The 71,889-nt window shown below is 46.9% G+C and overlaps 1 protein-coding gene across 6 annotated transcripts; it reads right to left on the bottom strand.

The window, feature by feature from the left end:
* Positions 1-15,525: 15,525 nt before the first annotated feature.
* Positions 15,526-47,847, bottom strand: LOC147826130 (uncharacterized). 6 transcript variants are annotated; one of them, XM_087181697.1, is made up of 15 exons: positions 47,752-47,847; positions 46,341-46,418; positions 44,375-44,446; positions 41,045-41,164; positions 39,776-39,828; positions 31,294-31,394; positions 30,111-30,185; positions 29,800-29,894; positions 29,012-29,076; positions 28,518-28,580; positions 28,071-28,148; positions 25,376-25,435; positions 24,883-24,936; positions 15,853-16,031; positions 15,526-15,715 (listed from the first exon to the last, which is right to left on the bottom strand). In XM_087181697.1, the coding sequence occupies exons 11-15, from the start codon at positions 28,095-28,097 to the stop codon at positions 15,583-15,585; spliced, it is 453 nt and encodes a 150-aa protein (XP_087037823.1). In that variant the 5' UTR covers positions 28,098-28,148; positions 28,518-28,580; positions 29,012-29,076; positions 29,800-29,894; positions 30,111-30,185; positions 31,294-31,394; positions 39,776-39,828; positions 41,045-41,164; positions 44,375-44,446; positions 46,341-46,418; positions 47,752-47,847; the 3' UTR covers positions 15,526-15,582. The 6 variants fall into 6 exon arrangements, 3 of the variants coding, with proteins under 3 accessions (XP_087037823.1, XP_087037824.1, XP_087037825.1); XM_087181698.1 differs by having other exon boundaries at positions 31,298-31,394; XR_015439266.1 differs by lacking the exons at positions 15,526-15,715; positions 15,853-16,031 and adding exons at positions 23,165-23,308; positions 23,962-24,699.
* Between the last annotated feature and the right edge of the window lie 24,042 nt (positions 47,848-71,889).

Here is a 71,889-nt window from a genome sequence, read left to right as displayed (position 1 = left end):
CCCACCCCACCCCACCCCACCCCACCGAGCTCAGCTGCTCACCGAACCCATCAAGGTCAGCTGCTCTGCCAGCAGCTTGGGAGAGAAGGCCAAGCGCACCTTCTGCAAGGGCCTGTCCTCGTCAGCGGCAGCAGAGAGGCAGGAGTGCTGTGGAGCTGGCTTCTGCTTCTCTCCTGTCTCCAGAGGAGGCTCTTTCTCTGGTGCTGGCTCTGGCTGCAGAGCAGGCCCATGGTGTTCTGGACATGGAGCCGGAGCTAGGAGGAGGAAAGCTCAGCAGTGTCAGTCCCTTGCCAGCTCCCTGCGGAGCATAGCAAAGACATCCTGGCCATTTGGGGGATTCCGATGCCCAACCAAAAGCCATGAAAGCCTTCTGGACTGCTGTGGCCCTCACCATCTGTGTCGGCCTCGTGGGGCTCTAGATATTCCACCTGAGCAAGGGGAAGGCACAAGGGAGGCTCCATGTCTGCTCCAGGTGAGTTCACTTGCAAGCCGGCCCTTTTGATCTTGATTTGGGGAATGTCCGGTGGATGGTGCCATTCGGACCAGGTTTCCAAAATGGGAGAGGTGGCGCTGGGGAGAGACCAGTGAGCAGCAGAGTCAGAGGCCCGGGCTTTTCTTCCACCCTGCCTCTCTGAGACAGCGTCGTGTCTTGTGTGGCCCTCTGTGCCTCGGTGTAGAGGAAAGCTGACACCACCCCAAGCCCTCTGTGACTGTCCTAGCCTCGGCTGACTTTGTCCCACTAGGCTAATGCTAACATGGGTTTCCACTTCACACTGATGATCCTTTCTGAGCGAGGCAGGCACAAAACTCCGTGCACCTGAGCGCTCGGGGCTGGGCTCCAAGCCAAGTAGTCCGAAACAATCCGTACCCTAGCAGGCCGCCATGTTTGCTGTACCTCCAGCCATGAAGTGGGGGCTGCGGGGGGTTGGGGCGGCGGGACAGAGCTCTGACACCTCACAGCCTGACCCTGTCCAAGCAGGCCCCTTACATTCCCTGAGCGCGAGGGGAAGCACTGCCCATGAGAGCTCACGGCTGGCACTGACGTCCAGGATGGGCACTGGGCTGCCTCTCTCACATGTGGGTTCCTCCTGAACATTAGCCGGAAACATCTGCGGCCAGAGCCGAGCCAAGGTCGGAAAAGTCTCGGATTGCGGTCCTTTCTGTGGCTAGACCTTCGGAAAGCGGGAAAATGGCAACAGCTCGTCCTCCCCTCTTCTCTGTCTCCCTCCATGGGGTCAGGACGGGAGACAGCTTCAGAAGGGCACCCAGTTTCGCTGGGTTCTAATACCAAGGAAGTGAGGTCGCATCCTCAAAGTTTCGCTACAGTTAGGGTGAGGAAGTGGCTTGGGACCAAGGGGCAAGGTGCACTTTGGGTTGCGGTTTTTCTTGGGATTTGGTTGAGGTTTAGGAATCCATTTAGGCTTCTATTATGGCTGAGGGTGGGAGGTTCAGTGTTAGAAAGCAGGCCTGCAGTTTACATGGTTGTTTATTTTTATTGTGCAGTTCACAATCATTTGAGGAGTGGCTACATGTACATAACAGAGCTTGAAGGGCCGGGGATTTAGCTCAGTGGCACCATGCCTGCCTCACCAGCACAAGGTCCTGAGTTCAATCCCCGGTACCAAAAGGAAGAAAAACCAAAAATACCAAAACAACAACAACTCATAGTACAGCTTATATACATGACGAGTTTTAGATGTATATACAACTAAGATGGCCACCCAGCTCTTCCATTTCCTGTTATTAATGTCATCCCTTAGTCTAGTACATCCTGTACAAGGAGTGAGCAGATATTGATGTATAATTACTACCTAAGATCCACCTTCACCACTTGCTCTCCACAACAATCTGCAGTCCCGTCCGGGCTGCCACATTGCATTTCATTGTTGCATCCCTCAGACGCCCCTTGACGGATGTTTTCACAATTTTTCCTTTTTTCCTTTTGTATGAGCTGACAGTTTGGAGGATGACTGAGCTGATATCTTACAGAATGTCCCTCAATTTAAGTTTTCCTGACGTTTCCTTCCTGATTAGATGAGGGTTACATGTTTGGGTGCGTGGCTTTCTGCAGGTGTTCCATGTTCCTGACTGCACCCTCATCCTGGGTTCTCCGGTGCACCTTTGGCTGAACTCTCACAGCTGCATGCACTGCCCTCTCAGGGACACCCAGCCTGGCCTGCCAGGCCTTCTTTGGAAATTTGGGCGGAAGCCTTCCTGACTCAACTCTTGTGTTCTGCATGCCTGTGAAAACAGCACCCTGTAGATGACACAAAGTTCTCCCACTGGCTCCAAGCAGTCCTCCTTAGGCCTTTGTGCATCATGGCTGCAGAAGCATCCATGGGCCTGGATGGCTGAGCACCGTGAACTGAATGAATCCCAGGGAACCCGCCGAGGTGGCCCTTCTCAAGCAGGGTGCCCTGGGGCTCTCCTCTCAAAACAAAGTCTTTCCCTTTTGCAACTGTGAGCCTTGGAAAGCTTGGGCCTGGTGGGTTCCTTATATGTCTTCAGGGCATCTTTTCCATTGTCCTATTGTAAAGTACTTGGATTCTTTTTAATGCTAATCTTTGATCCACCAGGCTGTCCATTGCTCCATCTTTACAGGCCTTTCTTTGGGGTGGGGGTGGGGGCTGAAAAGTTTTTAAATGGGCTTTTGCTCCTCATTTTCAGCACAAACCTGGCTCAAAGTAGCAAGCAGCATCCATGCTATGGCCTGATATTTAGGCTACCTTGATATTTTCTCCATCAGATGAATGATCCTTCCACCCTTCGTATCAGTCTCACACAAATCTCAGGACATGAACACAATACAGTCCTATTTTCTGCTGGAGCACAACACACATGGCCTGGATCCAGCTGCCACTGGCATCCTTCTTCTCAACGGAAACCTCCTAAGTCTGGCCTTTCTCATCTGCAATCTCTCTGCACTCTGGTCTTCTGAGCTCGGACCAGAATCTTCCATCAAGCTCAGATGATAGCATTCTAGGGCTGCTTCCCCAGCTGGCACCTCCAAACCTTTCCAAACTGCTGTGGACCACTTCCACAGGCCTCTGAACCACCTGGTGAGGTACAGTCGCTGCAGTGACCAGACTTCTTGTACCAACATGTGTATCACCCACTTTCTTGTCCCTGAACACAATACTCAGCACTACACATTAAGGGAAGAGAGGTTTGTTTCAGCTCACATTTCAGTTCCTAGTTAGCTAGTTCCAGGATGGCAGGATGGCATGTCGGAGGTGCACATTGATAGAAATGCTGCTTGCCTGGCGGAGGCCAGGAGGCACATGGTAAAGTGTGGGCCAGGGAGCAAGATACACCCTCCCAGGTCACACCCGCGCTGACCCACCTCTTCTGACCAGGCCCACATCCTCACACCAAGCCTGGCGTAGCACCCCCATCACCCAGTCACCCTCTGGAAGCCCTCGCCTCTGGGTGCAAGGGGCTTGAGGGGGACATCCAGATAGAATCCATGACCTGTAGTTTCCATAAAAGGATGCCATTTCTGATAAGTGATCTAGAAGTGTTATAAGAAATCTAGGCAATATTTAGAGCATAAAACCTTACAATGTATTGAAGACAATTTTCTTTTCAGTAATGCACGTTATGATGGACAGAATGGGAGTTAGTACGGATGATGAGTCTTTATTTTCACGTTTTGCTCCAACGCCCTGTTCTGTTGGCAGTAGTAGTTTGGTCCTTGAAGTATTTATAACTGGGGAATGAGTGCACAGATGGGTTTCTGAACTGTGTTTCTTTCCTCATTTCTCTTTTGGTCACTTGTACCTGCATCAGCAGGAGATATGAATTTCACAGAAGCGTTGACTAGTGATAATCAAGAACAGTGTGGCTATCGGGGCTATTTCAGCTTAGGTGATCTCAGACCGAATCAGGTGTGGATGTCAAGGATGTGTGTACGTGACATGTGTTTCACACCTAAATGTTTGAATTAGAAATGCAACAAAGAATGGAAGCTGGGACTGTATTGGGTGAGGATTTAGGCAACGTAATGTCTGAGGAAGAGGATGGGATGTGTACGTTTATGCCCAGGGACAGTTGGAACCGTGTAACAGACACTTTTTGTCACGCACCGTTGTAGGAACATCGCAGCTCATTTTGGGAGAACACCTCCACCTTCAACCCAAGACCTCCGTTGTGTACATCTGGGAGGGGATTTTGTTTGGATTAAACCCAATGAGGATAGTCATTTCCACGGTTATACTGGTTGGTTATGACTAAATCCTTTGCACAAACCCAATCAGAACAAACGTGAAGAATGTTATTTGAAATGATGGAAATGAGAGCCTTCTCATCTTGGGAAATCATCTGAGAGCTGCTAGGGCCCGAGGGAAGGCTGGAATAGATAAGAGAAGGTATGCCTAAGAACCCAGAAGTGGAGCCAGCTCTGAGGAAGGAGAACAACACAGTGAATGCTGGAAGTTTTTTAATCCCTCCCGAAGTCAGATGTCAGAATTGAACAAACAAACCAGCTTTTCGTTGCTTAAGGCTTTCAAATTTATTTCTTACTTTTAGCCTGAAATATGGTTAAATGATATGGGTCCCAAATTCGGCCATAACAGATGAATGAATGAATTACGGGTGACATGATTTAAAAAATCACTTTAAAATTTATTCCAGTTGAAAAGGATGCGTATGCTGCTGTTGGGATGGGAGAGCCCAATGCCTGTTGTGCCTACGAGGAAGAAAAGGAGCAAGCTAAAGTGGGCTGACTAAGGCTGAAGAACCTCTGCTAGGACACTTGCCATGGCTGAAGAGAAAGGCCGAGGCAACGGATGGACACGGGTAGGAATGGCCAAAGACTTTTGCCACGGAGACGACCAGGCCCTGAGCAGACGGCAAGCAATATTGTCAGTGTCTTGAGATCAGCCAAGCAGCAGAGGTCTTGGGGCAGAAGGACTGCAGCTTGCAGACTAAGACAGCCCTACACACAAGTGAGGTCACAATGGACCGCCCTTGCTAGCTGGGGAAGAAATCCCAGGAGGACAGGACGTGACTGGGCGCTGGGTGGTGGCTGAGCAGCAGGGGAGTCAGGCCCTCCCAGAGACCGATGGAGCCTTCCTAGAGCTCGTGGAAGGCTCAGGACCCCACGGGTCTTGCCAGGTCAGGAGCTCTAGTGTGGCTCAGGTGGGCCCACACCCTCAGGCTGAGGTGGGCACAGGTGCGGCCGGGAAGCTGCCGGGGCCTTGTGGAGAGTGTCGGACACAGGCAGAGCCACTCCTGCACCCACACACCCTACTGTTTTTGACCACACACCTGGGGCAGGGGCCTAGACCCGTCCAGGACTCACCGGGGGCTGCCCCACCGCGTCTCCAGAACCTCCCCAAGAGCCAAGGTTGGACCTGCCCCCGAGAGGTGTCACTCACGTGCCGTGCAGGTGTCAAGGGCAGGACCTCGAGGGGAGTGACTTGGTCACCGAGACACGCTACCGGACACACACAAGTTAACCGAGGACAGGTTTATCTCGGCTCGCCCTTGGGAGAGGTTTCAGTGCCTAGTCAGCAGCTCGAAGGCAGCGCGGCATGGCAGAGGGGCCTGGCAGACAGAAAGCAGAGTCCAGGGAGCAGAGGCAGCGAGATGAAGGCTTCCAGGCCCTGAACCAGGCCATTTCTCTCAGCCCAGATCCCACCTCCTGACAACCCAGGTGTACCACGCCCATGAGGCCATCACCTCCCAGAGGCGGCTTGTGAGTGCGTGAGGCTCTGCGGACAGGTAGCTCTAAACTGTCCCCAAGGGAGAGGGATGGGAGGGTGACCTTGGGGGCAGGAGGAGGGGCGCGCATCCCTGCAGGTCAGCTTCCCAAGCTGGAGCTCTCTCCTCCTGGGACCAGAGCAGGCGGGGCGTGCAGTGACACCGAGCGGCCACCGGAGGGCAGCAGAGCCCTGCGCTGAGATCCCGCGCTCAGGTTGCCAGGGGAAAGAGAATATGTTCCTATATTCGTGCTTATTTCTACCACCTTATTCTGTCTTCCTCTCTGTCTTGCTTCCTCGAAGTAGGCTGGAAGCTTTTCGTTATTTCTTCAGAAGTAATTCACCTCACTGTTTCTTTTTCAGAGAGAGAGAGAGAGAGAGAGAGAGAGAGAGAGAGAGAGAGAGAGAGAGTATAGGTCTTGCTCAGTGTTCCAGATCTGAGATTGCTGGGAAGCACCACCACACTTGACTTTTCCTTTTCTCTTGCAGTTAGGAGTGATGTATCTGATCTCTGGTTTTTCCGTAGTGACCTTAGATATCACACCCTGAACTTTTGCTTGTTCAATGTAGGTCTTTATATTTCTTGATTAACTTTTGTTTGGAAGAGGCTTAGCTTCCAGGAAAACTGAGAGAATGCTGGCCTGGCACAGCTCCCAGCAAGGGCGGGCGGGGACCTAGGCTCCCCAGAGGGCAGAGCATCTCCAACAAGCACTCCTTACTCCTCTGCCTAGGAGGACCCTGCCCTTTCCCGGTTATCTGATGGTTTGTTCCTGGGGCCATTGCCCTGAGGGCTCCGCTGGGCACCTGAGCTGAGCTCCACAGCCCCTTTTGTTTCTCCGGGTCCAGATGGAGCCCAGGCAGTCCCAGGGCACCACATTCTTCAACAGCTCCTGTGGAGGAAGACAGCATCCCACGGGCAGAACCCACCCCAGAGAGTCGATGGCTTCAGCCATCCACAGGCAGGTGGCCGTGGCCTGAGCTGGACATCAGGAAGCTGCAGATATGGACAGAGACTTCTGCAAATGGCCGGTTTTCCTCCACTGCCCACTAGTGATGTCCAAGTCATGACCTAGGACCTAGCACTGACGTGAAAATCAGTGGCATTGTCCCCGTGCCCATCCTCCCAAACCTCCAGCATGAGCAGACATCTGAGTCCCGCTCATTCTGAGGTATTGTCTTCTTTCCAACCTCACCTGGCCTCTGCTCCTTTGCCCAGGTCAGTGGCACATTACCTGGGACAGCTATGACTGGGGGCTCTGTGTGGGTGTGTGCTGTAGAACCCATGAATCTCAAATGCCTACAAAGTGATGAGGCTGGCCAGGTCTCCTGGGATGGTGGCAAGGTGCCACATGGTCCTGCCTGCACCTCAGGGCACACCCTCCTCGGCCAGTTGGTCTGAGTCCCCGCCGTGTTTCCCAATTGTCCAATCGCAGTTGACATCACAGTCACTGTGTGAAGCGGGCATGGGAGTGCCCTGTCTCTACTGTCGACCTCCACCCAAGGACAGGAGTGGCTTGGGGCTGAGACAAGTAGAGGTGATGCAGTTGGTAGAAGAAGGAACTTTGATCTGGTCAACTGGGAATGTCAGGCCTGAGGAGATCAGTGCGAGAAGGATGGCTGTCCCCGGCCCGACCCCACCCCACCCCACCCCACCCCACCCCACCCCACCCCACCGAGCTCAGCTGCTCACCGAACCCATCAAGGTCAGCTGCTCTGCCAGCAGCTTGGGAGAGAAGGCCAAGCGCACCTTCTGCAAGGGCCTGTCCTCGTCAGCGGCAGCAGAGAGGCAGGAGTGCTGTGGAGCTGGCTTCTGCTTCTCTCCTGTCTCCAGAGGAGGCTCTTTCTCTGGTGCTGGCTCTGGCTGCAGAGCAGGCCCATGGTGTTCTGGACATGGAGCCGGAGCTAGGAGGAGGAAAGCTCAGCAGTGTCAGTCCCTTGCCAGCTCCCTGCGGAGCATAGCAAAGACATCCTGGCCATTTGGGGGATTCCGATGCCCAACCAAAAGCCATGAAAGCCTTCTGGACTGCTGTGGCCCTCACCATCTGTGTCGGCCTCGTGGGGCTCTAGATATTCCACCTGAGCAAGGGGAAGGCACAAGGGAGGCTCCATGTCTGCTCCAGGTGAGTTCACTTGCAAGCCGGCCCTTTTGATCTTGATTTGGGGAATGTCCGGTGGATGGTGCCATTCGGACCAGGTTTCCAAAATGGGAGAGGTGGCGCTGGGGAGAGACCAGTGAGCAGCAGAGTCAGAGGCCCGGGCTTTTCTTCCACCCTGCCTCTCTGAGACAGCGTCGTGTCTTGTGTGGCCCTCTGTGCCTCGGTGTAGAGGAAAGCTGACACCACCCCAAGCCCTCTGTGACTGTCCTAGCCTCGGCTGACTTTGTCCCACTAGGCTAATGCTAACATGGGTTTCCACTTCACACTGATGATCCTTTCTGAGCGAGGCAGGCACAAAACTCCGTGCACCTGAGCGCTCGGGGCTGGGCTCCAAGCCAAGTAGTCCGAAACAATCCGTACCCTAGCAGGCCGCCATGTTTGCTGTACCTCCAGCCATGAAGTGGGGGCTGCGGGGGGTTGGGGCGGCGGGACAGAGCTCTGACACCTCACAGCCTGACCCTGTCCAAGCAGGCCCCTTACATTCCCTGAGCGCGAGGGGAAGCACTGCCCATGAGAGCTCACGGCTGGCACTGACGTCCAGGATGGGCACTGGGCTGCCTCTCTCACATGTGGGTTCCTCCTGAACATTAGCCGGAAACATCTGCGGCCAGAGCCGAGCCAAGGTCGGAAAAGTCTCGGATTGCGGTCCTTTCTGTGGCTAGACCTTCGGAAAGCGGGAAAATGGCAACAGCTCGTCCTCCCCTCTTCTCTGTCTCCCTCCATGGGGTCAGGACGGGAGACAGCTTCAGAAGGGCACCCAGTTTCGCTGGGTTCTAATACCAAGGAAGTGAGGTCGCATCCTCAAAGTTTCGCTACAGTTAGGGTGAGGAAGTGGCTTGGGACCAAGGGGCAAGGTGCACTTTGGGTTGCGGTTTTTCTTGGGATTTGGTTGAGGTTTAGGAATCCATTTAGGCTTCTATTATGGCTGAGGGTGGGAGGTTCAGTGTTAGAAAGCAGGCCTGCAGTTTACATGGTTGTTTATTTTTATTGTGCAGTTCACAATCATTTGAGGAGTGGCTACATGTACATAACAGAGCTTGAAGGGCCGGGGATTTAGCTCAGTGGCACCATGCCTGCCTCACCAGCACAAGGTCCTGAGTTCAATCCCCGGTACCAAAAGGAAGAAAAACCAAAAATACCAAAACAACAACAACTCATAGTACAGCTTATATACATGACGAGTTTTAGATGTATATACAACTAAGATGGCCACCCAGCTCTTCCATTTCCTGTTATTAATGTCATCCCTTAGTCTAGTACATCCTGTACAAGGAGTGAGCAGATATTGATGTATAATTACTACCTAAGATCCACCTTCACCACTTGCTCTCCACAACAATCTGCAGTCCCGTCCGGGCTGCCACATTGCATTTCATTGTTGCATCCCTCAGACGCCCCTTGACGGATGTTTTCACAATTTTTCCTTTTTTCCTTTTGTATGAGCTGACAGTTTGGAGGATGACTGAGCTGATATCTTACAGAATGTCCCTCAATTTAAGTTTTCCTGACGTTTCCTTCCTGATTAGATGAGGGTTACATGTTTGGGTGCGTGGCTTTCTGCAGGTGTTCCATGTTCCTGACTGCACCCTCATCCTGGGTTCTCCGGTGCACCTTTGGCTGAACTCTCACAGCTGCATGCACTGCCCTCTCAGGGACACCCAGCCTGGCCTGCCAGGCCTTCTTTGGAAATTTGGGCGGAAGCCTTCCTGACTCAACTCTTGTGTTCTGCATGCCTGTGAAAACAGCACCCTGTAGATGACACAAAGTTCTCCCACTGGCTCCAAGCAGTCCTCCTTAGGCCTTTGTGCATCATGGCTGCAGAAGCATCCATGGGCCTGGATGGCTGAGCACCGTGAACTGAATGAATCCCAGGGAACCCGCCGAGGTGGCCCTTCTCAAGCAGGGTGCCCTGGGGCTCTCCTCTCAAAACAAAGTCTTTCCCTTTTGCAACTGTGAGCCTTGGAAAGCTTGGGCCTGGTGGGTTCCTTATATGTCTTCAGGGCATCTTTTCCATTGTCCTATTGTAAAGTACTTGGATTCTTTTTAATGCTAATCTTTGATCCACCAGGCTGTCCATTGCTCCATCTTTACAGGCCTTTCTTTGGGGTGGGGGTGGGGGGCTGAAAAGTTTTTAAATGGGCTTTTGCTCCTCATTTTCAGCACAAACCTGGCTCAAAGTAGCAAGCAGCATCCATGCTATGGCCTGATATTTAGGCTACCTTGATATTTTCTCCATCAGATGAATGATCCTTCCACCCTTCGTATCAGTCTCACACAAATCTCAGGACATGAACACAATACAGTCCTATTTTCTGCTGGAGCACAACACACATGGCCTGGATCCAGCTGCCACTGGCATCCTTCTTCTCAACGGAAACCTCCTAAGTCTGGCCTTTCTCATCTGCAATCTCTCTGCACTCTGGTCTTCTGAGCTCGGACCAGAATCTTCCATCAAGCTCAGATGATAGCATTCTAGGGCTGCTTCCCCAGCTGGCACCTCCAAACCTTTCCAAACTGCTGTGGACCACTTCCACAGGCCTCTGAACCACCTGGTGAGGTACAGTCGCTGCAGTGACCAGACTTCTTGTACCAACATGTGTATCACCCACTTTCTTGTCCCTGAACACAATACTCAGCACTACACATTAAGGGAAGAGAGGTTTGTTTCAGCTCACATTTCAGTTCCTAGTTAGCTAGTTCCAGGATGGCAGGATGGCATGTCGGAGGTGCACATTGATAGAAATGCTGCTTGCCTGGCGGAGGCCAGGAGGCACATGGTAAAGTGTGGGCCAGGGAGCAAGATACACCCTCCCAGGTCACACCCGCGCTGACCCACCTCTTCTGACCAGGCCCACATCCTCACACCAAGCCTGGCGTAGCACCCCCATCACCCAGTCACCCTCTGGAAGCCCTCGCCTCTGGGTGCAAGGGGCTTGAGGGGGACATCCAGATAGAATCCATGACCTGTAGTTTCCATAAAAGGATGCCATTTCTGATAAGTGATCTAGAAGTGTTATAAGAAATCTAGGCAATATTTAGAGCATAAAACCTTACAATGTATTGAAGACAATTTTCTTTTCAGTAATGCACGTTATGATGGACAGAATGGGAGTTAGTACGGATGATGAGTCTTTATTTTCACGTTTTGCTCCAACGCCCTGTTCTGTTGGCAGTAGTAGTTTGGTCCTTGAAGTATTTATAACTGGGGAATGAGTGCACAGATGGGTTTCTGAACTGTGTTTCTTTCCTCATTTCTCTTTTGGTCACTTGTACCTGCATCAGCAGGAGATATGAATTTCACAGAAGCGTTGACTAGTGATAATCAAGAACAGTGTGGCTATCGGGGCTATTTCAGCTTAGGTGATCTCAGACCGAATCAGGTGTGGATGTCAAGGATGTGTGTACGTGACATGTGTTTCACACCTAAATGTTTGAATTAGAAATGCAACAAAGAATGGAAGCTGGGACTGTATTGGGTGAGGATTTAGGCAACGTAATGTCTGAGGAAGAGGATGGGATGTGTACGTTTATGCCCAGGGACAGTTGGAACCGTGTAACAGACACTTTTTGTCACGCACCGTTGTAGGAACATCGCAGCTCATTTTGGGAGAACACCTCCACCTTCAACCCAAGACCTCCGTTGTGTACATCTGGGAGGGGATTTTGTTTGGATTAAACCCAATGAGGATAGTCATTTCCACGGTTATACTGGTTGGTTATGACTAAATCCTTTGCACAAACCCAATCAGAACAAACGTGAAGAATGTTATTTGAAATGATGGAAATGAGAGCCTTCTCATCTTGGGAAATCATCTGAGAGCTGCTAGGGCCCGAGGGAAGGCTGGAATAGATAAGAGAAGGTATGCCTAAGAACCCAGAAGTGGAGCCAGCTCTGAGGAAGGAGAACAACACAGTGAATGCTGGAAGTTTTTTAATCCCTCCCGAAGTCAGATGTCAGAATTGAACAAACAAACCAGCTTTTCGTTGCTTAAGGCTTTCAAATTTATTTCTTACTTTTAGCCTGAAATATGGTTAAATGATATGGGTCCCAAATTCGGCCATAACAGATGAATGAATGAATTACGGGTGACATGATTTAAAAAATCACTTTAAAATTTATTCCAGTTGAAAAGGATGCGTATGCTGCTGTTGGGATGGGAGAGCCCAATGCCTGTTGTGCCTACGAGGAAGAAAAGGAGCAAGCTAAAGTGGGCTGACTAAGGCTGAAGAACCTCTGCTAGGACACTTGCCATGGCTGAAGAGAAAGGCCGAGGCAACGGATGGACACGGGTAGGAATGGCCAAAGACTTTTGCCACGGAGACGACCAGGCCCTGAGCAGACGGCAAGCAATATTGTCAGTGTCTTGAGATCAGCCAAGCAGCAGAGGTCTTGGGGCAGAAGGACTGCAGCTTGCAGACTAAGACAGCCCTACACACAAGTGAGGTCACAATGGACCGCCCTTGCTAGCTGGGGAAGAAATCCCAGGAGGACAGGACGTGACTGGGCGCTGGGTGGTGGCTGAGCAGCAGGGGAGTCAGGCCCTCCCAGAGACCGATGGAGCCTTCCTAGAGCTCGTGGAAGGCTCAGGACCCCACGGGTCTTGCCAGGTCAGGAGCTCTAGTGTGGCTCAGGTGGGCCCACACCCTCAGGCTGAGGTGGGCACAGGTGCGGCCGGGAAGCTGCCGGGGCCTTGTGGAGAGTGTCGGACACAGGCAGAGCCACTCCTGCACCCACACACCCTACTGTTTTTGACCACACACCTGGGGCAGGGGCCTAGACCCGTCCAGGACTCACCGGGGGCTGCCCCACCGCGTCTCCAGAACCTCCCCAAGAGCCAAGGTTGGACCTGCCCCCGAGAGGTGTCACTCACGTGCCGTGCAGGTGTCAAGGGCAGGACCTCGAGGGGAGTGACTTGGTCACCGAGACACGCTACCGGACACACACAAGTTAACCGAGGACAGGTTTATCTCGGCTCGCCCTTGGGAGAGGTTTCAGTGCCTAGTCAGCAGCTCGAAGGCAGCGCGGCATGGCAGAGGGGCCTGGCAGACAGAAAGCAGAGTCCAGGGAGCAGAGGCAGCGAGATGAAGGCTTCCAGGCCCTGAACCAGGCCATTTCTCTCAGCCCAGATCCCACCTCCTGACAACCCAGGTGTACCACGCCCATGAGGCCATCACCTCCCAGAGGCGGCTTGTGAGTGCGTGAGGCTCTGCGGACAGGTAGCTCTAAACTGTCCCCAAGGGAGAGGGATGGGAGGGTGACCTTGGGGGCAGGAGGAGGGGCGCGCATCCCTGCAGGTCAGCTTCCCAAGCTGGAGCTCTCTCCTCCTGGGACCAGAGCAGGCGGGGCGTGCAGTGACACCGAGCGGCCACCGGAGGGCAGCAGAGCCCTGCGCTGAGATCCCGCGCTCAGGTTGCCAGGGGAAAGAGAATATGTTCCTATATTCGTGCTTATTTCTACCACCTTATTCTGTCTTCCTCTCTGTCTTGCTTCCTCGAAGTAGGCTGGAAGCTTTTCGTTATTTCTTCAGAAGTAATTCACCTCACTGTTTCTTTTTCAGAGAGAGAGAGAGAGAGAGAGAGAGAGAGAGAGTATAGGTCTTGCTCAGTGTTCCAGATCTGAGATTGCTGGGAAGCACCACCACACTTGACTTTTCCTTTTCTCTTGCAGTTAGGAGTGATGTATCTGATCTCTGGTTTTTCCGTAGTGACCTTAGATATCACACCCTGAACTTTTGCTTGTTAAATGTAGGTCTTTAAATTTCTTGATTAGGGCGCCTGAGCTGAGCTCGGCAGTGGCCCAGGGGGGTCTCAAGTGAGCTGTTCGCCGCCCTGGCGCTCTGCCTTCCTGTGGCCAGGGGCCTTCCGCGTCCTGCGACAGGCGCTTCCTTCCTTGTCCGGAAGGCCTCTCTCAGGGACCCCGGTGGCTGCGCCCAGCTGACAGGGAGAGTGCATTCTGCGCCGCGCTGGTCCCGGCTTCCTCCCTTCCTGTTCGCCCGCGCTCTGAGCCGCTCTCCTGGCTTCCACACGGTCCTCTGCGTGGCAGTGTCCCCGCTGTCCTGGTCCGGGAGGAGGCCTGTAGGGGGGCCGCCTCTGCTGGGCTTCTGCGCCCCGGAAGCTCCTCGCTCCCCTGGGTGCGGAAGGGCAGAGCACGCAGTGAGCCCGCGCGGTGACCTTGGCCCCTGAGGTGCTGGGTCCCAGGCCCTGCGGGTGGTTCCAGCCCGGCCTGGCCGGGCCCCAGGAAGCACCGGGTCCCGCCTGCGGGGGAGCCCCTTTCCGCCTCGCGGCCACGCCAGTGTGGACACCGGCGAGCCCGGAGCTGGGGCTAGTTTAGTGCATGGTGATAGGTATGGGTCTAGTTTGAATCTTTGGCAGGTTGAAATCCAGTTGTTCCAGCACCAGTTATTAAATAGGCTATCTTTCGGGGAGGAGGATTTTGGTGAAACTCAAAGAAGCTTAGATCACATGACAGCACCCTCCACACCACATGACCTAGGAGTCGAGGTCAGGGTCCCCATGACAAGGAGGCACTAGGGATCATGGAACATCTTAGCAAAGAGCCTACAGTCCCAAGAGCTGACTGACGGAGGAAAAGAGGCAGATTGGAGATGTCCAGAGGAAATTGCCAGCACCCTCTTACCACTTAGCTTGGCCAGCCGGATCCAGGGCTCCACCACCCTGGCCCTGTCTCCAGCCCTCGTGCTGGGACCCCCAAAGCAGGAGGTGATCGTGCAGTTGGCCACGTGATTAAAGTATGTGATAGTGGCCCGAACGGTGGGCGCCAGAGGTTCTTTGCCCCTTTTGTTTCTCCGGGTCCAGATGGAGCCCAGGCAGTCCCAGGGCACCACATTCTTGAACAGCTCCTGTGGAGGAAGACAGCATCCCACGGGCAGAACCCACCCCAGAGAGTCGATGGCTTCAGCCATCCACAGGCAGGTGGCCGTGGCCTGAGCTGGACATCAGGAAGCTGCAGATATGGACAGAGACTTCTGCAAATGGCCGGTTTTCCTCCACTGCCCACTAGTGATGTCCAACTCATGACCTAGGACCTAGCACTGACGTGAAAATCAGTGGCATTGTCCCCGTGCCCATCCTCCCAAACCTCCAGCATGAGCAGACATCTGAGTCCCGCTCATTCTGAGGTATTGTCTTCTTTCCAACCTCACCTGGCCTCTGCTCCTTTGCCCAGGTCAGTGGCACATTACCTGGGACAGCTATGACTGGGGGCTCTGTGTGGGTGTGTGCTGTAGAACCCATGAATCTCAAATGCCTACAAAGTGATGAGGCTGGCCAGGTCTCCTGGGATGGTGGCAAGGTGCCACATGGTCCTGCCTGCACCTCAGGGCACACCCTCCTCGGCCAGTTGGTCTGAGTCCCCACCGTGTTTCGCAATTGTCCAATCGCAGTTGACATCACAGTCACTGTGTGAAGCGGGCATGGGAGTGCCCTGTCTCTACTGTCGACCTCCACCCAAGGACAGGAGTGGCTTGGGGCTGAGACAAGTAGAGGTGATGCAGTTGGTAGAAGAAGGAACTTTGATCTGGTCAACTGGGAATGTCAGGCCTGAGGAGATCAGTGCGAGAAGGATGGCTGTCCCCGGCCCGACCCCACCCCACCCCACCCCACCCCACCGAGCTCAGCTGCTCACCGAACCCATCAAGGTCAGCTGCTCTGCCAGCAGCTTGGGAGAGAAGGCCAAGCGCACCTTCTGCAAGGGCCTGTCCTCGTCAGCGGCAGCAGAGAGGCAGGAGTGCTGTGGAGCTGGCTTCTGCTTCTCTCCTGTCTCCAGAGGAGGCTCTTTCTCTGGTGCTGGCTCTGGCTGCAGAGCAGGCCCATGGTGTTCTGGACATGGAGCCGGAGCTAGGAGGAGGAAAGCTCAGCAGTGTCAGTCCCTTGCCAGCTCCCTGCGGAGCATAGCAAAGACATCCTGGCCATTTGGGGGATTCCGATGCCCAACCAAAAGCCATGAAAGCCTTCTGGACTGCTGTGGCCCTCACCATCTGTGTCGGCCTCGTGGGGCTCTAGATATTCCACCTGAGCAAGGGGAAGGCACAAGGGAGGCTCCATGTCTGCTCCAGGTGAGTTCACTTGCAAGCCGGCCCTTTTGGTCTTGATTTGGGGAATGTCCGGTGGATGGTGCCATTCGGACCAGGTTTCCAAAATGGGAGAGGTGGTGCTGGGGAGAGACGAGTGAGCAGCAGAGTCAGAGGCCCGGGCTTTTCTTCCACCCTGCCTCTCTGAGACAGCGTCGTATCTTGTGTGTCCCTCTGTGCCTCGGTGTAGAGGAAAGCAGACCCCACCCCAAGCCCAACCCTAACCCTAATGGGATGCTTCTGAAATGGATCCGAACCAATCACAAGAAAAAAGAGAATGCGTTCCTTCCACGTTTCCACATCTCCTGCCATGGGGGAATATTTTGGGATGACACAATGAGACTCTCCATGTGGAGGCATCTTCCTGGCCAACATACTACCACTCCCAGCTAATGGGTTGCTTGTGAAATGGCTCAGAACTGCTCACAGGAATAAAGAGAATGTCTTCAATCTACCTTACCAAATTTCTGGTAATGGGGGAGGATTCTGGCATGGCTCCATGCTGCTCCCACTTTGAAGGCAGACACCTGGCCACGGTACCGATGATCACAGCTAACACGATGCTTCTGAAGTGGCCCAGAACAGCTCACAGGAAAAAAAGAGAACGTGTTCCACCCACCTTACAACATCTCCTGTCACTGGGGAATATTTTGGGATGGCATAATTGCACTACTGCCGTGGAGGCATCTTCCTGGCCAACATCTGCCACTCCCATCTAATAGGTTGCTTCCAAAATGGCTCAGAACCACTCACAGGAAAAATCAGAATGTGTTCCGTCTATGTTACCAAATTTCTTGCAACGGGGGAGGATTCTGACATGGCACCATGCTGCTCCCAGAGTGGAGGCAGATTCCGGGCCACCCTACTGATGATCACAGTTTAAGGGATGCTCCTGTAAAGGCTCAGAAACACTCACAGGAAAAAAGAGAAACCTTTTGACCTGCGATACCACACCTCCTGGTATGGCAGAGTATTCTTGTCTGGCAATACCATGCTCCAGAGGTCAAGGCAGCTTGCTGTCCCCAGTACGTCCAGTGCCAGCTAAAGGGATGCTTCCAGAATGGCTCAGAACAGCTCATGATAAAAAGCAGAATGCATTTCATCTACTTTACAACATCTTCTGCCACCGTGGAGGATTATGGCATGGCCCGACTTCACTACCAAAGTGGAGGTGGCTTCCTGGCCACCATTTGGTCACTCCCAGAAATGGGATGCTTCCGAAATGGCTCAGGACTACTCACAGGAAGGAAAAAGAGTGTGTTCCATCCACTTATCACATCTCCTGCCACGGGAGAGGGTTCCAGCATGGCACCATGCCACTCCCAAAGTGGAGGGACCTCAACACCCCTCTGTCACAAATTGGTCAACTAGACAAAAAAATAAGCAATGAAATACTAGAACTCAATTGAACTCTTATCCAAATGAACTTAACAGATGCTTACAGAGTCTTCCACCCCACCAAATCAGAATAAACATTCTTCTCAGCTGCACATGGGTCATTCACAAAAATAGACCACATACTCACACATAGAACATGTTTAAGTAAGTGCAAAGGAGTTGAAGTTATCCCCTGTATATTATCAGACCATACATAGTGCAGTGAAATTGGAGATCCATAGCAAATAAACTCAAAAAATTCATATCCACGTGGAAATTGAACAACACACTTCTGAATAACCAGTGGGTCACAGAGGAAATTAAAGAAGAAATCAGACAGTTCCTTCAATTAAATGACAATGACAATAGAACATATTGGAATCTATGGGACACAATGAAAGCAGTCTCATGAGGGACATCCATAGCAGTGAATACACATATTAGGAAAACAGAACAAGCCCAATATAACAACCTGATGCTGAACCTCCAGCTTCTAGAAAAAGAACAGGACAACCCCAGAGCTCATAAAAGGGAGGAAATTTTAAAGAGCAGAGGAGAAATCAATGCAAAGGAGACTAAGAGAATGATACAAAAAATCATTGAAGCCAAGAGTTGGTTCTTCAAAAGAATCAACAAAATTGACAAACCCTTAGCCAACCTTGTCAGAAAAAGGAAAGAAGAGGGCCAAATCCATGCAATTTGGAATGAAAAGGGTGAAATGACAACAGAACCAGCAGAAATCCAGAGGATCATCAATACCTACTTCCAGAACCTATATGCCAATAAGATGGACAACACAGAAGAAATGGACAGATTCCTAGATACATATGAATTACCAAAGTTGAACGAAGAAGACCTAAAAATTCTGAACAACCCAATATCAACCAATGAAATTGAAAATGTCATTAAAAACTTATCAACTAAGAAAAGCCTGGGCCCTGATGGCTTCACTGCTGAATTTTACAAGACATATAGAGAGGAACGACTGCCACTACTGTTTACACTCTTCAATGAAATTGAAAGGGAAGCAATACTCCCAAATTCATCCTTAGAAGCAAGCATCACCTTGATCCCCAAAGCAGAGAAAGACCTAACTGAAAAGGAGAACTATAGGCCAATCTCACTAATGAACATAGATGCAAAAATCCTTAAAAAGATACTGGCAAACAGAATGCAGAAGATCACCAAGAAGATCGTACACCCTGATCAAGTGGGATTCATCCCAGGGATGCAGGGATGGTTCAATATATGCAAATCAATCAATGTAATACACTATATCAATAGAGCCAAGGACAAAAACCATATGATTATCTCCATAGACGCAGAAAAAGCATTTGACAAAATGCAACGTGCATTTATGATAAAAACCCTACAAAAAATTGGAATAGATGGTCTCTACCTCAAACTGAAAGAAACCATCTATGAAAAACCAGCCAATATCATACTAAATGATCAAAAACTGAAATCCTTCACCCTAAAATCAGGAACAAGAAAAGGATGTCCACTATCACCACTCTTGTTCAATATAGTTCTGGAAACATTAGCTACGGCAATTAGACTAGAGAAAGAAATAAAAGGAATAAAGATAGGAAGTGAAGAAGTCAAATTGTCATTATTTGCAGTTGACATGATTCTGTATATAGAAGACCCCAAGAACTCCACCAAAAGTCTTCTAGACTTAATAACCAAATTCAGGCAAGTAGCTGGTTACAAGGTCAACACACAAAAATCAATAGCTTTCCTCTACACCAATGACAGACTCACTGAGAGAGAAATAGGGCAAATAATTCCTTTCACAATACCATCCAAAAAACTGAAATACCTAGGAATCATCCTAACGAAAGAAATCAAAGACCTCTTGTGTGAAAACTATGGCACTCTGAAAAAAGAGATTGAAGATGCTATCAGAAAATAGACAGACATCCCCTGCTCCTGGGTAGGAAGGGTTAATATAGTGAAAATGGCCATACTTCCAAAACTGCTATATAGATTTAATGCAATTCCAATTGAGATCACACCAGCATACTTCAAGGACCTTGAGAAAACAATCCAAAACTTCATTTGGAACAAGAAGAGACCCAGAATAGCAAAAGCAATCCTAGGTAACAGAGACATGGCAGGGGGTATCACAATCCCCAACCTGCAACTACACTACAAAGCTACTGTGATGAAAACAGCATGGTACTGGCAAAGAAACAGACCTGAGGACCAGTGGAACAGATTAGAAGATGCAGAAACAACACCGGACACACTCAGCCATCTCATCTTTGATAAAGGAGCCAAACAGCCTCACTGGAGGAAAGATAGCCTCTTTAATAAATGGTGCTGGAAAAATTGGGCTTCAATTTGCCAAAGATTAAAACTAGACCTATATCTTTTGCCATGCACTAGACTTAAATCAAAATTTATTAAACATCTAAATATTAAAATAGAAACTCTGAACCAGTTGGAACAGAGGTTAGGTAGAACCCTTGAAGACATCGGTGTAGGAAAAGATTTTATGAACAAAACCTCAGTTGCCTGTGAACTAGCACAAACAATCAACAAGTGGGATCTCTTCTTATTAAAAAGCTTCTGCACAGCAAGAGAAACCACCAGCAGTGTGAAGAGACAACCCACAATGTGGGAAAAAGTCTTCACCTGCTCTTCCTCAGACAAAGGTCTACTATCTCGAATCTATAAAGAACTTCAAAAGATCAGACCTCCCAAATTTAAAGACCCAATCCGAAAATGGGCATCTGAAATGGACAGACATTTCTCAGACAAAGAAGTAGAAATAGCAAATAAATACATGAAAAAATGTTCAACATCACTGGTCATTTGAGAGATGCAAATGAAAACAACGCTGAGATTCCACTTCACTTCAGAAAGAATGGTTGCTATCATGAAATCAACCTATAACAAATTCTGGTGGGGCTGTGGGGAAAGAGGAACCCTGCTCCACTGCTGGTGGGAGTGTAGACTGGTGCAACCACTGTGGAAATCAGTATGGAGATACCTCAAAGAACTAGGACTGGAAGTCCCATTTGACCCCACTATTCCACTGCTGGGGATCTTCCCCAAAGAATTCAAAGAATCATACCACAGTGATAATATGTGCGCCCATGTTCATAGCAGCACAGTTTGTAATAGCTAAAACTTGGAAACAGCCCAAATGCCCATCAACTGGAGACTGGATAAATTAAATGTGTTTTTTTAATAAAATGGAGTACTACTCAGCCATAAAAAATGAGAAATTAGAGACATTTATAGCTAAGTGGATGCACATTGAGGCAATAATCCTAAGTGAAATAAATAGGACACACATGAATAATACTGAATAGTTTCTCTGGTGTGAGAAACTGAAAGCATAAATAAGGACTAAATGTATAATAGGTAATGCGAAATACGAAGAAAAGGGGCAAAGGGGAAGGAAGTGAGAGGGATCGGGGAAAGGATAGAAGAGAATGGGATTAATATGAGAACATGGAAAAATAGGAACAAAATCTTCATAAATAAGGAGGAATGGAGGGGTTGAAGGGAGGGCTGGGCAAGGGTGAAAAATAAGAACCAAGAGAGACTATGTAAAGGTGCAAATTTCCAATGATGAATGTCATTATACTGTATACCTAAAATGTACCAATGATTAGAAAGAATAATTGATAACGCAAAATAGGAAGCAAAGCTCCAAAGTGGTAAGGGTAGTGGGAGGGGCAGGAGCATGGAAAGAAGGGAAATGGAAAAAATGGAAATAAAGTCTTTGTAAATAGGGAAGGGTGGAGGGGGTGAAGGGAGGGCTAGGAATGGGGAAACATAAGAACCAAGATGCATTATGTAAAGGTACAATTCCCAGTAAGAAATGTAATTGTGTTGTATACCTACAATGTACCAATAAAAGAATTTAATAAATAAATAAATAAATAAATAAAAGAAGACCCAAAAAACTCAGCCAAAAGACTTCGAGAGTTAATTGACAGATTCCGTAGAGTAGCTGGATACAAGGTCAACACTCAAAAAACAATAGCCTTCGTGTACACAAATAACAGACTCACTGAGAGAGAAATTAGGGAAACAATTCCTTTCACAGTAGCATCTAAAATAATGAAATATCTAGGAGTCAATCTAACAAATGAAGCAAAAGACCTCTACACTGAAAATTACAGCACTCTGATAAAAGAGATTGAAGAGGATACAAGAAAATGGAAAGATATCCCTTGCTCCTTTTTAGGAAGAACCAATATAGTGAAGATGGCCATACTTCCAAAACTGCTATACAGATTCAATGCAATGCCAATCGAAATTCCAACAATATACTTCACAGAACTAGAGAAAACAATCCAAAAATTCATTTGGAACCAGAAGGGACCTAGAATAGCTAAAGCAATTCTAGGCAACAGAGACATGGCTGGGGGTATCACAATCCCCAACTTGAAACCATACTACAAAGCTACTGTGATAAAATCAGCATGGTACTGGCAAAGGAACAGACCCAAGGATCAGTGGAATAGATTAGAAGATGCAGAAACAACTCCAGACATGCTCAGGCACCTCATCTTTGACAAAGAAGCCAATCACCATCATTGGAGGAAAGATAGTCTGTTGAATAAATGGTGTTGGAAAAACTGGATTTCAACTTGCCAAAGATTGAAACTAGACCCACACCTATCACCATGCACTAAACTAAGATTGAAGTGGATTAAAGATATAAATATTAAGACAGAAACACTAAACTTGCTGGAAGATAAGTTAGGTAGAACTCTTGAAGACATTGGCATAGGAAAAGACTCCATGAACAAAACCTCAGTAGCACAGGAACTAGCAGAAAGAATCAACAACTGGGATCTCATCTTATTAAAAAGCTTCTGCACTGCAAAAGAAACCACCAACAGAGCTGACAACCTACAATATGGGAAAAAAAATTTGCAGCTGTACCTCAGGCAAAGGACTACTATCTAGAATTATATAAAGAAGTGAAAAAAATCAGACCCCCCAATTTGAAAGACCCAGTTCAAAAATGGGCATCTGAAATGAACGGACATTTCTCAGACAAGGAAGTAAAAGCAGCAAACAAATATATGAAAAACTGGTCAACATCACTCATCATTTGAGAGATGCAGATGAAAACAACACTGAGATTCCACTTCACCCCAGAAAGAATGGCTGCTATCAAGAAATCAACCAATAACAAATGCTGGCAGGGGTGTGGGGAGAAAGGAACCCTTCTCCATTGTTGGTGGGAGTGCAGACTGGTGCAACCACTGTGTAAGTGGAGATACCTCAAAGAACTAGGACTAGAGGTCCCATTTGACCCAGCTATTCCCCTGCCGGGTATCTTCCCCAAAGAATTCAAAGAATCATACCACAGTGATATATGTGCACCCATGTTTATTGTGGCATAGTTTGTAATAGCTAAAGCTTGGAAGCAGCCCAAGTGCCCATCAACTGGAAACTGGATAAATAAAATGTGGTTTATTTATAAAATGGAGTACTACTCAGCCATAAAGAATGAAAAACTAGAGTCATTTATAGCTAAATGGATGCATATCGAGGCCATACTCTTAAGTGAAATAAATAGGACACACATGTGTGAATACCAAATAGTTTCACTAGTGTGAGAAACTGAGAGTGTAAACAAGGGTTAAAATGATTAAAATGAATAATTGATAATTTGAAATAGGAAAAAAGGTCCAAAGACGAAGGAGTGAAAGGAGAGGAAGGAGAAAGGAAAAGAGGGAAAGGAAAACCTATGAGAAAAGAAAAAAAATGGAAATGAAAACTATGTAAATATGGAAGGGTGGAGGGGGTGAAGGGTGCACAGGTAATGGGGAAAAAATAAGAACCAAGATACATCATGTACAGGTACAAACACCCAGTGATAAATGTAAATGAATTGTATACCTAAAATGTACCAATAAAAGAACTTAAAAAAATCTACTTACTTCCTTAAAGACATGGGTCTTTCTAGAACTCCAAGGATAAAGCCTGCTGAGAGAATTCTTTCTCCCTTAAATGAAAATATGAAGAAGTTCTGAGGGTCAATAACTATAGTGATGAATATTTGGATACTATCAATAATTTCTACCTTCCTCTCTCTGACTGTGAGCATGAAAAGCACATTTGGCCATGAAGAATGGTCCAGCCATTCTACATGACAATGGGATGCAGCCTCATAGCCATTGAGAAGTCTCTATTGGTTTACCTCCACTGACATACATGTCAAACAGCAGGGAAAAGAAAAGTCCCTTCTCCAAAGTTCATCAGAAAAAACTAAGATATTCCATGGCTGAAGATCTCACAAGATCTGATCATGACTCTGGCCCTCAGCAGCATTCATGGTGAAAAAACATCACATGGCCAAGTTACGTAAAGGCTCATTTTTTACCTTTCTAAGGAATATCATGCCCTGTAGCCAGGCTACATGCACAGAGGTCTCATCTATCATCAGCAATCTCACCACAACAAACATTTTTTCATCACTGCAGATATCTGAAAGGAAGGCAAACCGCACCATGCTAAAACCTTATCCTTTGCTCTGCAAGAACACTGCGCTGTGCTCTGGCATCACCACTGGCACAAAGGCTTTCTCTTCACTCTGATACCAAAAGCAATTCGAGTGCAAAACTCTCATCCTGAGACTCATTATCATCAACTACTGACCTGCATAGAATTCTGTGCTTTCTCCTGGGCAGGGTGGTCCATCACAACACCACTGGACCAAACAATAAGCACTCCAAGGATGTAGAGAAGATCAACATTCATTTTACTTCACTATACACGAGGAAAAATTCAGGGTCAGTGGATTGGCTCAGTTCTTCCTTCATTGCTCTCCTGGGCTCCAGAGCCTAAAGCAAAGTCACAGCAACCCCACTACCCCATGACTCCACATCAGGGACCCCAATATCACTTAGTGAAGGCCATGGATATTCCCTGCCTATGCTGCAGTGAAGGTCCATGGCTGTCCTTATACAGATCCTGGTGATATTCAGGGCTCACCATGAGCTGGGACTCCCTCACTGGAAAAGAAGCACAAGAGATTCTACCCTTTGTGGTCTCCTCCATGTCTACCTGTACAACTCCCATGTCATCCTATCATTCAGGTTCCATCACCACCACCATGCCCCTCCCTCCTTGTCAACAAACTAGCCATGCCATGGGAATGGATGCCTTTGAGGAGATACCTCCCAATTCACTCCAATCCCCATCTCAGGGACCCACTCTGTCACAGTGACCTCATGCCCTGCTTACTCCCCTAGTGGAACAAGTATGAAATACATGTCATCTCTCCTGGAAGGGAACCAATAGCATCTGATGCTTCCTCGTGACAGCAAGAAGGCACAGAGCACCACAATTGTCGATGAAGAGGGCAGAATCAGAGGTTCACCATCGATAGCCAATCTGTCACAGAAAAAAAGGCTATGATGCTGAGTGTGGCACAAACTCTGAAGCACTCAGTAGTCAAGACCTTAGAGGGTGCATGTCTAGGAAACATGAGAATACCTCATGCACACCCTCTTCACATCCATCTGAATACAGACCATCACTTGGTGCCCAATGAGGTACCAGCAGGCTGATTCTCACCTGACACCTGCCTGCAGTTCCAGCCATAGTCTGCTCATCTTCCCTTGAAGGAACCTGCAGAAAACATGGAGAAGACAAAGTCAGTGTTGAGTCAATGAGCATTTCAATTCCCACCAAAACCACTGACTCACACTGGAAATGTACCTGGCTGCTGGGATAACTGCATGAAAACAATCCTGTCCCCACAGTCAAACCTCTCCTAAGTGGACCCCTGCAGACTCTCCTGTGCTACAGCTCCCCGGGCTGGGACACAGCAAGCACCCAAACCTAGACACCATTTCTTCTTCAGTGCTCACTCTTCTACCATCCATTTCACCTAAGCTGTGCCAAGTGTCCCCTCCCAGAGAGTGGCATTGCTGTGGATTCCATCCTTCCTTACTTGAGCAACTTCAAATCAAGCAGTGGGCTACAAATGCCAAGCCACACCTTTGTCACTTACACATGTGGAAGTGGCAGGACCTCATTGGTGGCCTGGGCACAAGCCCACACTTACCTGGATGTCTGTATGCATCCACCTGATTATACTGTGCTGCTCACTGTGACATGACTGTCCCTGTGAAAATGACATCAGAGAATACTGATTTAGTCCATGTGAGTATTGTGGAGGTCACTGTGTTAGACTGTGGCCCCTTTACTTTAACACCTCAGTCTCAGGGGTGTTTCCTAGAAAAAATATGGTAAGAGAATTCTTTCTCCTTTGAAGGAAAACCTGCAGAAGTTCTAAGGCTCAATATTCATAATGGATGTTAGCAAGAATCCTGGCCTCCCCATCCACCTAGCCAACAGGAAAACTACATTACAGGTCAGTTCCCCTACATGAAAATGGGACACTTAACAGCAGCCACTGGGAAGATTTCATCTTCACTGGCACACAGGTGAATCAGTGGGGAAAAGCAAAGTGTGCCCAAGTGCCCTCCCACAATGTACATCAGTAAAGAAGAAGGTGTTGCATGGCTGAGGGTAGCAGCATATCCCAAGGCCTTTTGGCAGAATACCTGGTGATGAAATATGTTAATACCAGGTTAGCCAGAGGCTCCTTCTGACCTGGATACAGACATCTGGCCTAGTGATCAGCTTGTACCCATGGTGGTATTTCCCTGGCTTTCCATACGTGTACATCAACCAACTTCTTGATCACTCTGTATCCATGTAGGGAAAAGGAACAAGGCCATGCTAAAAGGATACAGCATGTTCTGCAAGCATACAACGTGCTTGATTCATTGACAACCACCACTGGTGTGGGAGGCTTCCACTCCACCGCATACTAGATTGAAACTGAGGGAAGAATATCATCCCAAGGCTCTGATCTTCATCAAGTGGGTGCCTGCAAGTTTCCTGTGCTTCTTTCTCAGCAGTCTGGTACTCAAGCATGTCACTGCATATAGTAAGCAAGCAATGCCAGGACACAGGGACCTTGAACAGTACTTTCCCCACCCTATACAAAAAGAACACTTACACAGACTAGATTTCTGATTTGTTAGTCTTTTATACTTGAATTTATTCACACAAAATATGGTATCAGCTACACTCAGGGCCCCAACATGCTCCACTGAAGCCTAGGAAGATCCAGTTCCTGTGCTGTGATGGAGGCTATATTTGCTGCTATCTGGATCCTGGTGAGGTTCCAGGGTCTGGCCTTTCCTGGCTGTGAGGTCTGGACCCGTCACTAGAAAACACACCCGAAAGAACCCATCCTGTACTTTATCCTATGCCCTTCTTTTTCTCCATCTGCACAATCCGCACATCATGGGATTACTCAGGGGTCCATCACCACTACAAGGACCCTCATTTATGCACACTGAAAGCCAGAGAAGAGAAAATGGACACTCCTGAGCAGACACCGGACAAACTGTTACAATCTGTATCTCAGGGAACTACTCTAGGATAATTATCTGAATCCTTGCTTTTTCTCTACAATGCCTAGTTTGTTGTTGTTGTTCTGTTTTTTTGAAGCAAAAAATCTATTAGTACATTTCAGGTAAACATAATGAGAGCATTCATCACAGGGAATTTGTACCTGTTCATGATGTATCTTTCTTCTTCTTTTTTTCCCATTCTCCTCCCCTCCCTCTACCTCTCTCCTTCTCCTTTATTTACAAAAGCTTTGTTTCCATTTTTTCTTCTATTTTCTTTTCTTTCTTTCTTCTTTCCTCTCCCCCTCCACCCTCTTTTGTTCCCCTTTACAATGGCCAGTTTAAAGGCACACTTTCAGCCTGGATTCAGTAGCACCTGATTCTACACCCTGATAGGAATGAGCCCCTTAACCTCACACTTGCCAAATAAAGGAGACTACCTCAGAGTTTCACTATCAACAATGAAAATCACATCTGAAAATAAGGTCTCTGATGTGTGAATGTGGGGTCAGCTCAGAACGCGACAGTCACAGTGACCTTCCCAGCATAAGAATCCAGTACATGACAACATCTCATTGGGCTACTACCCTTGTGCTAGCCACCTGGATATTGAAGATTGGATGGGTGCCAATGGGCTGTAATTTATACTTTTGTTTTTCCTTGGTTTGTTCAAGGTTTTTTCAACACACTCATTCAATTGATCACTTCCATTAACTTGAAAGCACCTACAGAAAACTGTCATTTAGGTCTCATCTTGCTCTTCCATGTCACTGACTCTTTCTGCCCCTCACCCAGAAACAGAAAGGCATCCTTCAGCTATGTGTTAATAGAGTCCTTAATTCTATGTAAATTGTATTCTCTGGCATGTCCAAATGTGTAATAGAGCCATCTGTAAATTTTTCAACGTTTACTGTTGTGTTGTAACACCACCATGTCTACATCCAACCATGATGCGATGGATCCCTGAAATTGTACAGGTTCAATATTCATTTCTGTCTCATACAAAATGCAGTATTGCATTCACTAGATATTTTCATCATGTCTCTCATTTCATCCATTAGTACTTGTAACAAAACCTCAGTAACAAGTGTCAAGGACATCCTCATCACTCATCCCTGTATATGAAGATCTGATTTCCAGTGATGTGGTGAATGCCCACATTAGCACTTATAGAGAGATCAGTAGTGTTCTACTTTACAAACTTATTTTGCTTGCTGTGATGTATTCACCCATCTATGGACTCTTGTCATAGACTTCTGATTTGGTATATGTCTCATTTGCACTTATACAACTCCAAATTCCCTATGTCACTTCATCATTTCAGCATCCACTTACGTTATCTAGATACTTGAAGGCATCCATGGATAAAGCCTTGTAAGAGAGTGTTGTCTGTCTTCAGTGATACATGCAAACCTTCGAAGGACAATATTTCAGAGATGGACTCAGTGAAAATTACATAAATCTCTTCTCCACCAGTAGCAATACAAGCATATTACATCTATTACATTCCAGAAAAGATGCAATGACATTTGATGTTTCCTTGTACTATTAAGGTGATAATATGTTTTGAAAACATGTATCACCAGAAGTGGGGGAATCTAATGAAACCTAACACAGTCATAAAATGAATTGCTGAAAATGAGATGTCACTAGTGAGTGACTATATCATCCCAGACCAATACACTAGCCAACACCTGAACATCTGAGCACCTAGTTAGGAACTTGCCAGGATTATAGAAGATCAAACAGCCTTCACTGGACTATGACCATTTTATCATTTACCTTGTTACTAGGGTGACTGCAACAACCATCTTTTCTGGATCACTGTGTTCTCTTGAAGGGCATCTAAAAAAAATACAAAGCCGGTTTAGCATAGAAGGTGCTGTGTCAGAACATGAGCCCACTCCCTTTTTAATGTCCATTGCTAAAGGACAGCTAAACTCCTCAGGATACTTGGATTCACCAAACAAAAACAGTATTGTCAGAGAGCCCATATTTTGTCATCTCCACACCCTGGAAATTAACCTATGCTTACTGCAGTCATAGAGTTCCTCAATAATTTCTATTAATCAGTTCATAATCACTCCCTCAGCAGTCCTTGCTAAAACACCAATTTTCCCTATGGCATATAAAGGATAAACTCATATTTACTAGAACTGTGAAGAACAAAATTATTTCTTATAGAAGCAGTGACCACGAAATCTAGTAATAGTCAGGACACCCTCATCCCTTTCCTCTATAGATGAAGATCTGGTTTAGGGTACCTCAGCACTTACCTCATAACCCTCTATGGACTTTACTCACTCCCATGGGTACGATAATCACAGTGTCTTCAGAGGAACTTGAAAATCAAATCATGAAAAATGATTTTGGAACCTATGTCATTCAAGGAAGACATTGACACATTCCCCTGGTCATGGCGTTCAACATGACAAATCATATTCTTATCACAATTACATGGCTAAAGCTGAACACTGAGGTAAAAGCCTACTAAGAAATAACATCTTGTTTGGAAGAAACACTAGCAAAATTCCCATGGTCAATACTAGGGGATAGGAAATATGGTCAATTACCTGCATCTCTATACAATAACCTATCACAATCTCTACATAAGTCCATAGTACAATCTCATATTTACAAAAAGCATTACTGACAAATCATATTTTGAACTGTGTTCTAAGCAGAGGTTACCACAGGAGTTCAAAAGCATCATTCATGATATAAATACCAAAAAATAACAAATGCCTCTAATGATTTCAAGTCAACAAACCTGTACACTAGGATAAAACTTAATGGAATACCTGCCAAAAAGCCAGAGTAACATTGTGTTAGATATCCCATCCACTTTACCAAGAAATCTGAAGGTTATTTGTTGGCATCTTGGTAGGGACAATTTCTTAATTACCAGGTTAGTCATAATATCTCATAAATTACCATTCTTAAGTTCAATCACTATAATTTAATAACTGTTGGAATCTTAGACAACACTTTGAGATGTGTGTTTAGGACGCATCATCTTTCTCCTGAGGGGAGAAAAAAAGGACAACGTTAAAATTTTGGTCACCTCCATCATCAGGGAAACCAACTGAAGTACTTAGATCTTTAGAACTTCAAGGTCAGAGATGCTGTTCTTCACACCATTTTCTCTTGGCTGGGTACCTGTAGAAAAAATTATGGTTAATACTCTGATGTGGATCAGTTGAATAACTTACATGGATCCCTACATATGCCTCCACACCTCCTAGGATTAAATTCAGAGTTTATCAAAACTTTATATAATAAGCTACTTGTTACTAGCAGTGGTAAACAGAATCATTCCTTTACTAAATATGTATAGGAAACATGCTAAAATAAATGTAAGAACCCCACACTTACATATCCCTCTTGATCATCATGGCCATGGGTTCAACAAATTGCCACTGTTGGTCATCATGAGACTTACCACCGTATCTGCATGGAAATGTAAAAACATGGGTGACAAGTATATGTATGGTAAGACTTTTCTACTGGGACCCTCCAAATAACTTTCTTTATTGTCATTATTGCAAGATTTCATTTCTACCTGGACTCATCAACTCTACTTGTATTCTTGATTATTTTATGATGAACATCATTGTTCCAAACCTCATTATCCCATGACTGCTAATATTTAACTTGTTAACTACCATGGTGCATAAATGCATAATAATAACCTGAGTACATGAAAGTCATTTGAAATTCCCAGGGTAAATTCTCTCTAAATGTAAGATAATGCAATAATATGGTTTCTAGAATATGAAATACTCCATTCCTTATCTACATACTTACATTTTTTTAATCATATGATAAAAATTGCAGGGAAACAAACAGCACTGACCCAGATATTTGATGATCTAATGGTCAGTCTGGCACGTGCTGTACATGAAAATATTTACTCTAATACAGAAATATCTCCTGATAATGAACTTTTTAAGTTCACTGTTAACCCTTGACAGGAATCAAGACACAACCTACCAGGAACTGTTGAATAGCTTCTATTACATCCATGATCACAGGACTCTACCTGGATTCTTGTGGTTCTCCAAGGTCATGGATAATGTCAGATAAGACAACATTTCTTCGTGGAATATCTGCCTAGTTCCTATGATTACTATAGTTGGGACTATGTGATAAATACTTGGATATGTGCAAACTCCTTACAGAGTTACACATTCTCTCTGAAATACAGAAAAGAAACTGTGTGGTTTCAAGTGTTCCTAAGGATGTTATTATTCCTCACCTGAATACTGGCAAAGAAATCATGATGGCAAGTGGTAGCGAAACCATAACTTCACTTGCCTCATGTGATCTGAAGATCAGATGGTCTGTGCTTTAGTTTTGGTCCACATCAGCACTTGTTTGCATAACAGCAATGTCTGCCATTAAAGGCTGATGTTAGATTAACTGTGATCTCATGATAGAAATCTGCAAAGGCTTTAGAAAATACATCTTTAAGAATACTTGAGAAGGTAAAACCAGTAAGACTGCCAAGCTGTGCTGTGGTTTGGGCCTACATCAGAACCTACATGAAACCACCTACCTACATGGTGTGCTGACCAATAGTTGAAAGGGTTACTATAAGGTCTTGGCAGAAATCTAAAAATCCCAGTGTTTGGTGCACATCTTATTGCATGTCTATACCTGCAAATAAAGAAAAATCCATGTTTACTGTTACAAATTTATTTTTTACCTATAAACATACTGTTCTAGTTGGTCTTTCCAAGGAAACAGATTTACCACAGGATATACAAATTTATAGGACTGTCTTACAATATTCTCCCCAAAAGTCAAACCCAGAAAAGTGCAATAGATCTTTCCACATAATATTCCACATGAGTCCAGCCAGAGGCCTACAGCCCTCAGCAATGTCTCATGCAAGTTCATATCAAGAATCTGCACCAAAAGGCCCAAGGGCAAGTGGCAGAAGCTCAAAAGTCTATGCCGGCAGGGTGAACAATCTGTGCCTGAACACTGAGGGATCTGCACTGGAACCAGGGAGTGACACTCAAGACAAAGGCAAAGACCAGCACCCCCCACCCCCCCACCCCCCCACTGAGGGAGCAACAGCAAGAAAAGCCACTGAGTTCCAGTTCCAACAAAGCTTCTCCTGGGAAATCAGCAGCCAGCATTCCTCCCCTTCTATCCTCCTTTTATGCAGTTATGGCAACAATCCTTAGGTGGGTCACCCACATGCAGAATCACCCTCAGTTCAGCTGAGTGTTCCCACTTAAGCTGGCCATTATTTCATCTGCACACATACCAAAAACAATTTCAGTAGAATTTTAACAGTATCATTAATTACCTTGATGTCTGGAAACATCTTTAATGAGAAATGTAACAGCAGCTCATCTCTGTACACTTGGAAAGAGCTTGATGGGAGAGCAAAAGACTTGAGAACACAAGTTCCAGTGTCACAGTTCTAATTTCATGGTTTCTCAGTGTTAGTCAAGGGTGTTATCTATCCTTCCTTATCACTTGCCTGCATACCTGGAAAGCTCCATTACTGAACATGTATGTACACAGTGATGTCTTGACAGGAACCTAAGTAGATCCATGTGATAAATACATTTAAGGACACAGTCGGTTCTATCAAGATACCAACAAATAACCTTGGTCCACTTTCATCATTAGGGAACCGTTAACCCTCTTTGGATCCCATCAAAACTTCAGTACCAGCAACATTCTCAGAGTCATCATATTCTCTTCACATAACACCTTCAATGATTAAATGGTCAATACTGTGGAAAAAATAGTATATCTTACCAAGACACATATAGTTATTAATAGGATTATTACTAAAGTCATTATATTTAAAGTCTAAATGCTAAGGAATAAAAAAACAGCATTATTTCCCAACTGATAATTTTTTTCCTACCTGACACACAAAAAGCATGATAACACAAATATCACCTTGATTGCCTAGGTATCTGAAAATCAAATGGTCCATATATTTTTAAAGCCCACGTCATCACTCAGAAACCAGCAAAATCTCCATGAAAAATCACTGAGAAGCCTCACCAGCCCCAACCTCTGACTTTCCCCTCATCTTTGTAAAATATGAACACTCTCATGTAGGGAACAGGGGAAGGGTACATTACCAGAACCTCTGCAGTAAGTCCTAGTCGCCTGTGAGCCATGGCAGCACACAGCGAATTACAGGAAAGGTAGACAAATGAGACTGAGAAGAAGCTGAGCTTTGGGTCTGATCAGTGCTGCTCTGGGTGGCAAAGACAAAAACCCTCTAGCTTGCAGCACCTTCTATTCAGCACATGGGGAAACAAATGTAACAAGTGAAAAATAGAGTTCAGTACTTCACATTGGGATAGACAAGGTGTAACAAAAGGCTGGGGGGCAGTGGAAATCTAAGAACAATGAGGAATTATGCAGATGAAGATTTGGTTTCTCCCTGGCATCTCCCACAGGTGTGGTCTTGTCCTGCAGGTTGCAGCATCTGGGGGGTGGGGGGGTGGGGGGGTGGGGGGGATCACTGAGGTCTCAGTTGTGACCAGAGGCCAAAATGCAATTATGTCTGGAATGTCCTAGCTTGGCTGTAGGGGGGGAGAACAGGCCCACTCAAATGATTTTTCCCTAGAATTATGTAGCATTGCTCCCAACACTCTCAGACAGTTATGATGCCCCTAACAATCCTTTGTCTCCTGTTTACAGGCAGCAAATGCTCCAGTCAGTCCTTAGGACATAATGAGATCTGATTAGTGCATGCTTCTGCTACTCAGTGTTACTCGGCCCTGGAATTGACCATTATGGGGGTATTTGCACTAAAGAAGTTAATAGATTCCACACTTGGGGCATTTCTTTTGGGAGAACCAGTTATTAAGCATTTACCAGAATATGCTGGTGCACAAAGTAATAAATGAACAGGGAGAAGCACTATGAATACTGACAACTCAATCTTTTTGTTTCTCATGAACTTCTTGCAACTTTTGTAGATGAAAGAATATGTCAGTTTGCTCCACATATGCCTTAAAATACACTATTTTTCTAAATTGTTATATATTTTATGAAAAGAGATGTTAGACACTTTTATTACAAATTTCTTAATATAATATTAATGATGGTTAGGAACTTACAAATCTCACGTCAAAAGTTTATAAATGTGCTTACAAAGATAGGTATTAAATAATTCTTATTATATAATTGTTCAAAAAAATTTAGATTAGTGTATATATATATTACTAGACCTAGCATAGAAATCAGATACATAAATTTATAGCATAGGTATAAATTTATAAAATCACTGATACAGGTTTGAACACACACACACACACACACATGCCCCTTCATCCATTCATCCTAGTTATAGTCTTATTAGTACTGGGTCTCTAGGGCTCAGACTTACTAAAATGTTTCTGATTTAAATCCAAAGAGCTGAAAACTCATAAGTTGGGTTGGAGATGCTTACAGGCCAGAAAAATCATGTTCTAGAATACATTAAGAGTAATAGCAATGCACAGAACGTATGAGAACCCCATTCATCAGCCGAAAAGGCCTCTGGGATTGGACAGAGTGGAAACAAAAAGGCCAGTTCAAATCACAAAGCCAAATCTCACTAAAAGGTCTTTCTTTTGAAGACTGCATTTAATTGACCAGTAACCTAGCAAGTAGTACATTTGTAGAATGCAGTTTAGCTGCAAAGCTGGTTTTATGAAGGAGTCAGTGACCACTGGAAGCAATCAATACACCCGTCCCCATGGGCCATGGCCTAAGTACATATGGATTTCAGACCCCTGCTTCTAGTTGCATACTGGCCATGTCTCCTGATGAGCTCTGACACACAAAGAGCTCTCAAATTATCTTTCCTGTTCTGACTATACAAAAACAGCTGAACAAACTAAAAATCAGCAACTTTAATTAGATCTACAAGAGCACTAAGGTCACATCACAAACTGCCACAGAAAAAAACAGACAGACATGCAAGTATAGAGAATCACAATTTACCGGGACCAGAGACATATGGAGATAGAAACTGGTAGGAACAAATAAACAGTAACTGATGAACTGCTGAAAGCTGACTTCAGACTAAATCCAGAGTTAAAATCCACTGTACCCAGTTTTAGGGGGGCTCCTATACTGGTGTGGGTTTGGCCTTCAGAAGACCCACCAGGGGTGAGTCAAATATGAGAGACAATCTTCTCTTCTGTGAGCAGTGAAGAACAGAAGTAACCACTTTGAAATAAGCCCAGACAGTTCTACTTCCTCTAATGAGATTGTGCTCAAGGGAAGCTACTTTGCTACAGCTTTATCTGATGAAGAGGAAGAGCAACTAGACATTGTTAGTCATTCTAGATTTTCTGTCTTGCATAAGAGGAAAAAAAGTTGAGAAAAGTTACTGATGGCTACAACTCAGGAACTCAAGTCCATTAGAAAACTGATATATAATTTTAAGGTGGAATGCTTCCCTTCCTCAAAATCTTATCCCTACACTGACAGAGCTCCTATATAAAAACAGTGGGTTACAAATGAGACACCTAAGAGAGACATTCTATTTAAGAAGAGGTTCTTAGGAGACTTGGAGACAGCATGGAAGTGGCAAACAATGGGAAATTAGAGAAAAATGGAATCTTTGGTGCATAGTTATAATAAACCTTAAACAGGAAACACCCAGGTCCTGGCCAGACTAATACCATTTTTATACTGATAGCCTGACTGCCTCAGTGCCCAACAACAAAATTTTGGATATACTAAAGGCAAGAAGAAAATGCGATCTGAAGAAACAGAATGAGCATCAGTACTGGATTCAGATATAACACAGATTTTTGAAATTGTCAGATAAGAAGCTTACAACAACTGTGATTGATATATTAAAGGTTTTATGGTATGCTAAAAATTTTATTTGGTCTTTGATTCCATTCCTGGCAAAGAATTTCAAAATCCCTTGGAACTTCCTGAGTTATGGGCATGTTTGTGTTAATGTTGATCTTAATGAAATGACTCATGATAGATGCCTAATTAGCTTCAAGATCAGGGCTGGTCACTAGAGAGACCAAACTCATGATTAGAAGGCTGGAATCCTGGGCCAGTCTGACCTCCATGAAGGAGAAAGCACTGAAGATTGAACTCAGTCACATGCCCAGTGGTTTACACAGTCATGCCTGTGTGATGACAGCCCATACGAAAACTCTGGACACCAAGTGGAGCATCCCAAATCATGAACACATTACTGTGCACAGACAATGCTACATCCAGATTCCATAGAAAGGATACAAGAGCACTGAATCCCGGCCCTTCCAGAACTCTTCTTCTGTGTTTCCTTCATAATAAAACTGTATCTGTAAGAACAGCATTTTCAGGAAGCTGCTCTTGCGAGCCAGGCGGCAGAACCACTGAGCTAAATCCGCAGCAGTACAGCATTTGTAATGTGTTCTGTGAATCATTAGAGTGAATTATCAAAATTGGAGTGGTTGTTGGGACTTCAAAATTTATAACTTGTAAGTCAGAAGCATAGGAAATATGGGGACCACACTTGCTGTTGGCATCTAGAGTAAGAGGCAGTCTTGGAGAGGGCTAAACAATTAACTTGTGAATTACAGATGGTGCCAGAATCAAAATGCAATGAGTAGAGTTGAATCAGAGCAAGAACAAATGGAAAAAGTAGAAAACATTTAAGAACACATGGGTAACTGAAGAATTAAAGTCAGTATGCTATAGAGAAACTTGTATATCTTTGTTTATTGTGGCACAAACTCAAAATAGCCAAGATATGGAATCAGTCTAGATGAAAATCAACAGATCAATGAAGAAAATATGATATGTACACACAATGGAGTGATATTCAGCCATAGAAGAAACAAAATTATGTCATTTGTGGGAAAATGGATGGACATAAAGATCATCACATTAAGTGAAATAAGCCAGACTCAGAAAGATAAGTACACGGATTTTGTAAAAATGGACATGAAAGCAGGAGGGACACTACTTGACCAGAGAAAGGGAATAAAGAAGAGGAAGAAGTAGGTGTGAGGCAGGGTAATAGGGGGCTGGATAGGATCAAAATATGTTATATGCCTGTATGAAAATCCCACAATGAAAACCAGCCTTTTAAAAAACTACTATGCCCTAAAATTAATGCCTATAAAAAAGAACAGTTCAGTAACATAATCAAAAAGAAATGGAAACTCTAACAAAGAATCAAAAGGAAATGGGAGATACAAAAGAACATTGTGGCAGAAATGAAGAATGCCTTGAAGGATGATCAGGTTAGAAATGACTGGGGAAAAGATCAGTGAGCTGGATGATAAGTCAATCAAAACTCCCTAGGCTGAAAGACAAAGAGAAAACAAAAGAATTAAAAAAACCCCAGAACATTCAAGAATTGTGGGACAATTATGAAAGGCATAACATGCCCATAATGGGAACTCTAGAAGAGGAAAGGAACATAAAAAATAACTGAAGTCATAGTAGCTCAGAATTTTTGAAAATGAAGGGCACACACCAAATCTCAGGTTCAAGAACCTTTACAACAATTAGCAAGGTAAATACAGAACAAATTATCAGTACACATATCAAATTCAATGTGTAAAAATCAAAAAAGAGAAACTCTTGTAAAATGCAGGGAGATAAGACCTTAACTACTGAACGACAAAGTTAAGAATTACACCAGGGTTCTCAGAAATCATGTAAGCAAGAAGAGAATGCAGTAAAATATTTAAGGTGTTGACACAAATAACCCATCCACACAATGCTAAAATTCTTTGTACAGCAAAAATTTCCTTCTGACATAAAAAAATGTTTTTCAGATAACAATTGAAGAAATGTAATGCCAACAGATATGCTAGACAAGAAATGTTCCAATAAGTTCTTTAGAGATAGAAATGAAATATGACAAGAGAGAGACCGAGGAAGCAGAAAGGAAAGAAGGAACTGAGGAAGGTAGGAAGGAAGACAGGAGGGAGGGAGGAAACAGGTGGGGAGAGGAGGAGAGTAACAAGGGAAGGGAGAAAGAAAGGGCATTGGAGAGAAATAAAGAAAGGTAAAATAGAACATTTTATTCTTAATCCATTAGATAACTGCTCAAAGTAATAGTAGCAACACTATATTGGGTGCATATAATTTATGAATGAGTGGAATCAGTGACAGCAACAGTGGCAGGGATGGTGAAACTTTTATAGCTTTCAATGATACAAACAGCCTGCTGCAGCACAAGTGCCATAGGTTTGCCACCACTGGCATAGGGAGTAGTAGCACGGGGGAATTGAGAATGCTCTGCTCTAAGGTGCCTATGTTAGCAGAGAAGCAGTATAGTGTTATTTGAAACTAACAACTTAGATTTGGTGGTTTTAGATAAGTTGTAAATATACATTGCAAACTCTATGACAAGCACTAACATTTAAAAAAAAATTTTATTTATTTAATTTTTCTTTTTGGTCCTGGGGATTGAACTCTGGTCCCTGCACTTGTGCAACAGGCGGCAAAACCACTGAGCTAAATCCTTGTCCCACACTCACATTTTTAAAAGGTATAATTGATATGCTAAGTGAAGAGAGAAACTGTCTTCATTAAAGAAACAAGGCAAGAAAAATGACAGAAGGACTGCTCTCTAGAATATATAAAGAATTGAAAAAAATCTGACCCCCCAGATTCAAAGACCCAATTCAAAATGGGCACCTGAAGGGAACAGACATTTCTCAAAAAAGTAAAAGCAGCAAACAAATATATGAAAAAATGTTCAACATCACTCATCATTCAAGAGATGCAGATGAAAACAACACTGAGATTCCACCTCACAACACAAAGAATGGCTGCTATCAAAAAATCATCCAATTACAAATGCTGGCAGGGTTGTGGGGAGACAGGAACCCTTCTCCATTGCTGGTGGGAGTGTAGACTGGTGCACCCACTGTGGGAATCAGTATGGAGATACCTCAAAGAACTAGGGGTAGAGGTCCCATTTGACCCAGATAGTCCCCTGCTGGGTATCTTCCCCAAAGAATTCAAAGAATCATACCACAGTGAAACATGTGTCCCCATGTTCCTAGCAGCACAGTTTGTAATAGCTAAAGCTTGGAAGCAGCCCAAGTGGCCATCAACTGGAACCTGGATAAAGAAACTGTGGGTTTTTTTAATCAAATGGAGTACTACTCAGCCATAAAGAATGAAAGACTAGAGTCATTGATAGCTAACTGGATGCATATCAAGGCCATGCTCTTAAGTGAAATAAATAGGACACACATGTGTAAATACCAAATAGTTTCACTAGTGTGAGAAACTGAGAGTGTAAACCAAGGTTAAAATGATAACAATGAGTAATCGATAATTTGAAAGAGGAAAAAAGGTCCAAAGATGAAGGGGTGAAGGGAGGGGAAGGGGAAAGGAAAAGAGGGAAAGGAAAAACTATGAGAAAAGAAAAAATAAATGGAAAGGATGTCTATGGAAATAGGGAAAGGTGGAGGATGTGAAGGGCCCACAGGTAATGAGGAAAAAAATAAGAACCAAGATACATCATGTACAGGTACAAACACCCAATGATAAATGGAAATGACTTGTATACCTAAAATGTACCAATAAAAGAACTTAATATTTAAAAATTAACAAAGAAAAAAAAGAAAAACGAGGGAAGATTTTTAAAGAAATGAAAAACTGTCATGACTAGAAAACACAAGCGTGGTAGAGATCAACTGAACTATATCAGTGATTATTTTTAATATGAATTACCTAAATATATCAATTTAAATGTAAAGACAGTCAGAGTATACTTTTGAAAAAAATTCAAGTATAGCTTTTCTATTCTACATAATTCCATTTGACATAAGTAAAAGTGGAAGGATAGAGAAGGATGATATACCATGGCAACACAACCAAATGAAATCTGAACTAGCAATATCAATTTCAGACAAAGCAGACTTCAAGAAAGATTCAGGGATAAAGAATTGTAATAGATAATGATAAATGGAGTCAGCTCTCCAAGAAGGCATAGTGAATCTTAACATATATGCACCTGAACAACTGATTATCAAAATAGGTGGGAAAAAAGATCATTAGAGCTACAAGAAGAAATAGACACATACCTTATTATAGTTGGAAACTTCAACACTCATCAATCAGTAATTGATAGATGCAGCTGAAAGAAAAAATGGAAGTGCATAGTCGAATGAAAAGCCACCATCAATTCATTGGATGTAACTGACATTTCATAAATACTTCCTCCAACAAAGCAGAACAAATTCTCTTGAAGCTCAAATGTAAATGGAACATTTACTAAGACAGACCACATTCTAGGCCACAGGACGGATGTTAACAAATCGTAGTTTGTTCTTGTACTACAAGGAAATTAAGCTCGATATCAATAATAGAAACATAGTTAGAAAATTCCCAAAATATTTAGACTGTAACACACTTCCAAATGACATTTATCAGGAGAGTCTCAAGAAACTTTAAACTATTTTAAAGTAAATGATGAGAATGCAAATTATCAAAATATGTTGAATGCAGCAAAACCAGTGCATACAGGAAAATTGATAACATTGAAAGAACAGTATTAGAAAACAAGAAACAATAATCTAAGCTTCCACTTTAGGAAGCTACACAAATGAGAGCAATATAAAATGAATGCAAGGGCCAGGGATTTAGCTCAGTGGTTCTGCCCCCTGCCTCACAAGTGCAAGGTCCCAAGTTCGATCCCTGGTACCAATATAAAGAAATAAATAAAATGAATGCAAACAAAAGAAAAAAACAATAAAAATTATTGCATAAACCAATACAATTGAAAAATTAAAAATTTTTAAAATATTGCTAAAACCAGAATATGATTCTTTGAAGATCAATGAAATTGATAAATCTTAAACCAGGCTAATCAAGACAAAGAGAGAAAGAGGTCAATTACTAATATCACAAACAAGAGAGGACATCAATACTGAGCCCATTGAAATGAAGAAGATAATTTAGAGTATTCTGAACAACTCTATGCTGTCAGAGACCAGAGAAGTGAGGCCTAACTGCCCTCTCTGAGCACAAAGGAGAAAGGCTGCACTCAGGGTGACTCCATATTGCGGGTTCCAGGGAAAAGCTAGAACACCTAAGATTAAGTTGATTACCAGAGTATGTACTAGTGGATATTGGAAAGCAGATGAACCTTGTGCTACTTTGATTGCTTGTACCAGTGTTTAGGTGAATAAATACAAGATGAGCCAGATGCTGGGGTCCTAAGAGGCAAGAGCCCCCTGGCTGCCCAAAGTTAAACTGATTCACGTCTCTTTGTCATTCATCCTTGCTTGCCCCCAGGCAACCAGTCTATTTAACAAAAATAGCTATCTCTTTTAGATACCTTCTAAACCTACCTGCAGTAGGTAGATTTTCCTTCTTCAGTCTTCCTTAACACCCTGAGGACACAGGAAGGGACACTATGTGTTCCCTTTCATTCACGGATTTTAGTTTTGTTGTTTCTGTTTTCTCCTCTCCTGGAATGACAGGTAAGCTTTGTTAGTTTTCTGCAGTCATTATTGGCAACCACTATCTCTTCCTGTTCCCAGCCTGAACATAGTCTTGGCTAATTACTACCATAATCTTTAATTAGTTGTTGTTTGGTACAATGAATGATCACTATTTCCCAAGCCTGAACTGTTTCCAACTCATTCCATAGTAGAGTTATAACTGTCTCAAGTGTCTGTTTGGATCTTGATCATTTTTTAGGCCAAACAATCAATATTTGTTCTTATAGAAGTACTATTTTGTCCCTAACCTACTTCTTTCAAAATGAAATGTTTATGGATATTTTCCTTCTTGCACATTTCTTCACACTGGAAACTCTCAAAACTCTTGAAAATATGGATACTTCTCCCAGTTTTATGCTCTAGAGCACAGGTTAGCCAACTTTTCTTATAAAGGGCCTGATCATAAGTACTTCTGGTTTTGCCAACTTCTATCTCAAATGACTCACTGTGTCTTTCTATTGTGAAAGCCATCCACAGGAGTTTACACAAAGGAGTCAAACTGAGCCTCAGTAGCCCTAAACAGTAAGCTGCTCTAAACGTGCTGCCTCTTAACTTCTTTCTCTCCCTGTCTCACTTTACCTACCAGTGTTTCGTGGGTCCCTTCCTACATAAACTGCCCTGGTATCTGGTATCTCAGGGTCAGTAAGCCAAACTTAAGGTAACTGCAATAGAAAGACGAAACCTGCATTAACATGGTGAATAGATTTGAAACTAAGATTGATGGTGAAAGAAATTGTGAACACAAAATGAGAAGACAGATGTAAGAGTACTGAGAAAAGATAAAGCACTCCACACATATAAGGTGAGAACATTTATATTATGGTTGTCATTAGAGTCTGAACCAGAAAATTGCTGTATAAAACACTGCCAATTCAAAGCTACTCTTAATTAGGGAGGCAAGCAGTCATATGAACAATATAAAACAGATGATTGAAAAATAACAGCATCAAAGAACTATGGAAAATTTAAGCTTCATGTTTCATATCTTTTTATAGATTTTTCTGTCAAATAAAGTTTGTAGAATAACAATGTCTCTATATAAGTTAGCCGGATGAAAAAAGGTAACATTTGAAATAGTGTTTTTGACCTATTTTGAAAGTGAGAAAAACATTATAGAAAGAATTGACTTTTCTTTTCAACATAACCTATCCTAATTTCCTTCCTGTTTTCCCAAGCACAATGAAACTCATTAAATTGGTGTCTATTCATGTTCACGGTTTTATGATTTTCACCCCACATCCATGGCCCTATAAGCAATATACACTGTAAGTTTTGTGATTTTAAAATTTACATAAATATGGTCATGCTGTTCAAATCACTCTGTAACTTGCTGTGATCACACAACATTACCACTGAGACCCATCCATGCTGATATATGTTAATTGAGTATACACACATCTTTGGAGAGATCCTCCCTCTTCTATAGGATAAGTTATTTTGTGTGTCCTTTCATAAAATACATCAGGGATTCTCAAGTGGAGCAATTTTGGCCAGGGCAGTGTCTGGAGCCATTTGGGGGATGTGACACTGCCATCTAATGGGTAGAGGCCAGCGAAGCTGCTAAGCTTCCCACAGTGCGCAGAACTGCTCCCACATCGAAGAAGCATCTGGGCCAAAATGATAACAGTGCCAAGAGAAATCCGTGGTATAAATAGAAACCATCTATTCTACATTCCTGAAGAACTCCAGAAAATGGAGAAGTAACCCAAATAGACCATTCAAGCTGAGATAGTACACATTCTGCCTGATGGATCATCAGAACTGTGTCTTCCATGCACTAGAGAATGTTTGCTTCTTACACATGGATTTTCAAAGGTTTTATGGATAACCATTATTGCTTATTTTGGGGGGTTGTGTTTATGGGCATGTGTACTGTGTGTGTGTGTATTATGCTAGGAGAGAATACCCACAAGTTGGATCCCTTGTATTCTTCATATTGATAGGATAATATAAGGAGAATTAAACTAGATTTAAGGTAGCAAAGAGTAACCATATTTTAGGATCTCATACATGGTGTTAAAAGATAATTTTTAAATGATAAAATCATGATTCTCCTATACAAAAGTAAACATTTGTTAAAGATTTTACTCTGCTCATTAAAAATTTGAAAAACGTTAAGGTATTAACCAGTTTAAAAGAGAATCCAAAGAATAGACACAAGGGCCAGGGATTTAGCTCAGTGGTTTTCCTGCCTGCTGCACAAGTGCAAGGACTCAAGTTTGAACCCTGGTACCAAAAGAAAAACAACAACAAAGAATAGACACAAATAGAGTGGACTCTTGACTTACAAACTCAATCGGTTTCCAAGGACTGGTTGTAACTCAAGTTGATTGTAAGTCAATATAGCTGAGATCTGAATTTTTACCTGGGAAAACACTATAGATAACAAAAGGCAGACTTAGGTCCATTAACCTAATTAACCCAAGTTGTTCGTGTGTCAGGACAGTCGTACCTTGAGGGTCCAATGTATAGGGGAAGAACAGTGAAATGAATGTGCAAATTGAGGCAAGATTGGATTTTCCATCATAGGAGAGAGAGACTGAGCTTCTCTCCTCTGCCAGACAGGAAATAATTTGGTGTTTATAAACAACAAATGCTTTGCATTTCTATCTATTATCAATCATTTACAAAGTTGTAAAACAGCTCCCAAAGAACAAGATAACCCAATAAAGAGTACGACTTCTTTTCCTGTAAAGGCATACATTTAAGAATGTATAGCCCAAACTTCAGAATATATACAACCTACTATTGTGATTATCTTGTGTAAGCTGTGAAGCAAATACAGGATTTCCACTACCCCCAAGAGAATGGATGTTTGTTTTGTCAGTCATCATGGGAAGAACACATTCCAGGGCAGTAAAACAATGCCAGGCCCAGGTTGAGACAGTTTGGAGAACTTCCTTCTCTAAGGTGGGAAAAATTGGACCTCAGTCCCAAAGTAGGGAGGTACCCAGATTTGCCTGTCTCTCACCTCCCTGATCTGCCTCCCTACCATAGGATGGATGTGGGAATGAGGCAGGGTTTCATAGTTTCAGTTTGGATGTGTCAGTTCTAAACCTATCTAATTCTCCTGGCTGTTGTAAATTATTCTGTTTTAAGTTTCTTTTCCTTGATTTTCAAGATAAAGTGGATGACTTTAGCACATTTTAGATATGAGGAATTTGGAGAAGGAATGACCTTGCTTGGAGACCATAATAGGATGAATCATCAGTGGTCATCAGGGGAAGACAGTGATATCCAGCAGCATTACTGTCCAGAAGAAAGACAAAAAGGCAGGTGTCAAAAGTGACTGGGCCTGAATATTCATTAGGCACTAACCTGGGGACATCAGAAATAGGGAAATAATTGGAGGAAGGACAGTTTTCTGCAGTTTTGCTGATTTGAGCTTACACCATGGAAGCTGGGCTCGAATCTGAAGTATGCCCTTTGCTGTCAAAGATTATTAAAGTCTGAGACTCGTGTTACTGGTTGTGGGAACATTTTATAAACCAGAAAGATTGAAAATGCAATGATAAAGGTGATAGGATAAAAGGGTGCTTTTCTTCAGTTGTAAAATTCAGTTCCTAATTTGGTCTAGAAATGGTGAACAAACTCATATTGAATAGGTAACAAGACAATCAACAGCAAGAAAAAAATCAAGATCATGATGATCCAGTCTTCCAGAGGATTTAATCACCTGCCATTGGAATTACTATGCTTAAGACCCCTTCTGCAGAATTCTTTGCATAAGCCTATTAAAGACAGTTCATGAAATGTGCTTCTCATTTTGTGCCACCTATTCAGATATAGGTTTGGCTTTTTACTCATAAGTCCAAGACCACAGAAATTCACTCTCTTATTTTATTTAGTATGAATTAGTATGCTAAGCCTAAATTTTACACTTCTCAGCCTAAATGTCAAGGACAACTGTAGGTACATGATTAGCCTCCAGATGGAATTTGCATCAGAAAGGCAGCATGCCTGATAGAAAGGTCTGGAACCTTGGTCTTAAATTGCACCCTGACACCTACTAATTGAAAAATCTTGAATAATTTGAATCTCAATGGGTTTTTATTTAATCTTATTAAAATGAATTGTTTAACCAGATGATTCTCTTTTGTTTTTGTACTGGAGATCAAACTTGGGACCTTGTGCTTGCAAGGCAGGCAGTGGAACCACTGAGCTAAATCCCTGATCCCTAACCAGATGATTCTTATTGGTTCATCTAGCTAAAGTTTCTTTGATTTTATAAAGCAGTTGTCCAGAATTCTTCCAGTTTTGCATGTGGCAGAGGAACAGATGTAACATATGGAAAGATAAGAGCCAAGAACTCTGACTTTTTCTCCACAAAGTTACTGACTAAACATCAAAGTGTTTGTATCTGATTTTTTAAGTGATTTCAAATTTTGTCTTTTGTTCTCTTTACATCCATAGCTTTTTCACATACAGAGTAAACTAGTTAAATTAAGTCAAATAATAATAAGGAAATAATTGACATCTATTAAAACTATTAAAAACCAGGAAAATACATATGCTGGAAAAGCTATAGGAAAACTGCAGCACACACCCATGCTGATGTTATTGGCAAAACATTTTGAGGTGACATTTTGAATATACTTATCAAGTATCATAAACTTGTTTGACTTAGTAAACCCCGTATTCCAAATTTATATTTAGGATTGTTCTATTTCTCCAATTCTAAGTTTCAACTTTAAAATTTAATATCAATTCAATAATGTTTTAAAAGGAAAAACCAAATATACTAAAATATTACTTGATACACAATAAAAGAATATGTATACCTTGGAATAAAAGAAGTATGAAAATATTAAAGGAGAAAAATCCATATACAAAAATATACTCAAAGCAGACTTAGCTTTTGTTTCTTTGCTTTTTTTGTTTGTTTGTTTGTTTGGTACTGGTGATCGAACTCGGTCCTTGTGCTTGCGTAGCAGGTGGCAAAACCACTGAGCTAAATCCCTTGCCCAAATTAACCTGGGAAGTTGGATTGGTTGTTTTGTTTTGTTTTGGTACCAGGGATCGAACTCGGGTCCTTGTGCTTGCACAGCAGGTGGCAAAATCACTGAGCTAAATCCCCGGCCCTCTTTGCTTTGTTTTTTGAGATAGGATCTTGTGATGTAATCTAAAACGGCCTTATACTTACTATGTCGCTCAGATTGGTGCTGCACTCTCCAAAATCCTCCTGTCTCAGCCTCTTGATTCTAGGATTATAGGCACCCCTCTGTGTGGCATAGAGCAGAGTTATTTATAATTTCAAAACATAGCACTGGCATCTAGTAATAAGAAAATGAATAAATAAAACATGTAATATACAAATACAGTGGATGTAACACAGCTCTTAAAAATTCTACAAAAAAGTGAAAAAGGAGGCATAGTTCCAAATTATTGTTACAAAATCTGTAAAATGTATAAGTGCATAAAATATAGTTTTATCAACTTAGCAATATGTTCATATGGATAAAAATATTAAGAGATTTTAAACAAATGAGAAATTATGTCACTGAGATACTGGAATTGCATATACGTGTGTATTTTTAAATCTTTCATATAGTTAAAATGTTTTAATCACAAGTAAAAATTCTTAGAAACATTCATGTTTGTATTATACATATTTAAAGTGTACAACATGATGTTTTCACATATAGTCCACCAAAAAACATGTATGCATACTTCAGAAAAAAACATATAAATATTTTAATACTCAATTTATTGAGATATCGTGAGATTAATGTAAGTTACCTTTGGCCTCTACCATTAGAAGAGGTGCTCAAAGTGGTGTCTGTGCGCTTCCAGACATTTATTAGTATGGTAAACTGCTGGGTTTTAATGTTTGTAGTGCTTTTAAAACATTTAAAATTGTCGTTTTGGACTTACAGCCTAATTTCAATGTTATCCTCACCATCAGGACTTCTACCATGCACCGCTACTTCAAAAATTTTTATTAATCTTTCAGATATTTGTAGTGCATCTATGAGTTGATTTTATCAGAGGGAGGGAGTTTCTTATCTTTTGTATCATTAATTGAGGCTTTCATACATAACTTGGTAATTATTGGTTTCCCCTTAAAAATATTACACACTATTACACACACATGCACAGTGAGAGTCTCGTGAGTTCTCTACCCTGTGACACTCAACCAAAGCCTTATATAATTTTTCCTTTTTAATTTTTTTATTCTTTCTGAGAACCTTTGACATTTTTTACCATTGATTTTTTTTCTTTTTTGGTACCAAGAATTGAACTCAGGACCTTGCGCTTGGCAGGCAGGTGAGGCACCATTGCGCTAACCCCTGGCCCCTACCTTCGAAATTTATTGGTTGCTTATACCCTGTTCCTGGATAGATTTGTCAGTTTTATTTTGGCTAGGGCTAGGTCTTTTCAAACCGACCATTGAATGTTTTCCCTCAACTTTTAAAAAACTTCCGTTTGTTCTGGAATCTTTTAAACATGACAATAACCCATACACTGGATGTCTACTCTGTGGCTCTACCTGCTTTTTCTAAGCTGGCTAGGACATAGTCTTGGGGAAAACCTCCCCCACTCTGAGTCTGTACCTGTGGAAATCTGTACCACCAGGAGAGAGCTTGACCACGGCGCACTGTGGGCCAGGCTGCTTCCCTCCCTTCCAACCTACAGCCGAACCAAAGGAACGAACGGAAACGTGAGGAGGCAAAGCCCGCAAAGCTTGTTCAGTACAGAGGGGTCTGTAGGACTGGGCCTCAATCACATTTTTTACATACGTCAGTTTTAGAAACCTCTCCCAGGACTGAGACTCCACCGCCGCAGTCTGGCGCCACAGCCGCAGCCACACAAGAAGGTACTGCTAAGGGTCGCCAAGTGTGCGCCAGTTGGGAAGGGCCCGGATGTTCTTACGACGCACACCCAGTGTGGCACAGGTACCAAAGAGTGCGCATGTGCAGGAAGTAGTACTGAAGGAGGAGCAAAAAAATGCCTTGACATCAATGCCTAGAGTCCTACAAGTTCAACTAGGCTGTAAGAGAACTTCAATAGTGGGGTTTTTTTATGGCAGCTTATCTGCCTGATCCAAGACCCCACCCAGGACCACACACTGCAATTTGCTATCGTGTCATTTTTCATTTTTCTTTATTAAGGTTTATTAGCACATTATTGCAGTACATAATGATGGAATTCCTCGTGGGGAGTTGGTACATGTGCATAACACATCTTCATTCTTTTTCCATTCCTTTCCCTTCATCCTTTTTCTCCTCCATTCATGTCTTCCTCCCCTTCCCTTTTGCAAAAGATCTGTCTCTCTGATTTTTATTTTATTTTCCTCTTTATTTATATTTTGGGTTTCTTATATAAGATAAACCATGTCATATTTAAGCTTGTATGTCTGATTTATTTCACTTAACATTATGGTCTCAAGGTGCATCTAATTTCCTACAAATTTCCTACCAAGTTTCCTTCAAGATAATCCTTCTATATGACATAGTAATAATATGCCACTTGTGTAAAGGCCATATTTTCTATATCCATTCATGCCTTGATGGACATAAAGGCTGCTTAGAAGATTTCTCTCTTATGAGTTGTGCTGCCATAATCAGTTTTTCAGTTTGTCTTTAATGACATACACATTTTGAGGTTGTTTTGTAGCATTTGGGATCCAACCCAGAGCTTCCTCCATGCTAGGCCAGTGCTCTACCACTGAGCTAAATCCCCAGGTCTGGCATTGACATTTTTTAAGAAGACAGTGTGGTTGTTTTGTATAATGTGTCCATCTAGTCTGTGTTATCTCCTGTTATCTGAGAATCAGGTTATGAATTGGTGGTAGAAGTTCATACGTGATGAGGTTTGCATCCCTGTGGCTGTGTTGTCTCAGAAGGCATGCCATAGGACTTGGTGTTGACTAATCTTTTGGTTGAGGTGGTGTCTTCCAGCTTTCTCCATTATAAAGATACCTTTTCCCCCATTGCAGTTATGGACCTTTTTTTTTTTAGGTTCCTGTTCCCCATGGAATCTCCATAGGGTCTTTTATTACAACATGTCAAATATCAATCTCTAAAACTTTACCCCTGCCTTGGACTTATTAAATTCCCTCTTCAAGTTGGCAGTCTCATTACCCACCCAGAACCTCCAGCTAGAAACCTCAGGGGTCTTTAATTTCTCCTTGTCCATACGGAGCCAAGAGGTCCTAGTGATTCTGAGAAACATCTCCCAAATCAGACACCATTTCTATGCTAATAATTTAACAGGCTAAGGGACTATATTGGGTGATGATTTAGGCAACATATTGTCTTAGGAACAGGATGGGATGTGGACATTTATGCCCAGGGAAAGTTGGAACAGTGTAACAGACACTTTTTGTCATGCATAGTTGTAGGAACATCCCAGCTTATTTTGGGAGAACACCTCCACCATCAACCCAAGACCTCTAATCTGTACTTTCAGGAGTGGATTTTTTCAGATTAAACTAAATAAGGACAGTCATTTCCATGGTTATAAAGGTTGGTTATGAATAAATCATTTACGAAAGGACAATCAGAACGAATGTGAAGAATGTTATATGAAATGATGGAAAGGCAAGTCTTCTCATTTTGAGAAATCATCTGAGAGCTGCTATGGTCCAAGGAAAGAATGGAATAGATAAGAGAAGGTATGCTGAAGAACCCAGAAGTGGAGAAAGGTCTGAGGAAGGAGATCAACACAGTGAATGCTGGAAGTTTCATTCAGTTCACAGTGCTCAGCCATCCAGGCCCATGGATGCTTCTGCAGCCATGATGCACAAAGGCCTAAGGACTGCTTGGAGCCAGTGGGAGAACTTTGTGTCATCTACAGGGTGCTGTTTTCACAGGTATGCAGAATGCAAGAGTTGAGTCAGGAAGGCTTTCACCCAAATTTCCAAAGAAGGCCTGGCAGGCCAGGCTGGGTGTCCCTGAGAGGGCAGTGCATGCAGCTGTGAGAGTTCAGCCAAAGGTGCACCGGAGAACCCAGGATGAGGGTGCAGTCAGGAACATGGAACACCTGCAGAAAGCCACGCACCCAAACATGTAACCCTCATCTAATCAGGAAGGAAACGTCAGGAAAACTTAAATTGAGGGACATTCTGTAAGATATCAGCTCAGTCATCCTCCAAACTGTCAGCTCATACAAAAGGAAAAAAGGAAAAATTGTGAAAACATCCGTCAAGGGGCGTCTGAGGGATGCAACAATGAAATGCAATGTGGCAGCCCGGACGGGACTGCAGATTGTTGTGGAGAGCAAGTGGTGAAGGTGGATCTTAGGTAGTAATTATACATCAATATCTGCTCACTCCTTGTACAGGATGTACTAGACTAAGGGATGACATTAATAACAGGAAATGGAAGAGCTGGGTGGCCATCTTAGTTGTATATACATCTAAAACTCGTCATGTATATAAGCTGTACTATGAGTTGTTGTTGTTTTGGTATTTTTGGTTTTTCTTCCTTTTGGTACCGGGGATTGAACTCAGGACCTTGTGCTGGTGAGGCAGGCATGGTGCCACTGAGCTAAATCCCCGGCCCTTCAAGCTCTGTTATGTACATGTAGCCACTCCTCAAATGATTGTGAACTGCACAATAAAAATAAACAACCATGTAAACTGCAGGCCTGCTTTCTAACACTGAACCTCCCACCCTCAGCCATAATAGAAGCCTAAATGGATTCCTAAACCTCAACCAAATCCCAAGAAAAACCGCAACCCAAAGTGCACCTTGCCCCTTGGTCCCAAGCCACTTCCTCACCCTAACTGTAGCGAAACTTTGAGGATGCGACCTCACTTCCTTGGTATTAGAACCCAGCGAAACTGGGTGCCCTTCTGAAGCTGTCTCCCGTCCTGACCCCATGGAGGGAGACAGAGAAGAGGGGAGGACGAGCTGTTGCCATTTTCCCGCTTTCCGAAGGTCTAGCCACAGAAAGGACCGCAATCCGAGACTTTTCCGACCTTGGCTCGGCTCTGGCCGCAGATGTTTCCGGCTAATGTTCAGGAGGAACCCACATGTGAGAGAGGCAGCCCAGTGCCCATCCTGGACGTCAGTGCCAGCCGTGAGCTCTCATGGGCAGTGCTTCCCCTCGCGCTCAGGGAATGTAAGGGGCCTGCTTGGACAGGGTCAGGCTGTGAGGTGTCAGAGCTCTGTCCCGCCGCCCCAACCCCCCGCAGCCCCCACTTCATGGCTGGAGGTACAGCAAACATGGCGGCCTGCTAGGGTACGGATTGTTTCGGACTACTTGGCTTGGAGCCCAGCCCCGAGCGCTCAGGTGCACGGAGTTTTGTGCCTGCCTCGCTCAGAAAGGATCATCAGTGTGAAGTGGAAACCCATGTTAGCATTAGCCTAGTGGGACAAAGTCAGCCGAGGCTAGGACAGTCACAGAGGGCTTGGGGTGGTGTCAGCTTTCCTCTACACCGAGGCACAGAGGGCCACACAAGACACGACGCTGTCTCAGAGAGGCAGGGTGGAAGAAAAGCCCGGGCCTCTGACTCTGCTGCTCACTGGTCTCTCCCCAGCGCCACCTCTCCCATTTTGGAAACCTGGTCCGAATGGCACCATCCACCGGACATTCCCCAAATCAAGATCAAAAGGGCCGGCTTGCAAGTGAACTCACCTGGAGCAGACATGGAGCCTCCCTTGTGCCTTCCCCTTGCTCAGGTGGAATATCTAGAGCCCCACGAGGCCGACACAGATGGTGAGGGCCACAGCAGTCCAGAAGGCTTTCATGGCTTTTGGTTGGGCATCGGAATCCCCCAAATGGCCAGGATGTCTTTGCTATGCTCCGCAGGGAGCTGGCAAGGGACTGACACTGCTGAGCTTTCCTCCTCCTAGCTCCGGCTCCATGTCCAGAACACCATGGGCCTGCTCTGCAGCCAGAGCCAGCACCAGAGAAAGAGCCTCCTCTGGAGACAGGAGAGAAGCAGAAGCCAGCTCCACAGCACTCCTGCCTCTCTGCTGCCGCTGACGAGGACAGGCCCTTGCAGAAGGTGCGCTTGGCCTTCTCTCCCAAGCTGCTGGCAGAGCAGCTGACCTTGATGGGTTCGGTGAGCAGCTGAGCTCGGTGGGGTGGGGTGGGGTGGGGTGGGGTGGGGTGGGGTGGGGTGGGGTCGGGCCGGGGACAGCCATCCTTCTCGCACTGATCTCCTCAGGCCTGACATTCCCAGTTGACCAGATCAAAGTTCCTTCTTCTACCAACTGCATCACCTCTACTTGTCTCAGCCCCAAGCCACTCCTGTCCTTGGGTGGAGGTCGACAGTAGAGACAGGGCACTCCCATGCCCGCTTCACACAGTGACTGTGATGTCAACTGCGATTGGACAATTGGGAAACACGGCGGGGACTCAGACCAACTGGCCGAGGAGGGTGTGCCCTGAGGTGCAGGCAGGACCATGTGGCACCTTGCCACCATCCCAGGAGACCTGGCCAGCCTCATCACTTTGTAGGCATTTGAGATTCATGGGTTCTACAGCACACACCCACACAGAGCCCCCAGTCATAGCTGTCCCAGGTAATGTGCCACTGACCTGGGCAAAGGAGCAGAGGCCAGGTGAGGTTGGAAAGAAGACAATACCTCAGAATGAGCGGGACTCAGATGTCTGCTCATGCTGGAGGTTTGGGAGGATGGGCACGGGGACAATGCCACTGATTTTCACGTCAGTGCTAGGTCCTAGGTCATGAGTTGGACATCACTAGTGGGCAGTGGAGGAAAACCGGCCATTTGCAGAAGTCTCTGTCCATATCTGCAGCTTCCTGATGTCCAGCTCAGGCCACGGCCACCTGCCTGTGGATGGCTGAAGCCATCGACTCTCTGGGGTGGGTTCTGCCCGTGGGATGCTGTCTTCCTCCACAGGAGCTGTTGAAGAATGTGGTGCCCTGGGACTGCCTGGGCTCCATCTGGACCCGGAGAAACAAAAGGGGCAAAGAACCTCTGGCGCCCACCGTTCGGGCCACTATCACATACTTTAATCACGTGGCCAACTGCACGATCACCTCCTGCTTTGGGGGTCCCAGCACGAGGGCTGGAGACAGGGCCAGGGTGGTGGAGCCCTGGATCCGGCTGGCCAAGCTAAGTGGTAAGAGGGTGCTGGCAATTTCCTCTGGACATCTCCAATCTGCCTCTTTTCCTCCGTCAGTCAGCTCTTGGGACTGTAGGCTCTTTGCTAAGATGTTCCATGATCCCTAGTGCCTCCTTGTCATGGGGACCCTGACCTCGACTCCTAGGTCATGTGGTGTGGAGGGTGCTGTCATGTGATCTAAGCTTCTTTGAGTTTCACCAAAATCCTCCTCCCCGAAAGATAGCCTATTTAATAACTGGTGCTGGAACAACTGGATTTCAACCTGCCAAAGATTCAAACTAGACCCATACCTATCACCATGCACTAAACTAGCCCCAGCTCCGGGCTCGCCGGTGTCCACACTGGCGTGGCCGCGAGGCGGAAAGGGGCTCCCCCGCAGGCGGGACCCGGTGCTTCCTGGGGCCCGGCCAGGCCGGGCTGGAACCACCCGCAGGGCCTGGGACCCAGCACCTCAGGGGCCAAGGTCACCGCGCGGGCTCACTGCGTGCTCTGCCCTTCCGCACCCAGGGGAGCGAGGAGCTTCCGGGGCGCAGAAGCCCAGCAGAGGCGGCCCCCCTACAGGCCTCCTCCCGGACCAGGACAGCGGGGACACTGCCACGCAGAGGACCGTGTGGAAGCCAGGAGAGCGGCTCAGAGCGCGGGCGAACAGGAAGGGAGGAAGCCGGGACCAGCGCGGCGCAGAATGCACTCTCCCTGTCAGCTGGGCGCAGCCACCGGGGTCCCTGAGAGAGGCCTTCCGGACAAGGAAGGAAGCGCCTGTCGCAGGACGCGGAAGGCCCCTGGCCACAGGAAGGCAGAGCGCCAGGGCGGCGAACAGCTCACTTGAGACCCCCCTGGGCCACTGCCGAGCTCAGCTCAGGCGCCCTAATCAAGAAATTTAAAGACCTACATTTAACAAGCAAAAGTTCAGGGTGTGATATCTAAGGTCACTACGGAAAAACCAGAGATCAGATACATCACTCCTAACTGCAAGAGAAAAGGAAAAGTCAAGTGTGGTGGTGCTTCCCAGCAATCTCAGATCTGGAACACTGAGCAAGACCTATACTCACTCTCTCTCTCTCTCTCTCTCTCTCTCTCTCTCTCTCTGAAAAAGAAACAGTGAGGTGAATTACTTCTGAAGAAATAACGAAAAGCTTCCAGCCTACTTCGAGGAAGCAAGACAGAGAGGAAGACAGAATAAGGTGGTAGAAATAAGCACGAATATAGGAACATATTCTCTTTCCCCTGGCAACCTGAGCGCGGGATCTCAGCGCAGGGCTCTGCTGCCCTCCGGTGGCCGCTCGGTGTCACTGCACGCCCCGCCTGCTCTGGTCCCAGGAGGAGAGAGCTCCAGCTTGGGAAGCTGACCTGCAGGGATGCGCGCCCCTCCTCCTGCCCCCAAGGTCACCCTCCCATCCCTCTCCCTTGGGGACAGTTTAGAGCTACCTGTCCGCAGAGCCTCACGCACTCACAAGCCGCCTCTGGGAGGTGATGGCCTCATGGGCGTGGTACACCTGGGTTGTCAGGAGGTGGGATCTGGGCTGAGAGAAATGGCCTGGTTCAGGGCCTGGAAGCCTTCATCTCGCTGCCTCTGCTCCCTGGACTCTGCTTTCTGTCTGCCAGGCCCCTCTGCCATGCCGCGCTGCCTTCGAGCTGCTGACTAGGCACTGAAACCTCTCCCAAGGGCGAGCCGAGATAAACCTGTCCTCGGTTAACTTGTGTGTGTCCGGTAGCGTGTCTCGGTGACCAAGTCACTCCCCTCGAGGTCCTGCCCTTGACACCTGCACGGCACGTGAGTGACACCTCTCGGGGGCAGGTCCAACCTTGGCTCTTGGGGAGGTTCTGGAGACGCGGTGGGGCAGCCCCCGGTGAGTCCTGGACGGGTCTAGGCCCCTGCCCCAGGTGTGTGGTCAAAAACAGTAGGGTGTGTGGGTGCAGGAGTGGCTCTGCCTGTGTCCGACACTCTCCACAAGGCCCCGGCAGCTTCCCGGCCGCACCTGTGCCCACCTCAGCCTGAGGGTGTGGGCCCACCTGAGCCACACTAGAGCTCCTGACCTGGCAAGACCCGTGGGGTCCTGAGCCTTCCACGAGCTCTAGGAAGGCTCCATCGGTCTCTGGGAGGGCCTGACTCCCCTGCTGCTCAGCCACCACCCAGCGCCCAGTCACGTCCTGTCCTCCTGGGATTTCTTCCCCAGCTAGCAAGGGCGGTCCATTGTGACCTCACTTGTGTGTAGGGCTGTCTTAGTCTGCAAGCTGCAGTCCTTCTGCCCCAAGACCTCTGCTGCTTGGCTGATCTCAAGACACTGACAATATTGCTTGCCGTCTGCTCAGGGCCTGGTCGTCTCCGTGGCAAAAGTCTTTGGCCATTCCTACCCGTGTCCATCCGTTGCCTCGGCCTTTCTCTTCAGCCATGGCAAGTGTCCTAGCAGAGGTTCTTCAGCCTTAGTCAGCCCACTTTAGCTTGCTCCTTTTCTTCCTCGTAGGCACAACAGGCATTGGGCTCTCCCATCCCAACAGCAGCATACGCATCCTTTTCAACTGGAATAAATTTTAAAGTGATTTTTTAAATCATGTCACCCGTAATTCATTCATTCATCTGTTATGGCCGAATTTGGGACCCATATCATTTAACCATATTTCAGGCTAAAAGTAAGAAATAAATTTGAAAGCCTTAAGCAACGAAAAGCTGGTTTGTTTGTTCAATTCTGACATCTGACTTCGGGAGGGATTAAAAAACTTCCAGCATTCACTGTGTTGTTCTCCTTCCTCAGAGCTGGCTCCACTTCTGGGTTCTTAGGCATACCTTCTCTTATCTATTCCAGCCTTCCCTCGGGCCCTAGCAGCTCTCAGATGATTTCCCAAGATGAGAAGGCTCTCATTTCCATCATTTCAAATAACATTCTTCACGTTTGTTCTGATTGGGTTTGTGCAAAGGATTTAGTCATAACCAACCAGTATAACCGTGGAAATGACTATCCTCATTGGGTTTAATCCAAACAAAATCCCCTCCCAGATGTACACAACGGAGGTCTTGGGTTGAAGGTGGAGGTGTTCTCCCAAAATGAGCTGCGATGTTCCTACAACGGTGCGTGACAAAAAGTGTCTGTTACACGGTTCCAACTGTCCCTGGGCATAAACGTACACATCCCATCCTCTTCCTCAGACATTACGTTGCCTAAATCCTCACCCAATACAGTCCCAGCTTCCATTCTTTGTTGCATTTCTAATTCAAACATTTAGGTGTGAAACACATGTCACGTACACACATCCTTGACATCCACACCTGATTCGGTCTGAGATCACCTAAGCTGAAATAGCCCCGATAGCCACACTGTTCTTGATTATCACTAGTCAACGCTTCTGTGAAATTCATATCTCCTGCTGATGCAGGTACAAGTGACCAAAAGAGAAATGAGGAAAGAAACACAGTTCAGAAACCCATCTGTGCACTCATTCCCCAGTTATAAATACTTCAAGGACCAAACTACTACTGCCAACAGAACAGGGCGTTGGAGCAAAACGTGAAAATAAAGACTCATCATCCGTACTAACTCCCATTCTGTCCATCATAACGTGCATTACTGAAAAGAAAATTGTCTTCAATACATTGTAAGGTTTTATGCTCTAAATATTGCCTAGATTTCTTATAACACTTCTAGATCACTTATCAGAAATGGCATCCTTTTATGGAAACTACAGGTCATGGATTCTATCTGGATGTCCCCCTCAAGCCCCTTGCACCCAGAGGCGAGGGCTTCCAGAGGGTGACTGGGTGATGGGGGTGCTACGCCAGGCTTGGTGTGAGGATGTGGGCCTGGTCAGAAGAGGTGGGTCAGCGCGGGTGTGACCTGGGAGGGTGTATCTTGCTCCCTGGCCCACACTTTACCATGTGCCTCCTGGCCTCCGCCAGGCAAGCAGCATTTCTATCAATGTGCACCTCCGACATGCCATCCTGCCATCCTGGAACTAGCTAACTAGGAACTGAAATGTGAGCTGAAACAAACCTCTCTTCCCTTAATGTGTAGTGCTGAGTATTGTGTTCAGGGACAAGAAAGTGGGTGATACACATGTTGGTACAAGAAGTCTGGTCACTGCAGCGACTGTACCTCACCAGGTGGTTCAGAGGCCTGTGGAAGTGGTCCACAGCAGTTTGGAAAGGTTTGGAGGTGCCAGCTGGGGAAGCAGCCCTAGAATGCTATCATCTGAGCTTGATGGAAGATTCTGGTCCGAGCTCAGAAGACCAGAGTGCAGAGAGATTGCAGATGAGAAAGGCCAGACTTAGGAGGTTTCCGTTGAGAAGAAGGATGCCAGTGGCAGCTGGATCCAGGCCATGTGTGTTGTGCTCCAGCAGAAAATAGGACTGTATTGTGTTCATGTCCTGAGATTTGTGTGAGACTGATACGAAGGGTGGAAGGATCATTCATCTGATGGAGAAAATATCAAGGTAGCCTAAATATCAGGCCATAGCATGGATGCTGCTTGCTACTTTGAGCCAGGTTTGTGCTGAAAATGAGGAGCAAAAGCCCATTTAAAAACTTTTCAGCCCCCCACCCCCACCCCAAAGAAAGGCCTGTAAAGATGGAGCAATGGACAGCCTGGTGGATCAAAGATTAGCATTAAAAAGAATCCAAGTACTTTACAATAGGACAATGGAAAAGATGCCCTGAAGACATATAAGGAACCCACCAGGCCCAAGCTTTCCAAGGCTCACAGTTGCAAAAGGGAAAGACTTTGTTTTGAGAGGAGAGCCCCAGGGCACCCTGCTTGAGAAGGGCCACCTCGGCGGGTTCCCTGGGATTCATTCAGTTCACGGTGCTCAGCCATCCAGGCCCATGGATGCTTCTGCAGCCATGATGCACAAAGGCCTAAGGAGGACTGCTTGGAGCCAGTGGGAGAACTTTGTGTCATCTACAGGGTGCTGTTTTCACAGGCATGCAGAACACAAGAGTTGAGTCAGGAAGGCTTCCGCCCAAATTTCCAAAGAAGGCCTGGCAGGCCAGGCTGGGTGTCCCTGAGAGGGCAGTGCATGCAGCTGTGAGAGTTCAGCCAAAGGTGCACCGGAGAACCCAGGATGAGGGTGCAGTCAGGAACATGGAACACCTGCAGAAAGCCACGCACCCAAACATGTAACCCTCATCTAATCAGGAAGGAAACGTCAGGAAAACTTAAATTGAGGGACATTCTGTAAGATATCAGCTCAGTCATCCTCCAAACTGTCAGCTCATACAAAAGGAAAAAAGGAAAAATTGTGAAAACATCCGTCAAGGGGCGTCTGAGGGATGCAACAATGAAATGCAATGTGGCAGCCCGGACGGGACTGCAGATTGTTGTGGAGAGCAAGTGGTGAAGGTGGATCTTAGGTAGTAATTATACATCAATATCTGCTCACTCCTTGTACAGGATGTACTAGACTAAGGGATGACATTAATAACAGGAAATGGAAGAGCTGGGTGGCCATCTTAGTTGTATATACATCTAAAACTCGTCATGTATATAAGCTGTACTATGAGTTGTTGTTGTTTTGGTATTTTTGGTTTTTCTTCCTTTTGGTACCGGGGATTGAACTCAGGACCTTGTGCTGGTGAGGCAGGCATGGTGCCACTGAGCTAAATCCCCGGCCCTTCAAGCTCTGTTATGTACATGTAGCCACTCCTCAAATGATTGTGAACTGCACAATAAAAATAAACAACCATGTAAACTGCAGGCCTGCTTTCTAACACTGAACCTCCCACCCTCAGCCATAATAGAAGCCTAAATGGATTCCTAAACCTCAACCAAATCCCAAGAAAAACCGCAACCCAAAGTGCACCTTGCCCCTTGGTCCCAAGCCACTTCCTCACCCTAACTGTAGCGAAACTTTGAGGATGCGACCTCACTTCCTTGGTATTAGAACCCAGCGAAACTGGGTGCCCTTCTGAAGCTGTCTCCCGTCCTGACCCCATGGAGGGAGACAGAGAAGAGGGGAGGACGAGCTGTTGCCATTTTCCCGCTTTCCGAAGGTCTAGCCACAGAAAGGACCGCAATCCGAGACTTTTCCGACCTTGGCTCGGCTCTGGCCGCAGATGTTTCCGGCTAATGTTCAGGAGGAACCCACATGTGAGAGAGGCAGCCCAGTGCCCATCCTGGACGTCAGTGCCAGCCGTGAGCTCTCATGGGCAGTGCTTCCCCTCGCGCTCAGGGAATGTAAGGGGCCTGCTTGGACAGGGTCAGGCTGTGAGGTGTCAGAGCTCTGTCCCGCCGCCCCAACCCCCCGCAGCCCCCACTTCATGGCTGGAGGTACAGCAAACATGGCGGCCTGCTAGGGTACGGATTGTTTCGGACTACTTGGCTTGGAGCCCAGCCCCGAGCGCTCAGGTGCACGGAGTTTTGTGCCTGCCTCGCTCAGAAAGGATCATCAGTGTGAAGTGGAAACCCATGTTAGCATTAGCCTAGTGGGACAAAGTCAGCCGAGGCTAGGACAGTCACAGAGGGCTTGGGGTGGTGTCAGCTTTCCTCTACACCGAGGCACAGAGGGCCACACAAGACACGACGCTGTCTCAGAGAGGCAGGGTGGAAGAAAAGCCCGGGCCTCTGACTCTGCTGCTCACTGGTCTCTCCCCAGCGCCACCTCTCCCATTTTGGAAACCTGGTCCGAATGGCACCATCCACCGGACATTCCCCAAATCAAGATCAAAAGGGCCGGCTTGCAAGTGAACTCACCTGGAGCAGACATGGAGCCTCCCTTGTGCCTTCCCCTTGCTCAGGTGGAATATCTAGAGCCCCACGAGGCCGACACAGATGGTGAGGGCCACAGCAGTCCAGAAGGCTTTCATGGCTTTTGGTTGGGCATCGGAATCCCCCAAATGGCCAGGATGTCTTTGCTATGCTCCGCAGGGAGCTGGCAAGGGACTGACACTGCTGAGCTTTCCTCCTCCTAGCTCCGGCTCCATGTCCAGAACACCATGGGCCTGCTCTGCAGCCAGAGCCAGCACCAGAGAAAGAGCCTCCTCTGGAGACAGGAGAGAAGCAGAAGCCAGCTCCACAGCACTCCTGCCTCTCTGCTGCCGCTGACGAGGACAGGCCCTTGCAGAAGGTGCGCTTGGCCTTCTCTCCCAAGCTGCTGGCAGAGCAGCTGACCTTGATGGGTTCGGTGAGCAGCTGAGCTCGGTGGGGTGGGGTGGGGTGGGGTGGGGTGGGGTGGGGTGGGGTGGGGTGGGGTGGGGTGGGGTGGGGTCGGGCCGGGGACAGCCATCCTTCTCGCACTGATCTCCTCAGGCCTGACATTCCCAGTTGACCAGATCAAAGTTCCTTCTTCTACCAACTGCATCACCTCTACTTGTCTCAGCCCCAAGCCACTCCTGTCCTTGGGTGGAGGTCGACAGTAGAGACAGGGCACTCCCATGCCCGCTTCACACAGTGACTGTGATGTCAACTGCGATTGGACAATTGGGAAACACGGCGGGGACTCAGACCAACTGGCCGAGGAGGGTGTGCCCTGAGGTGCAGGCAGGACCATGTGGCACCTTGCCACCATCCCAGGAGACCTGGCCAGCCTCATCACTTTGTAGGCATTTGAGATTCATGGGTTCTACAGCACACACCCACACAGAGCCCCCAGTCATAGCTGTCCCAGGTAATGTGCCACTGACCTGGGCAAAGGAGCAGAGGCCAGGTGAGGTTGGAAAGAAGACAATACCTCAGAATGAGCGGGACTCAGATGTCTGCTCATGCTGGAGGTTTGGGAGGATGGGCACGGGGACAATGCCACTGATTTTCACGTCAGTGCTAGGTCCTAGGTCATGAGTTGGACATCACTAGTGGGCAGTGGAGGAAAACCGGCCATTTGCAGAAGTCTCTGTCCATATCTGCAGCTTCCTGATGTCCAGCTCAGGCCACGGCCACCTGCCTGTGGATGGCTGAAGCCATCGACTCTCTGGGGTGGGTTCTGCCCGTGGGATGCTGTCTTCCTCCACAGGAGCTGTTCAAGAATGTGGTGCCCTGGGACTGCCTGGGCTCCATCTGGACCCGGAGAAACAAAAGGGGCAAAGAACCTCTGGCGCCCACCGTTCGGGCCACTATCACATACTTTAATCACGTGGCCAACTGCACGATCACCTCCTGCTTTGGGGGTCCCAGCACGAGGGCTGGAGACAGGGCCAGGGTGGTGGAGCCCTGGATCCGGCTGGCCAAGCTAAGTGGTAAGAGGGTGCTGGCAATTTCCTCTGGACATCTCCAATCTGCCTCTTTTCCTCCGTCAGTCAGCTCTTGGGACTGTAGGCTCTTTGCTAAGATGTTCCATGATCCCTAGTGCCTCCTTGTCATGGGGACCCTGACCTCGACTCCTAGGTCATGTGGTGTGGAGGGTGCTGTCATGTGATCTAAGCTTCTTTGAGTTTCACCAAAATCCTCCTCCCCGAAAGATAGCCTATTTAATAACTGGTGCTGGAACAACTGGATTTCAACCTGCCAAAGATTCAAACTAGACCCATACCTATCACCATGCACTAAACTAGCCCCAGCTCCGGGCTCGCCGGTGTCCACACTGGCGTGGCCGCGAGGCGGAAAGGGGCTCCCCCGCAGGCGGGACCCGGTGCTTCCTGGGGCCCGGCCAGGCCGGGCTGGAACCACCCGCAGGGCCTGGGACCCAGCACCTCAGGGGCCAAGGTCACCGCGCGGGCTCACTGCGTGCTCTGCCCTTCCGCACCCAGGGGAGCGAGGAGCTTCCGGGGCGCAGAAGCCCAGCAGAGGCGGCCCCCCTACAGGCCTCCTCCCGGACCAGGACAGCGGGGACACTGCCACGCAGAGGACCGTGTGGAAGCCAGGAGAGCGGCTCAGAGCGCGGGCGAACAGGAAGGGAGGAAGCCGGGACCAGCGCGGCGCAGAATGCACTCTCCCTGTCAGCTGGGCGCAGCCACCGGGGTCCCTGAGAGAGGCCTTCCGGACAAGGAAGGAAGCGCCTGTCGCAGGACGCGGAAGGCCCCTGGCCACAGGAAGGCAGAGCGCCAGGGCGGCGAACAGCTCACTTGAGACCCCCCTGGGCCACTGCCGAGCTCAGCTCAGGCGCCCTAATCAAGAAATTTAAAGACCTACATTTAACAAGCAAAAGTTCAGGGTGTGATATCTAAGGTCACTACGGAAAAACCAGAGATCAGATACATCACTCCTAACTGCAAGAGAAAAGGAAAAGTCAAGTGTGGTGGTGCTTCCCAGCAATCTCAGATCTGGAACACTGAGCAAGACCTATACTCTCTCTCTCTCTCTCTCTCTGAAAAAGAAACAGTGAGGTGAATTACTTCTGAAGAAATAACGAAAAGCTTCCAGCCTACTTCGAGGAAGCAAGACAGAGAGGAAGACAGAATAAGGTGGTAGAAATAAGCACGAATATAGGAACATATTCTCTTTCCCCTGGCAACCTGAGCGCGGGTTCTCAGCGCAGGGCTCTGCTGCCCTCCGGTGGCCGCTCGGTGTCACTGCACGCCCCGCCTGCTCTGGTCCCAGGAGGAGAGAGCTCCAGCTTGGGAAGCTGACCTGCAGGGATGCGCGCCCCTCCTCCTGCCCCCAAGGTCACCCTCCCATCCCTCTCCCTTGGGGACAGTTTAGAGCTACCTGTCCGCAGAGCCTCACGCACTCACAAGCCGCCTCTGGGAGGTGATGGCCTCATGGGCGTGGTACACCTGGGTTGTCAGGAGGTGGGATCTGGGCTGAGAGAAATGGCCTGGTTCAGGGCCTGGAAGCCTTCATCTCGCTGCCTCTGCTCCCTGGACTCTGCTTTCTGTCTGCCAGGCCCCTCTGCCATGCCGCGCTGCCTTCGAGCTGCTGACTAGGCACTGAAACCTCTCCCAAGGGCGAGCCGAGATAAACCTGTCCTCGGTTAACTTGTGTGTGTCCGGTAGCGTGTCTCGGTGACCAAGTCACTCCCCTCGAGGTCCTGCCCTTGACACCTGCACGGCACGTGAGTGACACCTCTCGGGGGCAGGTCCAACCTTGGCTCTTGGGGAGGTTCTGGAGACGCGGTGGGGCAGCCCCCGGTGAGTCCTGGACGGGTCTAGGCCCCTGCCCCAGGTGTGTGGTCAAAAACAGTAGGGTGTGTGGGTGCAGGAGTGGCTCTGCCTGTGTCCGACACTCTCCACAAGGCCCCGGCAGCTTCCCGGCCGCACCTGTGCCCACCTCAGCCTGAGGGTGTGGGCCCACCTGAGCCACACTAGAGCTCCTGACCTGGCAAGACCCGTGGGGTCCTGAGCCTTCCACGAGCTCTAGGAAGGCTCCATCGGTCTCTGGGAGGGCCTGACTCCCCTGCTGCTCAGCCACCACCCAGCGCCCAGTCACGTCCTGTCCTCCTGGGATTTCTTCCCCAGCTAGCAAGGGCGGTCCATTGTGACCTCACTTGTGTGTAGGGCTGTCTTAGTCTGCAAGCTGCAGTCCTTCTGCCCCAAGACCTCTGCTGCTTGGCTGATCTCAAGACACTGACAATATTGCTTGCCGTCTGCTCAGGGCCTGGTCGTCTCCGTGGCAAAAGTCTTTGGCCATTCCTACCCGTGTCCATCCGTTGCCTCGGCCTTTCTCTTCAGCCATGGCAAGTGTCCTAGCAGAGGTTCTTCAGCCTTAGTCAGCCCACTTTAGCTTGCTCCTTTTCTTCCTCGTAGGCACAACAGGCATTGGGCTCTCCCATCCCAACAGCAGCATACGCATCCTTTTCAACTGGAATAAATTTTAAAGTGATTTTTTAAATCATGTCACCCGTAATTCATTCATTCATCTGTTATGGCCGAATTTGGGACCCATATCATTTAACCATATTTCAGGCTAAAAGTAAGAAATAAATTTGAAAGCCTTAAGCAACGAAAAGCTGGTTTGTTTGTTCAATTCTGACATCTGACTTCGGGAGGGATTAAAAAACTTCCAGCATTCACTGTGTTGTTCTCCTTCCTCAGAGCTGGCTCCACTTCTGGGTTCTTAGGCATACCTTCTCTTATCTATTCCAGCCTTCCCTCGGGCCCTAGCAGCTCTCAGATGATTTCCCAAGATGAGAAGGCTCTCATTTCCATCATTTCAAATAACATTCTTCACGTTTGTTCTGATTGGGTTTGTGCAAAGGATTTAGTCATAACCAACCAGTATAACCGTGGAAATGACTATCCTCATTGGGTTTAATCCAAACAAAATCCCCTCCCAGATGTACACAACGGAGGTCTTGGGTTGAAGGTGGAGGTGTTCTCCCAAAATGAGCTGCGATGTTCCTACAACGGTGCGTGACAAAAAGTGTCTGTTACACGGTTCCAACTGTCCCTGGGCATAAACGTACACATCCCATCCTCTTCCTCAGACATTACGTTGCCTAAATCCTCACCCAATACAGTCCCAGCTTCCATTCTTTGTTGCATTTCTAATTCAAACATTTAGGTGTGAAACACATGTCACGTACACACATCCTTGACATCCACACCTGATTCGGTCTGAGATCACCTAAGCTGAAATAGCCCCGATAGCCACACTGTTCTTGATTATCACTAGTCAACGCTTCTGTGAAATTCATATCTCCTGCTGATGCAGGTACAAGTGACCAAAAGAGAAATGAGGAAAGAAACACAGTTCAGAAACCCATCTGTGCACTCATTCCCCAGTTATAAATACTTCAAGGACCAAACTACTACTGCCAACAGAACAGGGCGTTGGAGCAAAACGTGAAAATAAAGACTCATCATCCGTACTAACTCCCATTCTGTCCATCATAACGTGCATTACTGAAAAGAAAATTGTCTTCAATACATTGTAAGGTTTTATGCTCTAAATATTGCCTAGATTTCTTATAACACTTCTAGATCACTTATCAGAAATGGCATCCTTTTATGGAAACTACAGGTCATGGATTCTATCTGGATGTCCCCCTCAAGCCCCTTGCACCCAGAGGCGAGGGCTTCCAGAGGGTGACTGGGTGATGGGGGTGCTACGCCAGGCTTGGTGTGAGGATGTGGGCCTGGTCAGAAGAGGTGGGTCAGCGCGGGTGTGACCTGGGAGGGTGTATCTTGCTCCCTGGCCCACACTTTACCATGTGCCTCCTGGCCTCCGCCAGGCAAGCAGCATTTCTATCAATGTGCACCTCCGACATGCCATCCTGCCATCCTGGAACTAGCTAACTAGGAACTGAAATGTGAGCTGAAACAAACCTCTCTTCCCTTAATGTGTAGTGCTGAGTATTGTGTTCAGGGACAAGAAAGTGGGTGATACACATGTTGGTACAAGAAGTCTGGTCACTGCAGCGACTGTACCTCACCAGGTGGTTCAGAGGCCTGTGGAAGTGGTCCACAGCAGTTTGGAAAGGTTTGGAGGTGCCAGCTGGGGAAGCAGCCCTAGAATGCTATCATCTGAGCTTGATGGAAGATTCTGGTCCGAGCTCAGAAGACCAGAGTGCAGAGAGATTGCAGATGAGAAAGGCCAGACTTAGGAGGTTTCCGTTGAGAAGAAGGATGCCAGTGGCAGCTGGATCCAGGCCATGTGTGTTGTGCTCCAGCAGAAAATAGGACTGTATTGTGTTCATGTCCTGAGATTTGTGTGAGACTGATACGAAGGGTGGAAGGATCATTCATCTGATGGAGAAAATATCAAGGTAGCCTAAATATCAGGCCATAGCATGGATGCTGCTTGCTACTTTGAGCCAGGTTTGTGCTGAAAATGAGGAGCAAAAGCCCATTTAAAAACTTTTCAGCCCCCCACCCCCACCCCAAAGAAAGGCCTGTAAAGATGGAGCAATGGACAGCCTGGTGGATCAAAGATTAGCATTAAAAAGAATCCAAGTACTTTACAATAGGACAATGGAAAAGATGCCCTGAAGACATATAAGGAACCCACCAGGCCCAAGCTTTCCAAGGCTCACAGTTGCAAAAGGGAAAGACTTTGTTTTGAGAGGAGAGCCCCAGGGCACCCTGCTTGAGAAGGGCCACCTCGGCGGGTTCCCTGGGATTCATTCAGTTCACGGTGCTCAGCCATCCAGGCCCATGGATGCTTCTGCAGCCATGATGCACAAAGGCCTAAGGAGGACTGCTTGGAGCCAGTGGGAGAACTTTGTGTCATCTACAGGGTGCTGTTTTCACAGGCATGCAGAACACAAGAGTTGAGTCAGGAAGGCTTCCGCCCAAATTTCCAAAGAAGGCCTGGCAGGCCAGGCTGGGTGTCCCTGAGAGGGCAGTGCATGCAGCTGTGAGAGTTCAGCCAAAGGTGCACCGGAGAACCCAGGATGAGGGTGCAGTCAGGAACATGGAACACCTGCAGAAAGCCACGCACCCAAACATGTAACCCTCATCTAATCAGGAAGGAAACGTCAGGAAAACTTAAATTGAGGGACATTCTGTAAGATATCAGCTCAGTCATCCTCCAAACTGTCAGCTCATACAAAAGGAAAAAAGGAAAAATTGTGAAAACATCCGTCAAGGGGCGTCTGAGGGATGCAACAATGAAATGCAATGTGGCAGCCCGGACGGGACTGCAGATTGTTGTGGAGAGCAAGTGGTGAAGGTGGATCTTAGGTAGTAATTATACATCAATATCTGCTCACTCCTTGTACAGGATGTACTAGACTAAGGGATGACATTAATAACAGGAAATGGAAGAGCTGGGTGGCCATCTTAGTTGTATATACATCTAAAACTCGTCATGTATATAAGCTGTACTATGAGTTGTTGTTGTTTTGGTATTTTTGGTTTTTCTTCCTTTTGGTACCGGGGATTGAACTCAGGACCTTGTGCTGGTGAGGCAGGCATGGTGCCACTGAGCTAAATCCCCGGCCCTTCAAGCTCTGTTATGTACATGTAGCCACTCCTCAAATGATTGTGAACTGCACAATAAAAATAAACAACCATGTAAACTGCAGGCCTGCTTTCTAACACTGAACCTCCCACCCTCAGCCATAATAGAAGCCTAAATGGATTCCTAAACCTCAACCAAATCCCAAGAAAAACCGCAACCCAAAGTGCACCTTGCCCCTTGGTCCCAAGCCACTTCCTCACCCTAACTGTAGCGAAACTTTGAGGATGCGACCTCACTTCCTTGGTATTAGAACCCAGCGAAACTGGGTGCCCTTCTGAAGCTGTCTCCCGTCCTGACCCCATGGAGGGAGACAGAGAAGAGGGGAGGACGAGCTGTTGCCATTTTCCCGCTTTCCGAAGGTCTAGCCACAGAAAGGACCGCAATCCGAGACTTTTCCGACCTTGGCTCGGCTCTGGCCGCAGATGTTTCCGGCTAATGTTCAGGAGGAACCCACATGTGAGAGAGGCAGCCCAGTGCCCATCCTGGACGTCAGTGCCAGCCGTGAGCTCTCATGGGCAGTGCTTCCCCTCGCGCTCAGGGAATGTAAGGGGCCTGCTTGGACAGGGTCAGGCTGTGAGGTGTCAGAGCTCTGTCCCGCCGCCCCAACCCCCCGCAGCCCCCACTTCATGGCTGGAGGTACAGCAAACATGGCGGCCTGCTAGGGTACGGATTGTTTCGGACTACTTGGCTTGGAGCCCAGCCCCGAGCGCTCAGGTGCACGGAGTTTTGTGCCTGCCTCGCTCAGAAAGGATCATCAGTGTGAAGTGGAAACCCATGTTAGCATTAGCCTAGTGGGACAAAGTCAGCCGAGGCTAGGACAGTCACAGAGGGCTTGGGGTGGTGTCAGCTTTCCTCTACACCGAGGCACAGAGGGCCACACAAGACACGACGCTGTCTCAGAGAGGCAGGGTGGAAGAAAAGCCCGGGCCTCTGACTCTGCTGCTCACTGGTCTCTCCCCAGCGCCACCTCTCCCATTTTGGAAACCTGGTCCGAATGGCACCATCCACCGGACATTCCCCAAATCAAGATCAAAAGGGCCGGCTTGCAAGTGAACTCACCTGGAGCAGACATGGAGCCTCCCTTGTGCCTTCCCCTTGCTCAGGTGGAATATCTAGAGCCCCACGAGGCCGACACAGATGGTGAGGGCCACAGCAGTCCAGAAGGCTTTCATGGCTTTTGGTTGGGCATCGGAATCCCCCAAATGGCCAGGATGTCTTTGCTATGCTCCGCAGGGAGCTGGCAAGGGACTGACACTGCTGAGCTTTCCTCCTCCTAGCTCCGGCTCCATGTCCAGAACACCATGGGCCTGCTCTGCAGCCAGAGCCAGCACCAGAGAAAGAGCCTCCTCTGGAGACAGGAGAGAAGCAGAAGCCAGCTCCACAGCACTCCTGCCTCTCTGCTGCCGCTGACGAGGACAGGCCCTTGCAGAAGGTGCGCTTGGCCTTCTCTCCCAAGCTGCTGGCAGAGCAGCTGACCTTGATGGGTTCGGTGAGCAGCTGAGCTCGGTGGGGTGGGGTGGGGTGGGGTGGGGTCGGGCCGGGGACAGCCATCCTTCTCGCACTGATCTCCTCAGGCCTGACATTCCCAGTTGACCAGATCAAAGTTCCTTCTTCTACCAACTGCATCACCTCTACTTGTCTCAGCCCCAAGCCACTCCTGTCCTTGGGTGGAGGTCGACAGTAGAGACAGGGCACTCCCATGCCCGCTTCACACAGTGACTGTGATGTCAACTGCGATTGGACAATTGGGAAACACGGCGGGGACTCAGACCAACTGGCCGAGGAGGGTGTGCCCTGAGGTGCAGGCAGGACCATGTGGCACCTTGCCACCATCCCAGGAGACCTGGCCAGCCTCATCACTTTGTAGGCATTTGAGATTCATGGGTTCTACAGCACACACCCACACAGAGCCCCCAGTCATAGCTGTCCCAGGTAATGTGCCACTGACCTGGGCAAAGGAGCAGAGGCCAGGTGAGGTTGGAAAGAAGACAATACCTCAGAATGAGCGGGACTCAGATGTCTGCTCATGCTGGAGGTTTGGGAGGATGGGCACGGGGACAATGCCACTGATTTTCACGTCAGTGCTAGGTCCTAGGTCATGAGTTGGACATCACTAGTGGGCAGTGGAGGAAAACCGGCCATTTGCAGAAGTCTCTGTCCATATCTGCAGCTTCCTGATGTCCAGCTCAGGCCACGGCCACCTGCCTGTGGATGGCTGAAGCCATCGACTCTCTGGGGTGGGTTCTGCCCGTGGGATGCTGTCTTCCTCCACAGGAGCTGTTCAAGAATGTGGTGCCCTGGGACTGCCTGGGCTCCATCTGGACCCGGAGAAACAAAAGGGGCTGTGGAGCTCAGCTCAGGTGCCCAGCGGAGCCCTCAGGGCAATGGCCCCAGGAACAAACCATCAGATAACCGGGAAAGGGCAGGGTCCTCCTAGGCAGAGGAGTAAGGAGTGCTTGTTGGAGATGCTCTGCCCTCTGGGGAGCCTAGGTCCCCGCCCGCCCTTGCTGGGAGCTGTGCCAGGCCAGCATTCTCTCAGTTTTCCTGGAAGCTAAGCCTCTTCCAAACAAAAGTTAATCAAGAAATATAAAGACCTACATTGAACAAGCAAAAGTTCAGGGTGTGATATCTAAGGTCACTACGGAAAAACCAGAGATCAGATACATCACTCCTAACTGCAAGAGAAAAGGAAAAGTCAAGTGTGGTGGTGCTTCCCAGCAATCTCAGATCTGGAACACTGAGCAAGACCTATACTCTCTCTCTCTCTCTCTCTCTCTCTCTCTCTCTCTCTCTCTCTGAAAAAGAAACAGTGAGGTGAATTACTTCTGAAGAAATAACGAAAAGCTTCCAGCCTACTTCGAGGAAGCAAGACAGAGAGGAAGACAGAATAAGGTGGTAGAAATAAGCACGAATATAGGAACATATTCTCTTTCCCCTGGCAACCTGAGCGCGGGATCTCAGCGCAGGGCTCTGCTGCCCTCCGGTGGCCGCTCGGTGTCACTGCACGCCCCGCCTGCTCTGGTCCCAGGAGGAGAGAGCTCCAGCTTGGGAAGCTGACCTGCAGGGATGCGCGCCCCTCCTCCTGCCCCCAAGGTCACCCTCCCATCCCTCTCCCTTGGGGACAGTTTAGAGCTACCTGTCCGCAGAGCCTCACGCACTCACAAGCCGCCTCTGGGAGGTGATGGCCTCATGGGCGTGGTACACCTGGGTTGTCAGGAGGTGGGATCTGGGCTGAGAGAAATGGCCTGGTTCAGGGCCTGGAAGCCTTCATCTCGCTGCCTCTGCTCCCTGGACTCTGCTTTCTGTCTGCCAGGCCCCTCTGCCATGCCGCGCTGCCTTCGAGCTGCTGACTAGGCACTGAAACCTCTCCCAAGGGCGAGCCGAGATAAACCTGTCCTCGGTTAACTTGTGTGTGTCCGGTAGCGTGTCTCGGTGACCAAGTCACTCCCCTCGAGGTCCTGCCCTTGACACCTGCACGGCACGTGAGTGACACCTCTCGGGGGCAGGTCCAACCTTGGCTCTTGGGGAGGTTCTGGAGACGCGGTGGGGCAGCCCCCGGTGAGTCCTGGACGGGTCTAGGCCCCTGCCCCAGGTGTGTGGTCAAAAACAGTAGGGTGTGTGGGTGCAGGAGTGGCTCTGCCTGTGTCCGACACTCTCCACAAGGCCCCGGCAGCTTCCCGGCCGCACCTGTGCCCACCTCAGCCTGAGGGTGTGGGCCCACCTGAGCCACACTAGAGCTCCTGACCTGGCAAGACCCGTGGGGTCCTGAGCCTTCCACGAGCTCTAGGAAGGCTCCATCGGTCTCTGGGAGGGCCTGACTCCCCTGCTGCTCAGCCACCACCCAGCGCCCAGTCACGTCCTGTCCTCCTGGGATTTCTTCCCCAGCTAGCAAGGGCGGTCCATTGTGACCTCACTTGTGTGTAGGGCTGTCTTAGTCTGCAAGCTGCAGTCCTTCTGCCCCAAGACCTCTGCTGCTTGGCTGATCTCAAGACACTGACAATATTGCTTGCCGTCTGCTCAGGGCCTGGTCGTCTCCGTGGCAAAAGTCTTTGGCCATTCCTACCCGTGTCCATCCGTTGCCTCGGCCTTTCTCTTCAGCCATGGCAAGTGTCCTAGCAGAGGTTCTTCAGCCTTAGTCAGCCCACTTTAGCTTGCTCCTTTTCTTCCTCGTAGGCACAACAGGCATTGGGCTCTCCCATCCCAACAGCAGCATACGCATCCTTTTCAACTGGAATAAATTTTAAAGTGATTTTTTAAATCATGTCACCCGTAATTCATTCATTCATCTGTTATGGCCGAATTTGGGACCCATATCATTTAACCATATTTCAGGCTAAAAGTAAGAAATAAATTTGAAAGCCTTAAGCAACGAAAAGCTGGTTTGTTTGTTCAATTCTGACATCTGACTTCGGGAGGGATTAAAAAACTTCCAGCATTCACTGTGTTGTTCTCCTTCCTCAGAGCTGGCTCCACTTCTGGGTTCTTAGGCATACCTTCTCTTATCTATTCCAGCCTTCCCTCGGGCCCTAGCAGCTCTCAGATGATTTCCCAAGATGAGAAGGCTCTCATTTCCATCATTTCAAATAACATTCTTCACGTTTGTTCTGATTGGGTTTGTGCAAAGGATTTAGTCATAACCAACCAGTATAACCGTGGAAATGACTATCCTCATTGGGTTTAATCCAAACAAAATCCCCTCCCAGATGTACACAACGGAGGTCTTGGGTTGAAGGTGGAGGTGTTCTCCCAAAATGAGCTGCGATGTTCCTACAACTGTGCGTGACAAAAAGTGTCTGTTACACGGTTCCAACTGTCCCTGGGCATAAACGTACACATCCCATCCTCTTCCTCAGACATTACGTTGCCTAAATCCTCACCCAATACAGTCC

The sequence above is a fragment of the Heterocephalus glaber genome, unplaced genomic scaffold, assembly GCF_053883595.1.
Source record: "Heterocephalus glaber isolate CG9 unplaced genomic scaffold, H.glaber_assembly_v1.0 deba00001472, whole genome shotgun sequence".
In the NCBI taxonomy this organism is placed as follows: Eukaryota; Metazoa; Chordata; class Mammalia; order Rodentia; family Bathyergidae; genus Heterocephalus; species Heterocephalus glaber.
This window is presented reverse-complemented; position numbering and strand designations above follow the sequence as displayed.

What these genes read in the sequence shown, in the direction of transcription:
- LOC147826130 (XM_087181697.1), bottom strand. Translation starts at nt 28,097, where the DNA reads ATGGATGCCTTCAAGTATCTAGATAAC. An exon ending in GGATGCATACAGACATCCAG is followed by an intron (nt 24,937 to 25,375) that starts GTAAGTGTGGGC and finishes TGTTTTCTGCAG; the next exon opens with GTTCCTTCAAGGGAAGATGA. An exon ending in GAACTGCAGGCAGGTGTCAG is followed by an intron (nt 16,032 to 24,882) that starts GTGAGAATCAGC and finishes GTCTCTCCCCAG; the next exon opens with CACCACCTCTCCCATTTTGG.